The sequence below is a fragment of the Mesoplodon mirus genome (genome assembly GCF_964341445.2).
Source record: "Mesoplodon mirus genome assembly, chromosome: 2".
NCBI classification, from domain to species: Eukaryota; Metazoa; Chordata; class Mammalia; order Artiodactyla; family Ziphiidae; genus Mesoplodon; species Mesoplodon mirus.
The window spans coordinates 194531574-194603662 of record NC_138977.1 but is presented as its reverse complement, the minus strand read 5'-3'; the positions used below and the strand labels follow the sequence as shown (position 1 = coordinate 194603662).

Below are 72089 nucleotides of genomic sequence, written 5' to 3'. Positions count from 1 at the left end.
CTGAGTCTGAAGGCAGGTGAAGACAGATGGATGTCCCAGCTCAAAAACAGTCAGGCGGAGATCAAATTCCCGCTCACTCAGTCTTTTATTCTATTCAGGCCTTCAACGGGTTAGATGAGGGCAATCTGCTTTACTCAGTCTATGGATTCAAATGTTAATCTCATCTAGAAGCACCTTCACAGACACACCCAGAATAATGTTTAACCAAATATCTGAGCACCCTGTGGCCCATCAAGTTGACACATAAAATTAACCATTGCAAGTGGAGAAGAGGAAGGAAGAAACGGAAAACTTGTCTTCACTTAACTAGTTAAGGTCCTCACCTGTTGCGTTGCTGATTATCCAGCTTATGCCGGTCAATGTCCATGTCGCCTATGTGATAGATGTGCATGCAGCAGTTCTTCGGAGGATCCTGAAGACCCCCTGTCCCCCCCGCCCCCTGCTGTGTAACTCCCTGCCTAAAACATTTGGCTCCAGCTCCATGTCCTCTGCTCCTGGGCTCTCCTTCCATCTCAGCTCCCACTGAAGGTGGCATAGGCAACATCCTCTTGGTGGGTATCTGCACTGGATTGACAACCCTCTCAGGTGGAATAACAGCAAGATGGCTCAGGCCCAGGTCCCTGCAGTGCACTGTGTCCAGCTGTCCCATGGGCAGCTCAAGCTCATTGCCAGGCCCGGTGGTGGGCATGCAGCTCCAAGTGGTGGATCATTTCTCTGCACCTTCCACATCTCTCCAATCCTCTTTGATGCAGAGACAGAGGAGCTGGTCTGCTGTGAATATCCAGCCGGGGGAAGGAGATGCCAATCTCCTTTTCATGCTTCCTCAATCTCTATACTCAATTCTCTTGGCACCTGCCCTCCCTACCATGTAGTATCTTATTACAGGTATAAATTAATTAATAATATTTAATATTATTAATTTATTGGTGATTTCTGGATATTGGAACTGTCAGATAGGGAGATGTTCTGTATTTTCCTTCTCATAAATTCTAGCTCTGTTCCTGTTTTATTGAGCTATTTCACTGTGTAATACATTGATCACCAGGTCTACCATATTTACTTTTGTCCAGGTACATTTACTTTACCTTAATTCATTCAATTCAGTTCCATTTCAGTTAGAATCAACCCAATTCCAATTCTGAGAATTCTCAGAATTTCTGAAGCTGGCCTCCATTTCCTCTTCTGTAAAATTATGGGATTGCACAAAATAGATCAGTGATGACATAATTGTGGCAAGTGTGCTGCCAGTCCTCATTCTGGTGTCCATGCCGACATGACTAATCAATCATGACACTTTTTTCTTGCCAAGTCTTGATCCATCCTGAGACTATTTTTCAAAACAACACTTCAGACTAGTAATGCTCAACTGATTGTAGTTGGCCCAGGAGAAGCCACTCAAAGGACAAAAGTGAGATGAACCTTGGCCCAAGTCTTGGCTCTGTCAGTTCCCAGGTATGTGACCTTGAGGAAGTCACTTAACCTCATTGAGTCTTAGTCTCTTTTTCTGTTAAAATGGGAACAGCAACCTCTAAGTCGCTAAATTCTAGAAAAGATCACCTGAGATAATAGATATCAGGCTTTGCAAATGTATAGGGCTTCACAAAGCTAAATAGTTCTTACTACAATGGTCTCCATAATCTTCCCATCTGGGACATTCATTCCCATTGTGGCTTGGAGCCAATTTTCTCCTTGTAGCTGAACTCCTGATGTCAAGTCTAGCCCTGGGACAGGTATTTAAAAATACAGACTGTAAGGTCAGCAGACCTGGGTTTGAATCTCAGATCTCTTCCTTCTTAGCTGTGTGAACAAACTGCTTTAACTCATCAGGCTCAGTTTCTTCATTGTAAAATAGGGAATATTAATCTTATCTGTATTAAAGGATTACTGTGAGATTTAAATGAGCTAATTAAACATTTATCCCATGATGTGGCATATGGTGAATGCTCAGTAAATGGTAATAAATAGGCTGGGTTGAGGGGAAGGTCCCATTACAGTTTAGAATTTGTCCTATAAGTGGGAAGTTTCACACCCTACATAGCCCTTCCACAAGACTTAAAAAAACCTTTCTAATCAACTTCATGAGCCATGAATTTAAGGGATAGGCTTCCCTGCCTTTTTGATTTGGACTCCTCTTTAAAAAAATAAATCACAAAAGGGAAATACAGAAAAATGAAGCTGTACCCTTGACATACTGCACACTATAGCCTATCTCCCCTAACCTTCACTGCAGCTGTGCTCTGCAGCTGAAGTTAGTGCTGTCCATTTTGAAGTCTTTCTGCAGGTTCTGGAAGGATTCAGTAAAAGTGAAATCCCTAAAATGCCATAGACGAACGCTTGATTAAGCAAAGTCCTTTAACAAAAAAGTTATTTCCCAATAGGTTGGTTGAACGTTTTTCCATCAGTCTTTTGCTCAAGGAGGACCTTGGAAAAATACTTTTCAGGTGGGTTAAAGCTCAGGCAAACAAAATTATCCTTTATCCTTCACTCTAAAGAACAAGCAATTGCAGTGTTCTAGAATGTTCCTGGCATTAGCTACAGCAAGAAATGAGAGGAATTCTTGACATTTCAGAACTCTGATGTGGCAATTTCTTTGAACATTCTTTTAAAAGGAGGGTGAATTAAAAAAAAAAAAAAGATCTTTCAATAGTTTCATTGTTGTACCTGAGCATTCCTTATCCAGTGGATTTACTCTAATTATCTAAATGATTCTAAGGAAGACAGTTTCCCCTCCAGTAAGGGCACAGCAAAGTGATCCTTACAGAGACATGAATGTAAATTGCTTTGGGATGGAAAATTGACTGAATTTTAACAAGTGGCTGCTGCCAACAGAGAGCCTCTGATGCCTTTTATAAACCAGGATCTGGCTATATCTCTCTGTCTCCTCTTGACCTCAGGAGCCTGGATGTGAGGTGGGCCAGTGTTTGCGATAGTCCTGAGTTTCCTGAGCACTGTGCAGGGTACAAGCACTGCTTGGCTACCATGATCTCAACCCTGACTGAAACCCATTACCATATTTGGTCATCCTGAATACTCACGCCATCAACAGAAAATGCATCATAGCAGCAGGGGCAGCAGCACATTCAAAGCAAAAGGCAAAAGTAAGAAGAGGAGGGAGACAGAGAGAGGAAGAGAGAAGGGCAGACAGCCTATGACTGACAGAAATACACTGAGCTCCATGAAGAGACATGCAGAGAAAAGAACTACCTACTGGCAGACACACGGAATGAAAAGCAGAGTCAGAGAGTTAGGCCAGAGAGAGGGGGGAAAAGAGAAAAGAGAATGCAAGGAATGGAGAGGGAGAGATAGAAATAGGACCCAAATTAATATCTGCCTATCTACCTATAGGTATATACATGTATAGACGTACACATATACAAATAAAAATACATATGTGTGCGCGTGTGTTCAATCCATCTACACACCAAAAAACCTTGTTTGTGAATCACCTAGTAGGGTTTCCATTCTATGTTCCCACAGAGTTTGGAAGTATTTATTGTTTTTTGTGTTTTTTTTGCCATGTGGCATGTGGGATCTTTGTTCCCCAGCCAGGGGCCAAACCCTTGTCCCCTACAGTGGAAGCGCGGAGTCTTAACCACTGGGCCTCTAGGGAAGTCCCGGAAGTATTTATTGGATTTGGATGTAGAACATAAGGTACCTGTGAACTCAACTACATTCATTTTCCCTCAAGTGTTCCTAATTTATTCATTGCCTAATTTACACTTACCAGACCATATATTATAGATTTGCACTTACTAGTTTTAGGTTTCCTTTAATATCAACTCAAATTGTGTCCCCCTCAAAAGACATCATTTAGAACCTAGGTGCCTAGTCCACAGACAAACTTCACCCTCATTAGCCTCTTGACCCCTTTCCTCCACTGGCCCAAGCCCTGCTGGAGAAGATGAGGTTTAAGAACTGAGCACTTCAGTTCCTTACTTGCTTCTCATCTGTGAGAAGCTCTAAGCTACATCCTCACTCTCTTGCCTAAAACATGGTATATATGAGTTGAAGTAACTGGGTTTCTTTCTGTGTTTATTTCCATTTCTGGCAGAAAGGGGTTCAATTTTCTGGCATAAATTCCTTTCCTGGATTCATGCCCACAGTCCTGGAAGAGCTTAGCTATCAATCCTTTAAAGTTTGATTGATTTGTCATTTTCTGATGCTGGAATGAGTTTGTTAGGGGAAATTTATGAACACATTACCCTAACTGGCAAGGGCCTTGAGTGCTTGAGGATTTCCTGAAGAGACACTCCAAGAACCTTCTGTGGCTTTTTGTTTTTCCTTAGGATGTGGTGTGATCTTCACGGTCTATTTGTTATAATGCTTCCCTGACGTAAAACACTGGTAAAGCGTAAATAAGCTCTCCCTGAAATACTTTGAATCTTTCCAATCTGGAAGTCTGAGCTTAAGCTCCCTGCTTTAAATATACTGCATACAAATTATCCACTGGAAGAGACAGCAAGTTCTTATCGAGCCCAAAGAGTACTTTTTACTCAAGTGTACCCGTTCTTAGCATGCCTGAGTACACAGATTTGGTCTTTAGAAATTTTGATGCTATGTTGTTGACTGCATAAAAATTAATTATTGGTAGAAATAATTGTTGGATGGTGTTTTTCATCCTTCTTTGTCTCATTTAGTGCTTTTTTGCTTTGAATTTATTTTGTCTGATACTAATATTGCCCCTTCTGCGTATTTTGGTAGCATTTACATGGTATCTCTTTATCCATCCCTTTATTTTCATCCTCTCAATGTCATCCTGATATAAGTGTGCCTCTTACAAAACAGCAGATAGTTTGGTTCATATTGTTTTACCCCATATAAGAGCATCTCTCTTTCAAAAGAGGCATTTAACTCATTCATATTTATTGATTTGGACATATTCCTGCCACTTTATTTCACGTTTACACCTATTCATTTACTGACGTGCTTAGCAAATATTTTCTCTGCTTTCTTGTTGTTTCTCAGATATGGAGTCTTTGTAAATTGCATTTGAGTTGTGGTTGTAACCATAGTGATGTTGATGAATAGTGAAAGTGCTGCTTTTGCTAGCACGCCTTGAAGAAAGAATACTTGTCCTGAAGTTAATGATGTCCGAACTTGGTGAATCTTCTTGAGAGTGATAGATTGCCGTTGGGGTCATGCGTAGTTATGATGGGATTTAACTACAATAAAAGTGCTTTGGACTTGGAGTCAGCCTAGGGTTTGAATTTGCCCCTCATCGTCAACACACACACACACACACACACACACACACACACAGAAACACACACACATTTGTTATGTGACTGTGGATATTTAATTAAGCTCTGCACCCACTAATTTCCTCATCTGTAAAAATCCTGAGATGATTGAGGGGATTAACTCAGGGAACAGCAGTAACATGGGAAAGCACTAGGCTTATTGCAGAGTCTTAACAATGTCTATATAAAAATAAAAACTCCATCTCTCTTGGTTTGTGGTGCATTTCCTTTTCGAAGCTGGGGTCTGGTTGGTATGCAGGAAAAGGAGAAGGCATGAGAGCTATGTTATCTGCTTGTCATCACAAGGGGAGCCAAGTGGCAGGCCATGGATTGAAGCACATCCGGAGCACTGGGGTGGGCCTGGGAATTCCACAGTGAAGACTGTGAGATAAGGAAGTGCCAAGGGGGGAAGCTGCTGAATGGCTTTGACTTCTGCTGACCAGGGCCAGGGTCTTATGGGATGAGAGATGAGGAGGGAATGTGGCTTCCAGAGCCACCAAATAAGGAAGAATGTCATCTCTCTCCATCTCACCCAAGTGTAAATGTCAGCCACCAGAGCAACTCACCCCACACCATATCAGGAACCCCAAACATGGTTTTGAAAGGATCTAGGACAAGCTCTGAGCTAAGTGGTACATTAGGAAACATTTCGTTTATTTTTCAATATGCTTTCTCACCTCTCAATTTTTTTTTTCTTTTTCTTCTTTTGCAAAACATAATTTACCAAGAGGACAGCTGTCCTTTGAAGGCAGGAGTTGCTTTAAACATCACAAAGCTCCTGTGATCCCAGCCCCCTCGCCTGCCCCACCTAGTGTGCTCTGCCCAGGTTGGCGGTTCTGATCTGTCACTCACCCAAACTGCTTCCCCAGGGAGCCACTGGGCTGAGCCTCCAGAGGTCATTTCCTTGCCAAACATTCCTTTTCAGTGAGAGGACGTTTTCATCCCCTGGTAAACAATCCCAGTCCACACAAAGAAGAGAGGGGTGCCTGTCCCTCTTCACGCTCTCCACTCGGTCCTGAGCCCATTCCAACCCCAGAGGCGTCAGTCTGCTCTATAAATTCCTTTGTGAAACCTGAGCGCCTGGGCTCCGAAGGGGAGCAAAGATCTTGGAGGGGTTACAGTTTTCCTCCTCTCTAAAGATCTGCTTGTGTTGGCAGCAGAAGGGGATGTTCTTCCAAACAGGCTCTTCCCTTTCTTATGTGAATTCAGTTCACACAGCACTGCCAGTCTCCTTCTAAGTGGGAGAGGTAAGCTCACCTCCTTTGCAGGTCTACACATGAAAGAGATGACAGGCCTGGGGGGATTTTCTGAGTTAAGAGGGTCTGAACCTCTTTCTCCAACTGTCACTATTAGGAGGGACATGGCTCCACTCATGGGAGGTGTAGGGGGGGAGGCTGGGTTCAGCCTGAGCTTCATGTGATTTTTTTTTAAGAAAGAGAGAAAAAAAGAAGGAAAGAAGGAAGGGAGGGAGGGAGGGAGGAAAGGAAGGAAGGAGGGAGGGAGGGAGGAAGGAGAGAAAGAAAGGAGACAGTAAGAGGACAGAAGAAAGAAGAGAAGGAGAAAGAGAACAATAAAGAGGAGGATGGAGACATTTTTAGTGGCAGGACTTTCACTGAGCACCCTAATCCCTCACCACCAACTCCTCCATTAACTTCCAGTTCATTTTTTGAATTCATATTGTATCATTTCTTAATATATACGTTTCCTTAACCCCAGAATTTAAAAACAAAGTAGTAAGCCATCAACTGGAAGAATCTTAGAAAACTCATCTTTGAAAAACAATGTATTGTTTTGGTGGCATTACGGGAGATAAAATGAAGAAAAGAAGTCAGCTGTGGCTCTCGTGTAAGACTTTCCATTTCCCCATTTGTCCGGGGTCTCCTGGAGCTTGTGGTCCAGGAGGTCTTCCCCTGAGTCCACGGGGTGGCTGAACCCGTGTGTGCCGACGGGTGCTACATCCTAATACTCTCATCAGAAACGTCTCCGTGTCGTTTCCAGTTGGATCGTGGCGAATGGTGAGAAAGCAGGTCATGGGAAAGCCATTCTGGCTGAGTGACTCTTCTTTCCCCCAACCTTCTACCTAGCTGGCAGCGCCAGGCTAGTTCTGGAGCCTCCTGAGGGAGCTCAGAACCAGGCTGACAGGCAGGGCGCTGCTGGGCAGACACGCCTGCTCCCTGGTCTCCATCCAGCCCCCTGAGTCCAGGCTGGGGCCACCTTTTTTGTTTGTTTTTCATTAAACAATGTTTATTGAGTGCCTACTATGTGCCAGGGGCTGCTCTAAGGACTTGCGGAACACCAGTGAGAGAAACAGACAAACATACATTCCTTGCTTCACGGAGCTTATGTCCTAAGGTTCCTATTTTACTAAGAGGTTTTATATATTTATTTTAAAATTTTGAAAGGGACAGAAACATTGAAATAGTACATTGAGCACCTGTATACTCTTCACCTAGATTCAACTGTTAATATTTTAAAGCTTTGCTCTTTCTTTTTCTTTCCACCTATCTCTCTCAACACACACACACACACACACACACACACTTTTTTTGCTGAACCATTTGAAAGCAGGTATCATGACACCTCACCCCTAAATAATTCAGAATGTATTTCCTAAGAATAAGGACATTCTCCTATACTACCTCAAAATCATTATTACACACAAGAAAACTATCATTAAGTCAAATACAGTGTCTAAAATACAGCCCCAATTCAGATTTCTTTAATTGGCCCCAAACTGTATTTTATGGCTTTTGTTCTTTAAATGACAGAATCCAACCGAAGTTCACGCATCTTGTCTGATTGTTCTGTCTCTTTTGTTTCTTTTACTCTAGAACAACGCCCCACTTCTTTTGTGTTTGGTTTTTCAAGTCACTGACCTTTTGAGGAGCCTAAGCTAGTTGTCTTGTTGACTGTCCAAGATTCTAGATTTGTCGGAATGTTGCCTCATGATTGGATTCAGGTTGAATATTACATAAGTGATGCTACTTCTTATTGCAACACTTCAGGAAATGCATAATGTCAGGTTGTCCCCGACAGGACTTAGATAAACATTTGTTGAATGAAGGAATTATATATATGATGTATGTATTTTTCCCACAGTCTTAGTAAAGGTGGAGTGTTTAGCAATCAAAATTCTGAGACCATGATAGGGATGGCTTATTTGTTTACAAGTTCAGGAATATATATGTACATATACATACATATTTGTGTAAATCTAAACCATGGGATGGTATTCCCAATTCTGGATGGAAATTAGAATCAGCTTGAAAATTTTTTAAAATGCTGATATCTGGTCCCTAGCACTTCTCTTGATAAATTTTGTCACTTGTGAAGGTGGTGCCTGTCAGATTTCTCCATTGTAAAGGTGCTTTTTGATCCTTCATATTTAATATGTAATCTCTGTGTGATCTTTTAGTACTAGGAGAATATCCTGATGCCCAACGACCTTTTATAAAATGGTCTTAGCATTCATTGATGATCTTTGCTTGAATCAGTTATTTCACTGTGGGTTGTAAAATTGTGAACTTTCTAATTATATCCTTCTCTCCATAACAATTAGCTGGCATTCTTCTGTAAAGAAGAGCTTTCCCCTTTCCTTTCCTTTCCTTTCCTTTCTCTATTTATTTATTTGTTTACATATTTATATTATTTATTTATTATCACTATGGACTCAATAGATTATTTGTTTTATTCAGAAGTTACTATCATCATTCCTTTTTTTTTTTTTTTTTTTTTTTTTTTTGCCGTACGTGGGCCTCTCACTGTTGTGGCCTCTCCCGTTGCGGAGCACAGGCTCCGGACGCGCAGGCTCAGTGGCCATGGCTCACGGGTCCAGCCACTCCGTGGCATGTGGGATCTTCCCGGACCAGGGCACGAACCAGTGTCCCCTGCATCGGCAGGCAGACTCTCAACCACTGCGCCACCAGGGAAGCCCCCATCATTCTTTTTGACATGACATATCCCAAATTTGGAGAGAGGAGCCCTTATAGTCGTTACAGCTGAATCTTTGGGCAAGTTCCCCATAGTCCATGAGTACCTCCTTGCTTTCCAGCACAGTGTAGTCTGAGCCCATCTTGTACCTTCCCCATTCCAGACCTGGAATCAGCTATTTCTCCAAGGAATGGGAGCCTATATATATTAAAGTGACCAAGGTATAAACCTCTGTATAGGAGGAGACAAAACATGAAATGATACAGTGTGGGCATTTAAATACTTTGAAGGGAATAGACCACTAAATATCAGCTAGCGTGAAGAAAAATAACCAAGATACTTTTAAGCTGGGAATGGAGTACTGGCCTGGAAGTAGGGAGACCTTGATTTGGATCTTGACTCTGTGTGTGATTTGGGATGAAGTACTTAATCTCTTCTGGTGTCACTTGCTCCACTGTTTTTAATTGGGGGACTGGGCTAGACAGTACTGAAACCCTTTCTATGCTCCAAAATTTGATGTCCTGAAGAGTTTAACAATACATAGTTATAAGAAGGGTTTTGAGCCCATAGAGGGGATTGTTCCTGTAAGATTTCAAGGGCAGAAACTTCACCTTTTAGCTTTTTCTCCTCTTGATCTAACAAAACTCATTGTAAATGTGCTCAATCAACGTTTTTGGTGGTGATGATCTTTCCTGAAGCTAGAATGAAACAAACAGACTGAACTGCCAAGATTTAGGTAAACCATAAAAAAAAAAAAAACTATGTTAAAGTGAGAGTTTAAGCATTGGGATGGTTACAAAGGGAGGTGTTAATCTTTAAAGTAAGAGGGTCCTACCTGCCTAAACCTGGCCCTTCCTGATGTTCAGCAAATGGACTCAATGACTGCTCAGTTCTTTTCCTGGCCCTCGAGTTCTCTTCTTCCCAAAGAACCCAAATTTAAGTTGTTTTGCAGCATTTTCTCTTTTATTAGGAAACTCCAAACTACACCAAGAAAAATTTTTTCCAACACTCCTTAAAGTCAGAAACTGTATTTTAAGAATAATTCTCCTCTGCTTTAATAAATTGGCTAAAAAGCTTAAATGGACTTTCTATGTTTGCAGTGATAGAAGCACTTATCTCTCACCCCAAGTGGATGTCCTATGTAATTGAATGTGAAGTAATTCCAAAGTTGCATCAAAATCTTTTCAGAGTGTTACTATGACAATCAGACTTCTTTTTAAAAAACCACTTCAATGCAAACTCTCCATCATCCCACTGTCCATTCAGTACAATTTCATCGCATGAAGTAAGTTTTGCTTTTCAGAAAGCTTAGGGGCAGGAGGGGGAATCATTATGCATTCACATTAGCTGCTTCTTCCACATACCCATTCTTCTCCGAGTGGTAACAGGCAGTCCACTCATCCTTATCACCATCTCAGAATGTTGGTTGTTAAAGGCTCTGCCTTCCTAAGACTGGGAATTAGTACAGAAGCCTAAAAGAGAACACACTGAGGAAATAAAGTCACTGACAGCGCTTCCTGCTTATTGATACCTTTCCTGCACAGACTCTGGCAAAAGCAAGAACCTGGGCAGAGATCCTCAGAGGGGAAGGAGGAGGGAAGGAGCTTTATCAATATCTCTAAGGCCTGGGAAACTTTGGAAAAGCATATTACCATTTCTTTCATTGGTTTGGGCCCCAGGCTGATCTTGACATTTCTATTCATGTTAACAGAGGGTGTGAGATCTTTATGTTTATCAAGTGGGGCATGTCTTAGAAGTGGTTGAAGTACACTGGGCAAGTGAAGGATTTACCGGCCATTTCCTGTTTTAGAGGTTTTGGAGAATCAGCTTTGTGGTCTGCATGTGATGCTTCACACATGAGTGTTGTTTATTTCTATCTTTTGATTCAGTGGTTTTGAGACCTCAATAAAACTTTAGGGGCCCAGAAATCATTTTGTTCAAAGCTCTCCTTTGATAACTTGAGGAGTTGAAGGGACTTGCTCAACTAGTCCCAGGGCAGAGGCAGGATTAAAAGCCAGGTTCCCTAATTCCTCATCCTACACCCTTCATCCTTTACAACTTCATGTATATACAAATGCTGCCTTCTCTGACCCTCCTTGGCTTTGTGCCAGAAGAAGCATATTATATTGCCTGCAGTTTTCCTTAAATAGCTCAGTAAAACTGAAAACTCCACAAGGGCAGGAGAGTTTGTCTCTTGTGTGCATTGGTATATCTCAGGTCTAAAAAATGCCTGACACATAGTAGGGCCAAATAAATATTGATGAGTAAATTTTATGTGTGTGTGTGTGTGTGTGTGTGTGTGTGTGTTTCCCATAGTCGTGGTAAAGGCAAAGCCTTTCACAATCAGAATTCTGAGACTGGGATAAGGATGGCTTGACTGCTTTCTACATCTTCAAGGATATACGTATGTATATTTATGTACATATTCATTTAAATCTATACCCTGGAGTGGTGTTCTCAATGCTGGGTGGAAATTAGAATCAACTGGAGAGTTTTGGTTTTTTTTTTTCCAAGACAATACCTGGATATTAAAGCAAAGGTTCAGATTTCATTCACCTGGGTTGAGGTCAGGGCATCAGCACCTTTTAAAAGCTTCACAGATGATTCTAAGATACACCCAGCCTTGGAATCACACCCTAGGAAAGGGAACTTCTGAGGTGTCCTAATGGGGAGGTTACATTTGCTGTGGTTAGTTGGCATATGAAAGATGCTAATAAGTTGCTCACACTCCAGAGTAGGTCACCCACTTTAACTATCTTTACCTCTAATTAGTATTAGCAGATTATTTGTTATTTAAGAAAGGAGGATTTAAGATATGTGGTTTGGCTAGAAAAGAATGTAAGACTCCTGCCAGGTGTCAACTAAATATTTAGCCTCACTATGTGTCAGGCACTTTGCTATGCCCTTTAGAATCCTAGGCCTATATTCAGTAATAGGAATTGGTCAGATCTTGTGTTGGGTCATACACGAAAGGTTCTGTCATCTGATTAGACTAGAAAGTTAGCTGAAATCTACTGCTAGAATGGTTTCATTTGCCTCAAGTAAACTTTTTATGCCGGGCACTGTCTTAGGATCTAAATGGCCGGGGGCTGCTTCATTGAGTTTACAGAACAGTCATGTGGCTGTGTGTACCTGTTGGCTGACATGAATCCATATGTGTGGCAGAATTTGGCTAGAGACAATTTACATAATTTACAACAAGGCACCTGCTGCTGTAAGGTGTGGAGGAGAGACCTACAGCCTTCACCTACATCTACCAAAGGAGGCCGCCGATATCTGCAAAAAGGCAGCTTGTACTGGGTTGCTTACAGCAATGTGCATGCACTTTCTATACAGAGCCCTGGATACAGGAGGACTTTGGTCTTGACTCTGTCCTTTGAGAGGAGATGAAGGCAGATGCCACAACCCTGCTCAAAATGTCCCCAGTACGTGCGGCTTTTCAAATGCAGGTGATTCCATCCCTGGTTGGCAGGGGAGGGCAAACAACCTTGAACCTCCTTTGCTTCAGCCTTCTGACCTCCCTTTGGTATTTCTGAGTGTGTAACTGAGCCTGGGCTTCCTTGTAGGGATACTTGGGTTCCTAGTTGCGCAAAGTCTGCTATTTCACTGAGCCAAGAGTGGTGAGTAGCAGCTGGGACTGGGAAGGCAATTAGGAGGGATGGCAAAATGAGCAATTACAGGTGCAACAGCAGAACAATGTGGCTTCCGAGTCAGAATCTGGCTACAGTCCTCCAAGTCCTTCCTTTTAGTATCAGGGTGGGTGCTCTAAGGGCAAGGAGTATTAATAACAATAACATTTTACGAGCTATAAAATACCCTGGATTGTAGCAAATAAAAGGACCATTTTGAAAAACAGCCTGAATGTCCATAAATAGGAGCATGGTTAAATAAGCAAGGGTAGGTCCACACAGAGAAATCCGTATAGTTGTTGAAGATAATGAGACAGACTTATCTGTGCTGGTAGAAGATGAGCTCTAAGACAAGGATCAAGTGAAAGAAATCAAGTACCGAATCAATACTCAGCAAGATTGCAATTAAGCAGCCTTCTCTCTGTGTTGTTTTAATTTTCAACAACATATTTATATATTACTTACACAGTCAAGAAAATATAGTAAAAATAAAAAGTCTGAGTAGAAGTATAATATCCTAAAATTTGGAAAGACAAAATTGTCCTTGGAGCTGAGCTGTGGCCCACGAACCCTGGTGGTATCTGGGCAAGTCTCTCAAACCCTGGGGGACAGCAATAGGTGCTTTAGGCCCTGCTTCTCTACCTCTCACTTTCCTCACCTGTAAACAGGGTTATAAGTCTGGTCTTGTTGAAATGCATAAATCCTGAGGGGAGGGGAAAGATTCGTCACGTAACTCTGGCCAAGCTCAGGACTATTCCCCTGCTCATTCCGGCCACAGATAGTTGCCACTGGGTTGCTAAATCATTCTAGAACCAACTTGCAGGTCTGTTGTCTTAATTCATCTTGGTAAGGAAAGGTTATGCCTAGTTTGAGGTTATGATCAAGCCAAATATACAAATTTCAGAACTTACCCCACTAGGGGAACTTTTATGGGAGGGAAGCTCCTGAAAAACAAGTGACAGAGAACTCTCCTCTAGTTGCAAAGTCTGGTTCTCAATTTTGATGAATAAGAATGATTTGAAAATACAATTTTGTCTGATGTGTTGTTAGGGAGCTAAATGTATCTAGAATTTCTTTCTGAAGAGCAAAATCCTCTCATGTTTTATAATGACAAGTTATGTTTTTCCTCGTCGGAAGATACCCGAGGATCTGGCCAGCTGGCTCCTTCTCTAAGTTCTGCCCATTCCATCGACCCTTCCTCAAGCGTCATCCTCTGCAAAGTTTTAATACTTCTTGGACTCTCCTGCATACAACTAGTCAGGTTGGAGGGGATGATTAATTGACCAGAGGAAGGAATGGGCTTGGTGAGCCATCCCACCCACTTTCACTTGCATTTTTTGAGGTGATCTGAACACAGAAGAGCCCTTTAATCAGTTTTGGTTGGGCCCCGAGTGGGTCTAGATATGAACCACCATGGGAAATCTGCTCTGGCCTCAGTGATTCTCTGCTTCTGATGGATGGAATCCAAACTCTTCAACCTAGCATCCACCAACTAGCTGTGTGTCTGTAGCCAGTGACTTAACACATTTCTGTGCTTCAGCATCCTCTCTGCAGAATGAAAGCATTGGTCTTGTTTGAACTTTGAGGGCACTAACAGCCCTGGGATTCTATATCCAAGATGCTTAAACAACACACAACCCTTCCCTCAAAGGTATCTCCTAAGGCTCCCCTCAGTTTGGGTCAGGCCTGGAACAAAAAGGCATAACACAAATGGTAGGAAAACCTTAAATGACCACTTCTTATTTAATGAGACCAATGAAAATGGTTATAGCTGTCTCCACCTCAAAGAAAATGCCAGGAAATTTCCTTTAAGTAAAACCTTTTAGGATAGAACATTAGGAGACCAGAATAGATAACAGGAGTTATTGGGAGGGTCCCTCTTTGCCAGCACCTTGGTTTTGGGGTGTGTGTGTCAATGTCTCATTCTGAAAGTTCCAGAAAATCCATCAGTTCAAGGGGGAAGAAGAGATTGGCAGCCATGTTTGTTGTGTGGGCACGTTTGAGGGAGTGATAAACACTGGTCAACATAACATCCTGATGAACACACTTGTTCCATTCAGACTCTCACTCCCCCCCTCCTTTCTTTTACTGAGAAAAATTAGGTTTTAAATGGCTTTGGAGATAGTAATCTCAGTTTCTCCTTGAACTATAAAGAGACCTAAGTATTTTCACATAATTAAACACCTCAGAGATGAGAAACCAGAAACAGAGGTCTTTTCACCCCACCCCAAAGCAAAGCTCTTTGCTCCTCTGGCAACCTGTCTCAAGCCTTCATGCATCAGAATTACCTGAGTGTTTTGAAAAATACAGATTCCTAGGACTCACCATAAATCAACTCAGAATGCCTGAGGTGGGGCCCACGGATACGCATTTTTTTTATTATTATTTTTTTAACTTACTAATTAACTTTATTTTTTTTCCAGGAATTTTAAATTTCCCCCACAACTCACACACACACACACACACACACACACACACTGTATTTTATTTTTACAAGAGATAAATAGACTGACACCAAGCATTGTAAGTGGATGACCACAACAAAAGCAACAATGGTTGCAATTACCAAACAAGAAACACACTCACACTATGTCATAATATTGACATTCAGTCCAGTAAACCTCCACTGTAACAGCTCCTTTACTTTGCAGTGAAAATTGATTTGTATATTTTTTGCCTCTGAGTCCTTGTGGGATTTTTTTTTATTCAAACGGAAAGTCACAAAAATTATAATCATCCTCATCAGTTCACTCAGTCCCATGTAATTAATTTTTTTTATCTTGATCTTTTGTTAGCACTTTTATGAATTCATCAGTTTTCCATTGACCAGCTCCCACAGGTTAGTCTTTTATCCACAGCACCTGAGCACTTTGGCTCTGACCTAATCAAGGTTATACTGTTACTAGTAACCAGTCTCATACAACCTATCTTGGGACATTTTGGAAACTTTTTGAATAAAAATTGCTCCAGTAAGCATGCTGTTTTAGAAGACAGTATGCATGTCATGAGCTAATTATGGCCTGTGACACCATAAAATAAAAGTGCATTACTGAATGCTTTCAATTTCTTATAATGATGGGAAGGTGGCATGTCATGGGGCCTTTTTAGCCCCAGACATCACTCCAGAGAATTCCAAACAGATATAGACAAGGGCAATTAGGACCCGGATCCTTTCCTCTCAGGCTGTTTACCCATGGGAATAGGATGTCCCGAAGCAACACTTCCCCCAAGTGACGTGTCGATAAGTCTGGTTATCAGAAAGATATTATTGGTGGTGTGATACACAGGGCATTTACATTTTCTTGATAGGGTTAGTCATATGAAAGCTGACAAAGAAGGAAAAGGAGCAGTGGTGTGGTGCAATGTCAACAGACAGCTGTCCCCTGGCTTCCCGATAAATAGGATGACTTGCATTGCTGAGCGGTGTGGTCACTGCCAAAGGAATGGCCCTCTCACATTTCTTCCTGATTCACATATTCAGTGGGGTTACTTGTCATCCCCTCCCTCTCCTGCTTCCCAGACACTGAGTCTGGAATGAAACTTCACCTGCCTCTGAGCTGGCCCCGGGTGGGGGGCAGGGGTGTTACTTGGGTTCCCAGGTTGGAAGATTAGCTCACCCGGCCCTAGCTATATAAGCTGATCAGAGCAGGGGGACTCCCCAGGGCCGACTCAACGTTTCATCCCCCAGGAGGAAAACAGACAGAGGAACTTCAGGTCAACATGATGGTTCTGAAAGTAGAAGAGCTGGTATGTAAAGCACATTATTTCTATGCAGTGAAAAATGGGGCAGCCTTGATTTTTATTTGAAAATTGAAATGCCCTTTTCTTTCTTGCATAATGTGCTGGTACTCTGAAAATGTCATATATGGAAAATGGTTGGTTTATGTGATGAAATAAGTGAAACTGGAAAAAGGGAGCTGGCAGTAATGAATTCTCTACATATTTCCTATCTATTATCTTCTCCTTTGCTTTTATTACTAAAGTGTGTAATCATGTATAGTTATCAAAATGCCTTAGGGGAGAAGTTCTATTGCAAGAATATATGTCTAGAAACTATAACTCAAGGCAAAGGATCATCAACCTAAAATGAAAGAATTTAAAATAATCGGTGGGGATGGGGAGGACAGATAGTGATTTTCCTAGGAGAAATGTGATTAAGTAGATTAAAAGTAGATTTAAACATTTCAACCTAAGCTAAACCTTGATTTAACCAAGAGAGGGGGACAAGCATCTGAAGGTTATCCTGGAACACTGCAGCAACTCGTTGCTGCCTGATATAGGAGACGGTGCTGCAATGGAGGCCACTGTCAGCAGGGAGGGAGGACCGGGGGCTGCCTGCAGCATCCTCTGTGGAGAATGACCCAGGACAGGCCTGCTACTTCTGACCCTGCCATCTTCCCTTGTAGGTTACAGGGAAGAAGAATAGCAGTGGGGACGCTGGGGAGTTCCTTCCTGAGGATTTCAGAGATGGAGAGTATGAAGCTGCTGTCACTTTAGAGAAGCAAGAGGACCTGAAAACACTTCCAGCCCACTTTGTGAGCCTGCGGGAGCAACAGTGGAAAACTGAGAAACAGCGAGAGGCGGAGGTAAGACCCTTCCATGAAATTCATGAGTGGGAGGTTGGGGACGGGGCAGAGGATGGAGGTGCCAGACAGGAAGGAGAAGAGAGAGAAACCAAACAAATGCAACCATTCCAAAGCTGTTTCTTTACCAGATTCTAACCTATAAAGAGGCAACTTCTATGGGACAGAAAATAATTGCAGAAAATAATCCTTTGGCAAGACTATGACCTCTGGATTCCGAATCAATCACTGTATGTTCTGTGACTGTGTTTTGATTGAAAGACTTGGAAAGAGAAATGTGTCCAGTGAATTTCTGATGTCTTACACTGTCTAGTTAATCCCAAACAAGGGAGCCTTCTTTTTCTTAGTAATGTGGTTTGTGGTCCATGGATCATTGTTTGACTGTGGCCACTTTCTGTGTTGACAAAATGTGTTGCTGGGTGAATTTTCATTACTTACTAACCGCAGATAAAACATGCATTTGTTAGCTGTAGTCCAGGATAGTCTATTTCATGAGCCCTGCTTAGTGGGCCACCTGAAAGACACTGGCATTGAAATTTTAGAGCTTAAAACTTATTAGTGGAGTCTTCTGGGTAAAAAAAAAAAAAAAAATTCATGAGCATGATACAAAATTCTACAGAAATCTGGGGTTTGTTTATGGAAATAATTACAAAATCATCACTTAGAGACTAGATCCTATCTCCAGTGAAAAGCTGATGCTATAAGCAAGGAAAGTGAAGATGAAGGCAATTAGCAGGAAAATTTGACCCCTAATTTGACTTGAATAAGAAATCACTAAATTCGAGTCAAAGATTTATTATAAATTTTTTATCTTTTTGCGCAAACTGTTCACATACTTAGCTCAGACCTTGCAGATTCTGTTTTGACACAACCAGAATGCTTGTCAGTAGAACTCACTGTATTTTGAAACATGGATTTCTTTTTTAGCTCAAGAAGAAAAAACTAGAACAAAGATCAAAGCTTGAAAATTTAGAAGACCTTGAAATAATCATTCAACTGAAGAAAAGGAAAAAATACAGGAAAACTAAAGTTCCAGTTGTGAAGGAACCTGAACCCGAAATCATTGTAAGGGCTGCTTGGTTTTGTAGTATTACACCTCGGCATTAGGCTACAGGGGAATAAATATCTGTGGAGGGTTTGATTGAATGTTGGAAAACCCATGGTAACTCTCACACTGGTTTTTTTTGGCTTTAGACAGAACCTGTGGATGTGCCTAGTTTTCTGAAGGCTGCCCTGGAGAATAAACTGCCGGTAGTAGAAAAATTCTTGTCAGACAAGAACAATCCAGATGTCTGTGATGAGGTAAGGCTTATACAAAGCACTGCAAAATCCAGCTCATTAATTTTGTGTTTCTTATGCTTTGCTGCAGCCTTGCTAATCTAGTGCCAAAAATCAATCCACCTGAAACAGTCTCCCCAGCTGTTGCCACATATGCCAATAGCATAACAGGGGAGTGCAGTGGTCCGAAAAAAGAAAATGCTGGATTAGTGCTATGGATTGCATTATTTTTTGCACTCTAATACACTTCTGACTGCTTTTTCAGCTTGTCTTTAATTTTTAGATCTTTGGGATAGACTCTTAATATGGCAGGACCAACGAGTCACCAATGGAGAAATATATTATTAGCATTATCTTTGATTGGACTCAAATACATCAGCTCTACACAGGGAATCTGTAGACTGGAGTTCAAGTGCTAGCTCTATTACTACTGGCCTATTTGATTTTTAGCAGCCAATCTGCATTTTCTGGACCTCAGTTTCCTTATCTGAAAATAGAGGGCATTGGAGTGAAATAATGCCTAAAAGGTGTTCCAGCACAGTCTATTAGCCCATTTATATGAAGCCATTTACCAGAACTCACTAATCCTTTTTGTATCCTTTCCCCCATGAATTGAAATGGGGAATCATTTCTGAAGTTGAATGAAAAATGTCTCCCATTTTCTTAAAAATGAATTGAATGCTTTTTGATATTCAACCTATCAACCATCCCAGATGGAAGAAAACAGGCTGAACTGCATGGCAAATACTATAGACACCATGAAGGCACAAAATACAAGAAAGGGTAATGTCAGCATTTAGGTAGTTTTGAATCTTTAAGCCCATGTGCCTCGATGTAGACCTCTATGCACTTAGAAATGTATGTTGCAGAAGGTGCAAATCCCAGTTGCAGAATAATTGTTCTAGACAACAATTTTAGTAAATTTGACATTTCTAACTCATAAAGAAGCACTCAAGTTTCTATCAGCTAGGTCATCAGAGTCCCCAGCTTCATACTTCTTAGAAAGGATTTATGCTCATTTTTATATGCATTGCTCCCTCTCTCTTTCTTAAATCTCTATTTTGACAGTATAAACGGACAGCTCTTCATAGAGCATGCTTAGAAGGACATTTGGCAATTGTGGAGAAGTTAATAGAAGCTGGAGCCCAGATTGAATTCCGTGATATGGTAAATATATTTCTTTGTTTGGAAGTGAGCCAAAGTAAGTAGACTATATGAAACTTGAGAAAACCTACAATGGAAAAGGGGGCTGACTGTATTGAAAATTGATCTGCAAGAACTAGGCAGAAGCTCGTTTCTCCATACAAAGGGAAGTTGGGAGATGGGACTAGGTCATGTGGGAAGTATTTTCTACACATACTGAAAGGAGAGGAGTGTTCCAGGGAAACGAAGGAAGTGAGAGCTGCTGGACAGAATTCAATATGCTCATCGAAGACTTGGGTCATTATCAAGTCAGTAGCCTTACTGAGAAGTAATACAGTCAACACTTGCCTTTCAGCCTCCATGTCCTTCCACCATATGTAGCCGCCTGCTCCTGGCCCCTTGGCTGCCAACAACATCTCAGAATTCTCTAGCTGCACACCTTATATGATAGATGCTGATTGCCATCAGTGAGGTTTGGGGATAGACTGCATACAAAATGAATTGCATCTACGGAAAGTAGCTGCTATTCAGACCTCACTAATTCAACCACTGTGATTTCTACACAGACTGGTACACAGCATATTTTATGACCTGAAGATTGAGCTGGGAAAATGCTTTATTTAAATACAGCTCAATTTGACTTTTCAGCAAAGTGGAAAAGGGACTGGAAAAGTCCAAAGGAACTGGCCAAAATTGAACCCAAAAGACATACACACAGAAAAACAAGAAAAGAAACAAAATATAAAGTTTGTATAGAAAGACACAAAAATGCACGAGCATGGGATTTGGAGGGCCAGGGATATACCAAACTTACTCTTATGAGTAAGTGCAGTGACCACGAGTGATGATGGTCAAGGTACAGAGGGTGTGCTGGCACAAATGTCAGGAGAGAACCAGCGAGGGATGACGAAAAAACAACAGGGACAAGGGAGAGGTGTCAGATCCAGATGAATATCTTTTGGAAGGGACTACTTTTATTCTGCCAGAATTTTAAAATACATTTGTCTAGAACTTTTGAGTGTATCTGGCAAAAGTGGTTTAAAGTTCCAGGCAGACTGTGGGTTGGAATATCTCTTCTGCCACTTATTAGCTGTGTTTCCTTGGGCAAGAAACTTGAATATTTTGGAGCTTTGTTTTTCTCATCTGCAAAACGAGCACAGAATACCCACTTCATAATGTTGCTGGGAGCATCACTGCGTCTGAAGTATGCGGCACTATGTTGGCACGAGGAAATTCCCAATAAATTGTAGTTCTTATCCTCTTTTAAAAAGATTTATTATGTTTATTAAGAACCTCCTAATGATGCAAACACGCACATAGATACGTACACAGGAGCGCATACACTCACATTCACACACTTAAGAGTTTAGCCAAAACACTTGGCAAGAGCCTTCGACCACAATAGTTACAATTGGCAACCTAGACGAGGACAGCCCAGTGTCACCCACGGATGCCCTAGCAAACCTGGTGTTCCTGGGCTTTAGAAACGAAGTACTAATTCCTCTGTCTAGGGTCTTCTTTCACTAACTCCTGTCCTTTTACCTTCCCGGTATAGCTTGAATCCACAGCCATCCACTGGGCAAGCCGCGGAGGAAACCTGGATGTCTTAAAACTGTTGCTGAACAAAGGAGCAAAAATCAGCGCGCGGGATAAGGTATTTCTCCTCCTCCTGTCCCCCTCCTTCTTCCCCTCCTCCACCCTGTCCCTCCTCCGCTTCTCCCCTTCACACATGCCTTGGGGTCTGGGCAGCCTCTGTCCTCAAGTCCAGGGACACAGCAGGCTCTTGCATTTTGCAGTTGCTCAGCACGGCGCTGCACGTGGCGGTGAGGACCGGCCACTACGAGTGCGCAGAGCATATCATCGCCTGCGAGGCGGAACTCAACGCCAAAGACCGAGTGAGTAGCCCCGCAGAGTTTGGCCTCCTAAAGCTTCACTCATTGACATATTTGGAATAACTGCCCCAGCCGGGCACCCTTGCGGGACCCACTTCCTGGCCTCAGGCTCACCTCGTCTGTTCACTCTGCTTCTCTAGGAAGGAGATACCCCCCTGCATGACGCCGTGAGGCTGAACCGGTACAAGATGATCAGACTCCTGATCATGTATGGCGCCGACCTCAACATCAAGAACTGTGTAAGTGCTCAAGCAAGGGGCCCTGCTTGCCAGCTTTCTAATGAACAAAAATATGGCTCACATACTTGAAAATATTCTTACAACGGTAGATATTTCAGGGGTCTCTTGATGGTTTAAATGCCCCTGGTCACTCCCATGAGGACATTGCTGAGTTTGGCAAGGACTCAGATCACCTGGTCAGAGGTGGGGAAGCCATAGTGCCTGCTATGACCTCGGTGCCTGATATAGCCTGTAGTAATTCTTTAACAATTTGGACTTGAAGATAAAAGATGGCCAAACCGCCCATGCTTACAGACATAAGTACAGTCTGCTTTGGCCATCCCTGGCTGAGCAAGGTCTGGGGTAGTCAGGAATAAAGACACCCACCACTGCTGAAGTTGTCAAAAATTCCACAGTGGTCAATGCAACCAAGGGCCAAGGAACTCAAATTAATCAACATCTAATCCAAGTAATTCTGAATAGTCCTCACCTCCTTACAGCAGCATGACAGGCTACCACTTTTTCCAGGGGGAGCCATGCTTTTGCCTATATTTTTGAGATAATTTCTGTTCATCCTCCTCTTTGGTTTATCTGCACATCCCTCAAAATACTTTCCTATATTTAGGCCCTGCAAATGCTTGTATAAGTCCCCTTTACAAGTACGTATTAATTAAGCTTCATCTGTAAGCCAGGGAATGTAACCAAATTTTCCTCATGGTCCCAATTCCCAGTCAAGCATCATCTAAGCTTTAAGAATATCACTGGGAAGGGGCTTCCCTGGTGGCGCAGTGGTTGAGAGTCCGCCTGCCGATGCAGGGGACACGGGTTCGTGCCCCGGCCCGGGAAGATCCCACATGCCGCGGAGCAGCTGGGCCCATGAGCCATGGCCACTGGGCCTGCATGTCTGGAGCCTGTGCTCCGCAACAGGAGAGGCCACAACAGTGAGAGGCCCGCATATCGCAAAAAAAAAAAAAAAAAAAAAAAAAAAAAAAAAAATCACTGGGAGGAATGAGTGTAAAGTACTGAAGAAGTAATTTGAAAGAAGCGTTTGGAGAATCACTTTACAAAGAAGGAAAGAAAACCCCAATCATCTTATACTGTGAATAATTTCTTCCTCTTACTGTGTTACTATAATACTGAGAGAAATACTTCATCATTCAAAAAAAAAAAAAAAAGAAGTCTTGGTGACAGGAACAAAAAATAAATGCAATAGAGACTGCGTTAACAGTCAGGTCCCCTCATTCTTGATATTGGGATTGGTCTTATCAGATAATTTAAACAAACTATCAGAAAGAGTAGATTCAATGAAATCCCCAAGGCTGCAGAAAATATGATTTTTTTTCAGGCAGTGAGAGACACTACCTGCAGAGATAAATAGCATACAGATTTGGGGAGACTGTGTAAGTAGCCAGGGAATCACGAGATAAATTTCAATACAGAGGAGTTGGAGGAAGTCATGAAAGAATAGCCTCAAATATACAAATAGGGTTCAGGGCTCTGAATGATCAGTAAGACCCCAGCATAAAGGTTCTGGAACTGTTAATGTCACTGACCCAATGGATGGATGTTCCCAAAAAAGATCACTAAGCTATTGGACACCATCTTGAAGGGAACTGGAAACAATACATTACTGTATTGTTGTCCAAAACTCTGTCTTCCTGTTTGCTGATGAGTGTCCCTCAAGGTAGGATGCTACAAGGTGAGAAGGTCCAGAATGAAGGTTACAGGGCCACTAACTCAAATCCGCACAGGGCCCAGGCAGATGGCATAGATGACTTACATGATGGCTGCTGGTGCCATGCACACAACTTACTTAAAGGTAGCAGCCCTTCCCCAACTCAGTCCATTGCTGCTCCATGAAACCACGGGAATTGTGCTTCCAGGTCTCCCAGTTTTTTCACAGAGATCACAAATTCAGTTGGGAAATCTCTTAATTTCCAACTGCTGCCAATTAATTCCAACTTAAAAAAAAAAAAATCTAAGCTCTGTTTGGGCCAAAACAGGTCTCTAGCTTTATTTGCATCTCAAAGCTGCCAGTCTGCAATCTCTGGGATAAAGAGAGACTTCTGAATGAATAGAGAAGGAAAATTTTAGGACTTCTCAAATTCAAAGACAAGAATTGAGAGGTGACACAGTTTTAATTGTTGTAAATCTTGAGATGTATGCTTAAGGTAAAAAAATTTTGGTCTCAAAAGTTATTTATTCATACATCATTGATATCATCTCATTTATTCATACATCACTGATATCAATGTAAGTTCTGAGCAGCTGTGAAAAATCTACCCCTTGGAGTAGTACTTGTGTACTTAAACCAAGGTGTTGAAGCAGCTCATTCCCCACCAGTTTTTATCAATCAGGAATCATTTTCCAAATTGATAGGAAGTGGTGCTTGACCAAGAGGGATACTACTACTTCCCTACACCCATTTTGCAGGATACTGGGTAAGTATGGAGGCATTTTTTTGAGTTTGAAAATGACTTGGCTTACTCTTGCTGTTTAGTGTCTAGGGACTGGGGATTTTTACCACCACCTGGGATATCCCACAGGAAAGAAAACCATTGCTAATCTGAAATGCCAAAAGCATTCCCATGAGAAACAGTGAAGGGCTGGTTTGAATATAAACTGCAAATCACTCATAATGGAAAACATAAAACACTTCAATAACAGACACCTATCCATTACCTCATTAAATACACACACACACACACACACACACACACACACACAGGAGATGAATTTATAGATGCCTCCGCCCTGGAAGTAAAATTCCCTCCTCTATTTTGATTAGGCTGGGAAGACCCCGATAGATCTGGTGCTACAGTGGCAGAATGGAACCAAAGCAATATTTGATAGCCTCAAAGAGAACTCCTACAAAGCCTCTCGCATAGAGACGTTCTGAGGAAAACGACGATAGAAGCTTCCATTGGCTGCTCTTCACCGCCCCGAAGAGCAACTCATCATGAAAACCAGCTTCTCTTTATCAACCTGTTGTAAAGCGGCACCTAATTATGTTTTGAGAAAGCACAGGGACGTAGGTATTGACATTTCCCTTAGTGAAACCCACTCTATTTATTTGTATTTATTACTGTTTATTTATTTATTTACTGTGATACCACTGACATTCAGATCCTTCGTGATCACCCATTTGGAGAACAAGCTTAGTTTGTATGGGATGCGTCAGAGCCTCTTCCCATAGGTAGCCCTTAAACCGTGTTAACCAGAAGTTCTGTCAGTGCCGACTTACATGTCACCTCGCTCATGGAAGATGTTTCAGGGTGTTTTGGAAAGACAAAAGGGATTGTTGCAGCCCTCTTTTCTCCTGAATTTTTCATGCTGAAGTGTGAGGCCATGGAAAGCCTGTAGCGACAGGAAAGGAAACAGAATGAAAGTGATTCTGTGAGGACAGTAAAGCTGGTTATTCGACTCCTGGGCCTGGTAATTCTTACTAGGTCACACGCTGTGTGTACCAAGGTAAAGAGAATGTCTTGAGTGTAAGTGGAAGGAGCGGGCCGCTGGGCAGTGCAGAACTGAATGAGTTCAAAAGAGATGAAAGTAACTGCGAATTGTAAATGTGTAAATGTATATTATGCTGTATGTATATTTTATGTTCATAATAAAAGCAAATCCTAACCCTCTTTCCTCCTTTTAGTGGGAAAGAATCATGCAAAAAGGCCATTTAGATGGGGTTTTCTTTGTCTTCCAAGTTTTCATATTAAGAGTGTCCTCTAGAACCGCACCTCTCAGTATTTAACGTGTACACAGATCACCTGAGGATCTTGTTAAAATGCAGATTCCGATTCCTCCAGTGTGGGTGGGGCCTGAGATTCTGCATTTCCGACAAGCCCCCAGGCGATGCAGAGGTGGTGGTATAGCATAGCCACATTGAGCAGCATGGCTGTGAAAACCATAAGGATACCCAGGAGTTCAAGCTTTTTTGGCCCCAGTGATGGGGAGAAAGAGACCCCTGCTGGGCAAAATGATTACTGCAAGTTAAGGTGTTCCCTTAAGATGTTCCCCTGGGGCTTAACTAATCTGAGATTTAACAATTATTGTGCACACCGGCGGTGATGTCATAGACTGCCCACGAGAAAACACACCTGGCCAATGATTGTTGACCTCCAAGGGGAGCTACTTTGCCTCCACGTGCTGGGCCAGGTGCTATGTATGACCTGTGATGAGAAAACCAAATTGTCCCCGTCCTGCCTTCCTGGAATAGATGAATATTAAAGAAATAATCACATAAATAAATATACAGTAACAATCTGCAGTAAGTATATAAAGAAGTAAAAAGTACAGAGTGCTGAGAGTCTAAGCTGTGGAGGCCCGTCATTCGACGGGGAGGCAGCGGAGAGGGTTTCTACAAAGACTTCTTTGAGGTGGGAACCTTTCAGGGGAGTCTGAAGGATAAACTGGAGTTATTCAAGCACAGTGTTCCAGGCAGCAGAGAGAACACAGAAAAGGGCAAGGTTATGGGAAAAGTATGAAGGCCAACGTGAAACACTCGCACTAGTACCCCTCCCATAAAACACCCCAGATAGGATAAAACTCATAACCTCTTTGCTATGCCTCTAACACTTTGAGAGGGCATGTAGGCACAACCCATAGCCAGAAGATCCTCCAGTCAGCTGATCATGGAGTTGTGAGGATGGTTTGAAATATTTTTGTACCTTTTCTATCTAGTCTCTGAACAATCTGTAGAGTCCACCTCCTGGGGGCGTCGGGAGCTTCATTCTCTCTGTTATCTCCCTCTCAATCCCCTTCTGCCACCCCCTGCTCTCCCTTGAGGGTCCTGGCTCTAACCCGTCAGATCCTTAAGGCTTGGGGTCCTTCCGTTTCTTCCAAGTAAAGAACCTACAACACAGACAGCATCTCCACTGCTGCAATGATGTCTCCCACAGCATAGCTTGGGTGTGTTATTATTTACACGGCTAAGTTTTCTGTCGATGTCTGCCTCAAGTTCCGCCCCCACAAGAGCTGGGATGTAAAGAAGAGAAGGAAGCAAGGGGTTAAAACACTTTTGTGTTGCTGTATATAAAGATTTGCACTAGTACAGAGGTAGGGGGCACGAGAATCCACATGGAATAAGTCCCATTATAACAAGGCCAACTCAGTGACCTTTGCTAACGGAAAAGATAAACACTTCAGGCAAAACCTTCAAGTTTCTGTCACACTGGCGGTCAACTTTTTTTTTTTTTTTTTTGCGGTACACGGGCCTCTCACTGCTGTGGCCTCTCCCGTTGAGGAGCACAGGCTCCGGATGCGCAGGCTCAGCGGCCATGGCTCACGGGCCCAGCCGCTCCGCGGCATGTGGGATCCTCCCGGACCGGGGCACGAACCCGCGTCCCCTGCATCGGCAGGCGGACTCTCAGCCACTGCGCCACCAGGGAAGCCCCTAGCGGTCAACTTTTATAAGTTCCCTGTCTTCCCACCTAAGCCAGACCCACAGTCTGCGTCTTGTATTCTTTTACCAGTGAAGGGAATGTCCCACTGGCCGATGGAGACTCTTGGAAGTTGTTCTAGACTTTCCCTTTGCCTTATCCCTCTTTCAACCAACGACCAAGACTTCTTAGCAAGCATACTACCTAAGGGGTGCTGTAATCTGTCCACTTCCTCTCATCCTAGGGGCCACTGCCCTAGTTCAGATCACCACAGCAGCTCCCGGATTACTCAAATGCCCTCAGCTTACTTCCCTCCAGTCTGTTCCTCAAGTTGCAGCCAGGGTGATTTTTCTAAAATGCAAATATGATCAAGTCATTCTCCACTTCAAAATTTTTCAGTGGCTGCCCATTTCTCTCAGGATGAAATAAAAGTGCCTTAGCGTTTTCTAAAACTCTTGAAATCTGGCTGCTGTTAACACTTTATTCTCATCTATTTCTCATTACTTTCCTCGCTAAACAACAAACTTCAACTCTACTGAATTTTCAGTTTCTTAAAAAATCTAGGCACTAGCTTTTGTTCTCATATACTGTGCCAACTCCCTGGAAGGCTCTTCTTCCCACCCCACTGCATAATTTCCCCTCATTCCTCCCCTTCAGGGTAGCTGTATGTCCTCCAGGAAGCCATCCTTAACTCTTACTTAGACTTTGTTAGTCTCAAGTGTGTTCCTGCTGTACTTTTTTTCTCCATGTCATAACAACTGTCATACTACCTTTACCCCCCAAATGAAAAAATTTCCTCTCCCCTTGAACAAGCAATACATGCTCATTAAGTATTAAGCCAATTATAGAAATGAATGAAGAAAGCAAACATCACCAATAATCCTAATTTCATGACACTGATTATTTCTGTGCACATTACATACAGGCACTGTACACTTAGTTTTATAACAGTTTTCAATTGAACAACTTATTCTAGACATCTTTATAAATGGTAGACTTATGTTTCAATGTACAATGGATCATTTAACCAATCCTATCATTATTGGGCATTCAGGTTGTTTCCATTTTCCCATTTTAGACATTGTTGCAATGAATATTCTTATCCATGCATCCTTTACACCTAACCAGTTATTTCTGAAGAAATACATTTATAGAAATAGCTATGAGGTTGGTATCAAATTATCCCTTCCACAATGTTATTGCCTTTACCCACAATCATGAAAATACTCATTTTGTAAATCTTTTATTTTTTCAACCTGATTAGCAAAAGAAAGATATATTTTTGATGATTTTCCCTTGATTACTAAAAAAGTTCAGCATCTTCCGGTTTATTGAGCATTTTTCTGGGCCAATCTTCCTTGCTCAATTTTCTATTAAGTCAGGTTCCCTGGAAGCGGTGCTTGAAATAAGGATTCTTGTGGAAGTGATTTCTTGACAGTGGTCTATAAGGGACCGAGGGAAACATGACAGGGCAGGAGAAGAAAAGAAAAGAGGCAAAGACATGGTTTCAGAAGCCTTTCTAAACCTAATCCCATAGGGAGCTCAGGAGCATAAACTGCACCACAGAGACCAGAAGGCCAGGCTGTAAGTCCCTGCATCAGGCATTCACCATGGGCCAACCTCCAGGGGAGGGTGAGGATAAACCATTAATATCCAACATCTGCAGCAGCTGGAGAAGGGGTACACCAGCCTGGTAAAAAGGATCTGGGGTTTCCCTGGTGGCGCAGTGCTTGGGAGTCTGCCTGCCGATGCAGGGGACACGGGTTCGTGCCCCAGTCCAGGAGGATCCCACATGCCGCGGAGCGGCTGGGCCCGTGAGCCATGGCCGCTGGGCCTGCGCATCTGGAGCCTGTGCTCCGCAACGGGAGAGGCCACAACGGTTAGAGGCCCGCGTACCACAAAAAAAAAAAAAAAAAAAAAAGGATCTGGATGGACACTAGCAGTATTTGTCATGTTGCATATTTGTTTTTTTTTTTTTATAAATTTATTTATTTTGGGCTGTGTCGGGTCTTCGTTTCTGTGCGAGGGCTTTCTCTAGTTGCGGTGAGTGGGGGCCACTCTTCATCGCGGTGCCCATGCCTCTCACTATCGCGGCCTCTCTTGCTGCAGAGCACAAGCTCCAGACACACAGGCTCAGCAGTTGTGGCTCATGGGCCCAGTTGCTCCGCAGCATGTGGGATCCTCCCAGATCAGGGCCCAAACCTGTGTCCCCTGCATTGGCAGGCAGATTCTCAACCACTGCGCCACCAGGGAAGCGGGGGCTTCCATATTTGTTTTTTAAAAGCAATTTCTTTAAAGAAGCTAAGGATGCTACACCTCTCTGGAATATGCACTGTAAATGTTCCTTCCTAGTTGTTTGTACTTTTCTAACACTAAATTTTTATAGACAAATTGATCAAGCTTTTATGTTTTCTGGCTTTGATGACCACGTTTAGGTCTTTTCCAATCCAAGCTTATTTTCTTTTTAAATAATTACCTTTTTCTTTAGTATTTTACACTTTAAAAAAATTTAAATCTTTAATCCACCTAAATTTATTATGCGTGTGTACTGGGTATGAGATAGGGAATGGACTTGTTGTTTTTCCTAAATGACAGAATAACAGCTGACATTTAGTAGGTACATTCTATATGATAGGTTCTGCTCTGGGTCTTCTATAAATTTTAATCCACTTAACCCTTGCAATAATGCCACAGGGAGAAGAGAAGAAGGAAGTGAGGCAACGAGTGGTTATGTCATTTGTCCAAGGTTACAGGTAGTAATTACTAGCAAGTTGGAATTTTAACACAGGCAGTGTGTCTACAGTCTTTGTACTTAACTGTACTGTACTGTGCTGTCCTGCCTCTCCTGCCAGGTAACCAGTTGTTCCAACACCACTTACTGAACAATCCATAATTTCTTCCTATAACTGAAGTGTTCCTGACTCCCAGCTCTTTCATTATTCTATATGAATTTCTGTACCAATTATACAGTTTTAGTTACTAGAGTTCTGTTGTACTCTGTAATACTAACCAGTACAAGTGTCTTTCATTGTTTTTCTACAAAATTCCCTAGCTATTCTCAAATTTTTTTCTTTCAAAATAGCAAGCCTAAAAACAAAACCTATACACAAGCAAACAAAAATACATATAGACACTTTGTTTTGGACTTTGTTAAATTCATATATTAAACTGGGGGAGAAACCATGTCTCCCTTCATGTATTCCAGTCTAATTTCCCACGTCACTTTTATTTAACAGTTTTCTTCTCAGAGTCCCATCATTTCTTGGTAATTTATGTCTTCGTGATTAGGGACACCTTTTTTTTCCATTTCAAAGTAGACTTGTTTCATTTTTTAAAAAATTATTTTTTAAAATCTTTATTGGAGTATAATTGCTTTACAATGATGTGTTACTTTCTGCTTTATAACAAAGTGAATCAGTTATACATATACATATATTCCCACATTTCTTCACTCTTGAATCTCCCTCCCTCCCACCCTCCCTATCCCACCCCTCTAGGTGGTCACAAAACACCGAGCTGATCTCCCTGTGCTATGTGGCTGCTTCCCACAATCTATTTTACATTTGGTAGTGTATATACGTCCATGCCACTCTCTCACTTGGTCCCAGCTTACCATTCCCCCTCCTTGTATCCTCAAGTCCATTCTCTAGTAGGTCTGTGTCTTTATTCCCGTCTTGCCCCTAGGTTCCTCATGACCATTTTTTGTTTGTTTGCTTTTTAGAATCCATGTATATGTGTTAGCATATGGTATTTGTTTTTCTCTTTCTGACTTACTTCACTCTGTATGACAGACTCTAGGTCCATCCACCTCACTACAAATGATTCAATTTTGTTTCTTTTTATGGCTGAGTAATATTCCATTGTATATATGTGCCACATCTTCTTTATCCATTCATCTGTCGATGGACACTTAGGTTGCTTCCATGTCCTGGCTATTGTAAATAGAGCTGCAGTGAACGCTGTGGTACATGACTCTTTTTGAATTATGGTTTTCCCAGGGTATATGCCCAGTAGTGGGATTGCTGGGTTATATGGTAGTTCTATTTTTAGTTTTTTGTTTCTTTGTTTTTTGCGGTACACGGGTGTCTCACTGCTAGGGCCTCTCCCACTGCTGAGCACAGGCTCTGGACACGCAGGTCCAGCTGCTCCGTGGCATGTGGGATCCTCCCGGACCGGGGCATGAACCCACGTCCCCTGCATCGGCAGGTGGACTCTCAACCACTGTGCCACCAGAGAAGCCCTATTTTTAGTTTTTTAAGGAACCTCCATACTGTTCTCCATAGTGGCTGTATCAATTTACATTCCCACCAACAGTGCAAGAGGGTTCCCTTTTCTCCACACTATCTCCAGCATTTATTGTTTGTAGATGTTTTGAAGATGGCCATTCTGACTGGTGTGAGATGATATCACACTGTAGTTTTGATTTGCATTTCTCTAATGATTAATGATGTTGAGCACTCTTTCATGTGCTTGTTGGCAATCTGTATATCTTCTTTGGAGAAATGTCTATTTAGGTCTTCTGCCCATTTTTGGATTGGGCTGTTTGTTTTTCTGATATTGAGCTACATGAGCTGCTTGTAAATTTTGGAGATGAATCCTTTGTCAGTTGCTTCATTTGCAAGTATTTTCTCCCATTCTGAGGGTTGTCTTTTCTTCATCTTGTTTATGGTTTCCTTTGCTGTGCAAAAGCTTTTAAGTTTCATTAGGTCCCATTTGTTTTTGTTTTTATTTCCATTACTCTAGGAGGTAGGTCAAAAAGGACCTTACTATGATTTCTGTCATAGAATGTTCTGCCTATGTTTTCCTCTAAGAGTTTGATAGTGTCTGGCCTTACATTTAGGTCTTTAATCCATTTTGAGTGTATTTTTGTGTATGCTGTAAGGGAGTGTTCTAATTTCATTCTTTACATGTAGCTGTCCAGTTTTCCCAGCACCACTTATTGAAGAGGCTGTCTTTTCTCCACTGTATATTCCTGCCTCCTTTATCAAAGATAAGGTGACCATATGTGTGTGGGTTTATCTCTGGGCTTTCTATCCTGTTCCATTGATCTGTCTTGATGACTGTAGCTTTGTAGTATAGTCTGAACTCAGGGAGCCTGATACCTCCAGCTCTGTTTTTCTTTCTCAAGATCGCTTTGGCTATTCGAGGTCTTTTGTGTTTCCATAAAAATTGTGAAATTTTTTGTTCTACTTCTGTGAAAAATGCCAGCGGTAGTTTGATAGGGATTGCACTGAATCTGTAGATTGCTTTGGGTAGTATACTCATTTTTACAATGTTGATTCTTCCAATGCAAGAACATGGTATATCTCTCCATTTGTTTCTATCATCTTTCTTTCATCAGTGTCTTATAATTTTCTACATACAGGTCTTTTGTCTCCTTAGGAAGGTTTATTCCTATTTTATTCTTTTTGTTGTAATGGTAAATAGGAGTGTTTTCTTAATTTCACTTTCAGATTTTTCATCATTAGTGTATAGGAATTTAAGAGATTTCTGTGCATTAATTTTGTATCCTGCACTTTACCAAATTCATTGATTCGGTCTAGTAGTTTTCTGGTAGCATCTTTAGGATTCTCTATGTATAGTATCATGTCATCTGCAAACGGTGACAGCTTTACTTCTTTTACGATTTGGATTCCTTTATTTATCTCTTCAGATTGCTGTGGCTAAAACTTCCAAAACTATATTGAATAATAGTGGTGAGAGTGGGCAAACTTGTCTCGTTCCTGATCTTAGAGGAAATGGTTTCTGTTTTTCAACATTGAGAATGATGTTGGCTGTGGGTTTTTCATATACAGCCTTCATTATGTTGAGGCAAGTTCCCTCTATGCCTACTTTCTGGAGGGCTTTTATCATAAATGGGTGTTGAATTTTGTCAAAAGCTTTCTCTGCATCTATTGAGACGATTATATGGTTTTTCTCCTTCAATTTGTTAATATGGTGTATCACATTGATTGATTTGCACATACTGAAGAATCCTTGCATTCCTGGGATAAACCCCACTTGATCATGCTGTATGATCCTTTTAATGTGCTGTTGGATTCTGTTTGCTAGTATTTTGTTGAGGATTTTTGCATCTATGTTTATCAGTGATACTGGCCTGTAGTTTTCTTTCTTTGTGACATCTTTGACCGCTTTTGGTATCAGGGTGATGGTGGCCTCATAGAATGAGTTTGGGAGTGTTCCTCCCTCTGCTATATTTTGGAAGAGATTGAGAAGGATAGGTGTTAGCTCTTCTCTAAATGTTTGATAGAATTCGCTTGTGAAGCCATCTGGTCCTGGGCTTTTGTTTGTAGGAAGATTTTAATCAGTTTCAATTTCAGTGCTTGTGGTTGGTCTGTTTATATTTTCTATTTCTTCCTTGTTCAGTCCAGAATGTTGTGCATTTTTAAGAATTTGTCAATTTCTTCCAAGTTGTCCATTTTATTGGCATATAGTTGCTTGTAATAATCTCTTATGATCCTTTGAGTCTCTGCAGTGTCAGTTGTTACTTCTCCTTTTTCATTTCTAATTCTATTGAGTCTTCTCCCTGTTTTTCTTGATGCGTCTGGCTAATGGTTTATCAATTTTGTTTACCTTCTCAAACACCAGCTTTTAGTTTTATTGGTCTTTGCTATCATTTCCTTCATTTCTTGTTCATTTATTTCTGACCTGATCTTTATGATTGCTTTCCTTTCGCTAACTTTGGTTTTTTTTTTTTGTTGTTGTTGTTGTTCTTCTTCCCTCTCTAATTGCTTTAGGTGTAAGGTTAGTTTGTTTAGTTGAGATGTCTCTTGTTTCTTAAGGTAGGATTGTAGTGCTATAAACTTCCCGCTTAGAACTGCTTTTGCTGCATCCCATAGGTTTTGGGTCATCGTGTTTTCATTGTCATTTGTTTCTAGGTATTTTTTGATTTCCTCTTTGATTTCTTCAGTCATCTCTTGGTTATCAAGTAGTGTATTGTTTAGCCTCCATGTGTTTGTATTTTTTACAGATGTTTTCCTGTAATTGATATCTAGTCTCACAGCGTTGTGGTCGGAAAAGAAACTTGATATGATTTCAATTTTCTTAAACTTACCAAGGCTTGATTTGTAACCCAAGATATGATCTATCCTGGAGAATGTTCCATGAGCACTTGAGAAGAAAGTGTATTCTGTTGTTGTTGGATGGAATGTCCTATAAGTATAAATTAAGTCCATCTTGTTTAATGTATCATTTAAAGCTGTTTCCTTACTTATTTTCATTTTGGATGATCTGTCCATTGGTGAAAGTGGGGTGTTAAAGTTCCCTACTATGACTGTGTTACTGTTGATTTCCCCTTTTATGGCTGTTAGTATTTGCCTTATGTATTGAGGTGCTCCTATGTTGGGTGCATAAATATTTACAATTGTTATATCTTCTTCTTGGATTGATCCCTTGATCATTATGTAGTTTCCTTCTTTGTCTCTTGCAACAGTCTTTGTTTTAAAGTCTATTTTGTCTGATATGAGAATTGTTACTCCAGCTTACTTTTGATTTACATTTGCATGGAGTATCTTTTTCCATCCCCTCACTTCCAGTCTGTATGTGTCCCTAGGTCTGAAGTGGGTCACTTGTAGACAGCATATATATGGGCCTTGTTTTTGTATCCATTCAGCCAGTCTATGTCTTTTGGTTGGAGCATTTAATCCATTTACATTTAAGGTAATTATCGATATGCACATTCCTAAGACCGTTTTCTTAATTGTTTTGGGTTTGTTATTGTAGGTCTTTTCCTTCTCTTGTGTTTCCTGCCTAGAGAAGTTCCTTTAGCCTTTGTTGTAAAGCTGGTTTGGTGGTGCTGAATTATCTTAGCTTTTGCTTGTCTGCAAAGGTTTTCATTTCTCCATCAAATCTGAATGAGATCCTTGCTGGGTAATCTTGGTTGTAGGTTTTTCTCCTTCATCACTTTAAATATGTCCTGCCACTACCTTCTGGCTTGCAGAGTTTCTGCTGAAAGATCAGCCGTTAACCTTATGGGGATTCCCTTGTGTGCTATTTGTTCTTTTTCCCTTGCTGCTTTTAATTTTTTTTTTTTTTTTTTTTTTTTGCGGTACGCGGGACTCTCACTGTTGTGGCCTCTCCCATTGCAGAGCACAGGCTCCGGATGTGCAGGCTCAGCGACCAATGCTCACGGGCCTAGCAGCTCCGCGGCATGTGGGATCTTCCTGGACCGGGGCACGAACCCGTGTCCCCTGCATCAGCAGGCAGACTCTCAACCACTGCGCCACCAGGGAAGCCCATGTATTTGATTTTTGATAGTTTGATTAATATGTGTCTTGGTGTGTTTCTCCTGGGATTTATCCTGTATGGGACTCTCTGTGCTTCCTGGACTTGATTATTTATTTCCTTTCCCATATTAGGGAAGTTTGCAACTATAATCTCTTCAAATATTTTTTCAGTCCTTCTTTTTCTCTTCTTCTCTTGGGACCCCTATAATTCAAATGTTGGTGCATTTAATGTTGTCCCAGAGGTCTGAGACCGTCCTCAATTCTTTTCATTCTGTTTTCTTCATTCTGCTCTGTCACAGTTATTTCCACTATTTTATCTTCCAGGTCAATTATCCGTTCTTCTGCCTCAGTTATTCTGCTACTGATCCCTTCTAGAGAATTTTTAATTTCATTTATTGTGTTGTTCATCACTGTTTGCTCTTTAGTTCTTCTAGGTCCTTGTTAAACGTTTCTTGCATTTTTTCCATTCTCTTTCCAAGATTTTGGACCATCTTTACTATCATTATTCTGAATTCTTTTTCATGTAGACTGTCTATTTCCTCTTCATTTGCTAGGTCTGGTGGGTTTTTACCTTGCTCCTTCATCTGCTGTGTGTTTCTCTGTCTTCTCATTTTGCTTCACTTACTGTGTTTGGGGTCTCCTTTTCACAGGCTGCAGGTTCGTAGTTCCCGCTGTTTTTGGTGTCTGCCCCCAGTGGCTAAGGTTGGTTCAGTGGGTTGTGTAGGCTTCCTGGTGGAGGGGACTAGTGCCAGTGTTCTGGTGGATGAGGCTGGATCTTGTCTTTCTGGTGGGCAGGTCCACGTCTGGCGGTGTGTTTTGGGGGGTCTGTTGCCTTATGATTTTAGGCAGCCTGTCTGCTAATGGGTGGGGTCATGTTCCTGTCTTGTTAGTTGTTTGGCATAGGGTGTCCAGCACTGTAGCTTGCTGGTCATTGAGTGGAGCTGGGTCTTGGCATTGAGATGGAGATCTCTGGGAGATTTTAGCCATTTGATATTACGTGGAGATGGGAGGTCTCTGGTGGACCAGTGTCCTGAACTTGGCTCTCCCACCTCAGAGGCACAGGCCTGACACCTGGCTGGAGCACCAAGCGCCTGTCATCTTCACAATAAAAGGGAGGGAAAAAAAAGAAAGAAAGAAAAAGATAAAATAAAATAATTAAAATAAAAAATAATTATTAAAAAAAATTTTAAATAAAAAAAGAGAGCAACCAAACCAAAAAAGAAATCCACCAATGATAACAAGTGCTAAAAACTCTACTGAAAACAAACAACAAAGAAAGGACAGAACTGTAGGACAAATGGTAAAAGCAAAGCTATACAGACAAAATCACACATAGAAGCATACACAGTTACAAAAAGAAAAAAAAGGGGGGAAAATACATCGTTGCTCCCAAAGTCCACCTCCTCAATTTGGGATGATTCGTTGTTTATTCAGGTATTCCACAGATGCAGGGTACATCAAGTTGATTGTGGAGCTTTAATCTGCTGCTCCTGAGGCTGCTGGGAGAAATTTCCCTTTCTCTTCTTTGTTTGCTGAGCTCCCGGGGTTCAGCTTTGGATGTGGACCTGCCTCTGCCTGTAGATCACCTGAGGGTGTCTGTTCCCACCCAGACAGAACGGGGTTAAAGAAGCAGCTGATTTGGGGGCTCTTGCTCACTCAGGACGGGGGGAGGGAGGGGTACGGAATGCAGGGCGAGCCTGCAGCGGCAGAGGCCAGCGTGATGCACCATCCTGAGGCATGCCGTGTGTTCTCCCAGGGAAGTTGTCCCTGGATCACGGGACACTGGCAGTGGTAGGTTGCACAGGCTCCCGCGAGGCGAGGTGTGGACAGTGACCTGTGCTTGCACACAGGCTTCTTGGTGGCGGCAGCAGCAGCCTTAGCGTCTCATGCCTGTCTCTGGGGTCTGCACTGATGGCCACGGCTCGCGCCCGTCCCTGGAGCTCCTTTAAGTGGCGCTCTTAATCCCCTCTCCTCGCGCACCTTGAAACAATGGTCTCTTGCCTCTTTGGCAGCTCCAGACTTTTTCCCAGACTCCCTCCCAGCTAGCTGTGGCACACTAGCCCCCTCTAGGCTGTGTTCACACAGACAACCCCAGTCCTTTCCCTGGGATCTGACCTCCGAAGCCCGAGCCTCAGCTCCCAGCCCCTGCCTGCCCGTCCCGGCAGGTGAGCAGACAGGCCTCTTGCGCTGGTGAGTGCTGGTCGGCACCGATCCTCTGTGCGGGAATATCTCTGTTTTGCCCTCTGCACCCATTGCTGTACTCTCCTCCGTGGCTCCGAAGCTTCTCCCCTCTGCCACCCGCAAACTCCACCCACAAAGGGTCTTCCTAGTGTGTGGAAACCTTTCCTCCTTCACAGCTCCCTCCCAATGGTGCAGGTCCCAGCCCTATCCTTTTGTCTGTTTTTTCTTTTGCCCTACCCAGGTACGTGGGGAGCTTCTGGCCTTTTGGGAGGTCTGAGGTCTTCTGCCAGCGTTCAGTAGGTGTTCTGTAGGAATTGTTCCACGTTTAGATGTATTTCTGATGTATTTGTGGGGAGGAAAGTGATCTCCATGTCTTACTCTTCCGCCATCTTGAAGCTCCTCCCTCAGGGGCATCTTTAAAAATGGTATTTTATAACATGTTATTGTTAATTAAAACTACTGGCTTTTGTATTTATTTTATAATTGACCACTTTGCTGAACTTTTATTGAAGGTACTGTCATCTTGTTGCAACTAAACTAGTTCACGTTCTAACAAAAGCAAACTTTAAAGAAGCCCACTTGCTGTTCTTCACTGGTGACCAGCCATCACGCCCTCCTATTTTGAACAATAGGATAAGCACCTGTTCATAAACAGAAAGCAGGCACAACTGAAAATACATAACAAATGTATTTGAAATACAGGTGCTAAAAAGCACCTGTATTTCTAACCTTTACACAGTTGCTTTTCTTGAGTTTTTCAAGAAGACTCACATTGTGCCATTAACTTTTCCTCCTTTCTAATATAACATGAATGACCTCAATATTATACCTGGTACAGTTGGGGCTAAAATATAGTCAGTTGGTTGAAAAAGTAGATCATTGTGGGGCATCAAAAAAAGTTGAACATACATCCTCTTAAACATTTTAAGTTTAAAATATATAAATGTGCCAATCTTTTAAAGAAAGGTCAAAGCCTATTCTTGGAAGTATGGCTCCACTGATGGGAGATCTACATTTGTTCTTGAGTTCCAGTCTCTTTAAAGAAGAAAGAAAAGTGGTATTTCATTTAGCTTTGATTTGCATAATTAGTAATGTTGAGCATCTTTTCATGTGCCTATTGGCTATCGGTACATCTTCCAAAGACATATTGGACATTTTTCAGATCTTCTGCCCATTTTTATTTTATTCGTTTATTTATTTTTGGCTGCGTTGGGTCTTTGTTGCTGCACGCGGGCTTTCTCGTTGTGACAAGCGGGGGCTACTCTTGGTTGCGGTGCATGGGCTTATCATTGTGGTGGCTTCTCTTGCTGTGGAGCATGGGCTCTAGGCACTCAAGCTTCAGTAGTTGTGGCACGTGGGTTCCGTAGTTGTGGCTCACAGGCTCAGTAGTTGTGGCGCATGGGCTTAGTTGCTCTGAGGCATGTGGCATCTTCCCAGACCAAGGCCTGAACCCATGTCCCCTGCATTGGCAGGCTGATTCTTAACCACTGCGCCACCAGGGAAGCCCCCTCTGCCCATTTTTAAATTGGGTTGTTTGGTTTTTGTTGTTGAGCTGTATGAGTTTTTTTTATATATTTTGGCTATTAACCCCTCATCAGATATATGATTTTAAAATATCTTCCCATTCAGTAGGTAGTCTTTTTTTTTAACCTGTCAAAAACTTTTACATACACACACACACACACACATATATATGTATATTTCCAGATTCTTTTCCTTTATAGGTTATTACAAAATACTGATTATAGTTCCCTGTGCTATACAGTAGGTCCTCGTTGGTTGCCTTTTCATTTTGTTGATAGTTTCTTTTGCTGTGCAGCTTTTTAGTTTTGCATTTGTTTCCCTTGCCTGAGGAGATATATGTGGAAAGATAATGCTAATACCTATGTCACGCCTGATAGCCTGTTAGAATGGCTATTATCAAAAAGGCAAGAAATAAGAAATGTTATAGAGAGGATGTCGAGAAAAGGGAACCCTCATACACTATTGGTAGGAATGTAAATTGGTCCAGTCACTAAGGAAAACACTATGGAGATTCTTCAAAAAACTAAGAATAGAACTACCATATGATCCAGCTATTCTTCTTCTGGGAATTTATCCAAAGAATATGAAAGTACAAATTCGTAAATATATACATACTCCTATGTTCACTACAGCATTATTTATATAGCCAAGATATGGAAAAAAACTAAATGTCCATCAACAAATGGATAAAGATGTGGTGTGTGTGTGTGTGTGTGTATATATATACACACACACACACACACACGTATATAAAATGGACTACTACTCAGCCATAAAGTTAGAGGAAATCTTGCCATTTGTGACACCACTGATGGACCTTGAGGGTATTATGCTAAATGAGATAAGTCAGATAGAGAAAGACAAATACTATATGATTTCACTCTTATGTGGGAAAAAAAAAGAGAAAAAGAACAAACTAAATGAAACAAAAACAAACACATAGATAAAGAGAACAGATTAGTTGTTACCAGAGGGGAAGGAGGGATGGGGGGGAAAGCAAAAGGGGTAAGGAGTCAACTGTATGGTGATGGATGGAAACTTTTGCTGGCAAGCTGTAATGTACACGAGTTGAATTATAATGTATACACATAAAACAATGTTATAAACAATGTTACCTCAATTACAAAAAAAAAGAAGAAAAAAGAGAACTTATAAAGACTCTGGTAAAGCAATCCAAGTGCAGAATTTCCACTGGATCTCCTCTAAATCTAGTTGTCTTGCTCACACCTATTTTGAAAGTTCTTTTTTTTTTTTAATGTTTGCTTTTTTAAAAAATTAATTAATTATTTATTTTTGCTGTGTTGGTTCTTTGTTTCTGTGCGAGGGCTTTCTCCAGTTGTGGCAAGTGGGGGCCACTCTTCATCGCGGTGCGCAGGCCTCTCACTATCGTGGCCTCTCTTGTTGTGGAGTACAGGCTCCAGACGTGCAGGCTCAGTAGTTGTGGCTCACGGGCCTAGTTGCTCCGTGACATGTGGGATCTTCCCAGACCAGGGCTCGAACCCGTGTCCCCTGCATTAGCAGGCAGATTCTCAACCACTGCGCCACCAGGGAAGCCCTTGACAGTTCTTTTTAATGACTCATCTTTTTCAAACTTTTCAAAAGCATTAATTTTCCAGGGAATTCCTTTTTTTCCTCTCCTGGTTCATCAGTTTTTATAATTTTAAATTAACTTATATTAATTTTACAATGCTAAATACAATGGCATAAACAGACTTGTGAATAAACACACACCTAACTTTTGGTGAATCCAAGTGGGGTGAAGGCAGAAGCAAGCTGGCACTCAAGGAAGTGGCAGACTCTGGGTGTAAGGGCTCAGAAGCAGTGGCCATGAGTTTTATGGAGGGAGTGTAGTAGGCTAATCCATCATATTGCTTAAGAAGAAGTAAAAAATGCTTTATTTTTAGAACCATGATGCTTAATATATATACTATAAAGAGAAATGAACATATACATGTATGTGTGAAATATTCTTCTATTTGTATTTTTTCAAGAGTTTTTATTCTTGTTTATTTTTTTTAAATAAGGAGTGGACTTTAAATTTTATCAAATGTCTTACTGGCATCTATTAAGATGATTCTGATTTTTCTCATTTGACCTATTAATATGATAAAGTGTAGTACACTGAAAAGAACTAACAAATCCTTACATTTCTAGAATAAATCTCACCTGGTTATGGTATACTCTGTTTTACCAATATCTTATTTAAGGATCTAAATTCATAAGTGAGTTTAGTGTAAAGCTTTCTCTTTTTAAAATTATCTTTTCTCTGACTCTCAGAACAGTGTTCTTATCTTCATTTAAATGATTTTCTTAATATCAATATAGCATAAATGCAAATATTTACAAAAAAGGCTACTTCTACTTAATATAATGATCCTGCTAATAATAATATAATAATTAAATTAATAATTAAAAAAATTATAATTAATAATTTAAAAAATTATTTCCAAAGTTGATTGAGTCCAGTGCTTTGAGATTTTTACTATAGCAATTAGAAAAATCAATATTAGGTTTTCAGGGGCTTCCAACTCAAAGGAATCCTATTTCAAGGACATCATGGAGGTAAGAACCAGCAAACGAAGAGGCCAAGTGTGATTTTACGTGCACTTTCCCTTTCCTTCCACAGATTTTATAGCAATTCCTTTTAGAAAGGACTTGGACTTGATGACTATAATGAAAGAGAGGCTTAAAGCAAGAGTAGATCAACTAAAAGCCAACCCCTTAACATAAGTTTTAAGAGTCCTCAAAATAACCACTTTTTGAGTAGTAAAATTAAAAAATAATAAGCCATGTATATCAAGTAAAGCTGAAAAGCATGAACTTTTAAATGAGCAAGAAACATTTTTAAGGAGTCTCTTGAAATATTGAAACATCTTATTCAATTATACCTTCTTCCATTTATCACTTAACAGAAAGGATAAAGGAACTAGTCTTTGCTTTTCTCTTAAAATATCTAAATTCATTACAGGGGCAGCCTTTTTTTTTTTTTAAATGCTTTACTAGGTTTTGTTATTTTAATGGCTTAAGTATAAGACTGCTTTTATAGACTACCAGTATCTAGCTCCAAGTGAAAATAGTGAATCATACGGAGGTTCTGTTTCTGTTGCGGCTAATGGATTCTCAAAAGGCAAAAGGGAGTGTTGACAGAGATGGGGACTCATTTCAGCTCTCACACTTGGCTTTCTTGCAGGCTGGAAGAGAATCATCATCTACTTCTGATGTCCGAGGTTTCTTCACCGTGGAAATAATTCCAAAAGCAGTTTTTCTAGTTTCTATAAGACAAACAAGGAAACCAAAGTGCCTGAAGTTAAGCCATGATTTCAAAAGAGGTGGTTTTAACAAGCATCCCCATGTTACTGTGACTTACAGCATGAGTAAATGATGAAACCATAATAGACTGCTATGAGTGTTGATGCCATTTACAGTCCTCACCTTTCCCCACCACCAGCTTCTAAAAATATCTGTATATTTTTAACATCTAGTTCATTCCAAAGGGACTACCCCAAGGGTAAAACTATAGGGCAGGTTATCTTTAATGGTCTGTCCGAGGCATCTTATGTAGCCAGAACCCAAGTTTCAGAGCTTGGTGCAGCACGTGCTTAAAGTATGGTAGAAAGACAAATGAATCAAGACGGCAACTACAACAGTGTGCTTCCCTGGTTGTGTGTGTGCTCACTTCATTTTATAGCACAGACCATTCATTATCTGTGTCCCCCACTAGATCATGATTATACCTCTGAAGAATCAATTGTATGGCGAACATCCAACAATGCCTAGTTATTTAACAGGTGTTTAAGAAATACTTGTTGAGTGAATGAGGAATAACGCACATGGTTATTGATCTCTTATATATTGGTGACAATGAACAAGAAGAATGGGAATTATTAAATGTTTAGGTCAGGTTGCTAGCAGAGTTCAACTTAAATGTAGCTAACTTCTGCTAAAAATGTACTAAGGGGCTAGGCTCTGTGTCATCTACAGAGGATCTTAGGATGCATAACACAGTGCTTCTTCCTACCACACACTGAGATAGCACATCAGGGGCAAATATGATAGGAATGGAGGCACCACAAGAAGTAACTCTGCCTGGATGAATCAGGAAGATATCATGAAAGAAGTGATGCTAAGAATAGGGAAGAAGGAAAAGGAAAGGAGAGGAAAGTGTTCCTTTGCAAAGGCATAGAGAGAGAGGTAAGAAGAATCTAATATACTTAGGGGACAATATGGCCAGTGTAAAGGAGGAACATGAAAAAATTAGGGGGAAACGAGGCTGGTACTTGTGAAGGGCCACAGTGCCGTGAAAAGAGATTTAAACTTAGTCCTTAGGAAACAGGGAAGGACTGGGGAGGAGAGAAAGAGAGACCCTTTGGATACAAAGGAGATAAAAATCAAAAGGATTTAATAAACATAAATTTAGTTAAGAATTATTTCTTATTTCATGTACAAAAGTCAATTCTAAAAGTTAAACACTACCTTTTCATTTATCAGGATTAATTTACCAAGTCTACTAAATCTTTGCCAGTTATTTAAAAGCATTTTAATTTATAAAAGGGACAAAACTGCTCTCAAGGTCATTAAAATACCAACATAATCAGAGAACCTCAAAATAAACAGAAATTTCCCATGATTTCCAAAAAATGTTACATTTAGAGATGTCTATTTTATCACTGTAAGTAAACTTCTAAAAATCAGTAGAATGAATAAAAAATACAAAAATTAAATTGTGAGAATCAATACTTTGTAACAAAACAAAATGCATTAGTTTCAAAATTATATTAGTTCCATCTCAGAAATATTTTTTTTACATCACATGAACATTTACTTCTTAATCTAAGACAACGGATTATAAACCACTGAAAAACAAGATTTTCATAATTATCAGATAAAGTAACTCTTTTAGATCTTGAACCTGTCCCCTCTGTCCCCTCCCCACAACCTCCTTAGAATTGCTATTCATTGGTTTCTAGAATCCCACAGGACCCATCTAACTGTGATGCCTTGTAGCAAGTCTTCCAATGTAGAAGGCCAGCTACTGCGTGTCCCAAGTCTTCCGTTTTCCAGGTATCCATTCCTGCACTGCTTTCAACAATTGCTCTCGTGATAAGGTTTTCACACCCTCCAAGAATGAACCATTTTCTGGTAGTGCTTCAGTGTAGTGCTGTCCTTCTTAAATGTGGCACTCAGGATGATACAGATGCCAGCCAGGACTTATCAGTGCAGAGGATAATGATGACACTTTGAATCTTCCTGCCTCAGAATCTTGTATTTCTTCTAATATAACCTTAGGCTGAATTTGCAATCCTAGTAAATTGAATTTTGAAACTGCTGTCTCAAATTGATCCCAATGTCAACTAAAGTCAGGGTAATTACAACATCCTGTAGATGTGTTGTTAATTCTGCAGGGACAGCAGGCATAAACTAGGACTGTCCTGGGCACAACTAGAATGAATGGGAATGCTAAAGTCCACAAAGCTTCTTTTAGTTTAGCTTCTGTAAAAGCCTAGCTTTATATAACTTATTTTGAATAGCTGAGTTTTTTGAAGCACAGATCTTCATATTTTTCCCTACTAAATTTTCAAAATTAACTTCCCTTCCTTGTCTCAGTCTGTTTTAAATGACTAATTGTTATCCAAAATCTTGACGATTCCTTACGTTCATTTAAAATAGACAAAAATAATGGCAGAACTACCAGTGTGAACCAACTGTTCCCTAGTTTCAAGAAAATCTTGATAAAGTTTTAATTAATTTGGTCATTCCCAGAGCTTATGTGATGGGTCTAGGCTATCTAATACAACAATCTCAAACTAAAAATGTTGAAAGCAAAAGCAAAATCATCTAATTCATGGTAATACAGTAACCAGTTCTACGAAGTGGAAATCAGATCACTAAAATCCAGACATAATACACAAGCCCTCGATAACCTAACTATTCATATACTAAATCACCCAGTTAATATGTAGCAACCAATTCTGAAGTTTAACATTCATCTGGGTAATATCAAGTCAATTGCTTCTTGACCACTGCCACTAGTGCTAAAAATTACAAAGAGAATGAAGATAAAACAGCAGATGAAAAGTGTAAACTTTTTTCTTTTAAAAAGCCTCATTTTTATTCTCCAAAGTCCTAGCATATCAAACACTTCTAGTTCAATTTTTATCATCTAATGAATAAGAAATTCAGTGCCTTCAAGTAGTGAAATTAAGGTGAGGAGGAAGATATATATAAATGAAATGTGAGTAAAAAATGTGTAGTCTGTGCATAATTGAACAGGTAAACCAAAAATGAGAAAATAATCACAAGTTGTAATAAATGTGAAAAGTTATGATTTGAGTTTGTTAGCGGGATTTTAAAAAATGTATTTGGTGCTTTTGTGTTCCTCATAACTGGCTTAACATATATTTTGCACCGTTCAATTCTCTAAAACAGTGATTTTCAGCAGGGAAAGCATGTCCCTATGGAGGAAAAAGGGAGATTAGAAGCCTACCAAAATGCAGGCAGGGACACACGTGCAGAACTGGAAAGAATGCATTCAATACTCATTTCTGGAAGGCAAACTATATTCATTCCACAAACTACAGAAAATAAAGCCTGAAGTAAAGGGCGAGAAAGCACTGATGGGTATGGCTAAACAGGTTCAGAAAAGATGATCCGAATGGAACTCTGAAGGGCAGGATAATGAAAGTAGATATGGTTCAACTGTTTCACAGAAATGACTGGCTCTTAACGTGACCACTCAGTGTTTTTCTTGGAAGGACTTGCTCACCTCCGTGCAGAAGCACTGCTCGGCAGTTGGTGGACACTGCGGCCTTGGCGTCACTTTCCGACAGCCCAAACAGCAACCCTCTGGGGGGTCGTTAAAGATTTCAACCCAGTGTCAGCTGAGGACAGGAGACTAACAGAAACATAACTGACAATGCCAGTTCACCAGAGAGAGGCACTGAGAGAGACACTTTAATTCTATAGTTCTTAGTCCAAATGGAACAGGCATTTGAGAAAAGACTCATTTAACTCTAAGCTTTTATAGAGTCCTTCTTTCCCCCTTTTTCTATTTCACCCTTAATCCAGAAAACAAAAGGATGAAGTTTTCACAATCTGATATAATTTTGTTTTGAAGCTATTAATTGATAAATTTATAGTAAAAGGTTAAAATATCTTATTAAAGTATAACATACCAAATTCCAAATTTCCTAAAAGAAAATTTCAATGACTTCTTACTCAGAAAAGGATACAAGTTTGCCACATCGTATGGGCCTCTTATTTCTAAAGGCTAAAATAAAATGAACAAAAAATAGATATGAAAGAAGTTATTCATAACATTTCAGTGACTTCATCTGCAGTAAATAGGATGCTTAAGTATCTAAAAACAAGGAAGTCAACTGCATAAATTTAAGTCCTTATAATTTTGACGGGTTACTTACATTTTTGAAAATATAAAAGATCCTTGAAAAGCATTTTGCAACAATTTAAAGGAAAAACTATTTATATAAACAAAATTTGAAGCCCCAAAGGAATGGAGATAAATTTTACTCTTCAGCAATTACAATGAGAAAATGCAATTAAAAATGAAAACATGCAATAAACCTTTATTACGTGACTAATTTAACTTGAAAAGGGAAAAAATAAAGTACTTAATGCCAGACTTACCCTTTCAGCAGCACTAGATATAATTACATTCTACGAAATAGAAAGTAATCAATATTAATCTTAGATAAATGTCAAAAAAATTGAAGTCTTATAATACAAGTAACCAGTAATCAAGTTTTAACATAAATACCAACTTCTTCTAAAGTTAAGGTAAATAAAGTGAAGGATGAAAGACCTCATGTCAAACTAAAGGCAGCCTAAAATAAGAAACAGAACAAGAAGCCTTCCCAACAGATCTTAGAAAAGATGCATTAGTTTAAAAAACTAGTTGAAAAGGTCATATAACCTTAATTCAACTCAGTGATGACAACTGTATCTAGATGATTGTTTCACAGTAGGTAAACGGCCAATTCTTTACTGAAAGATAAAGACTTTCAACACAACTTTCCCCCCCTCATATTATTTTTCCCTAGGATATTTTTCTTTCTCTTAAAACTTGCAGAGCTCACTGAAATGGGAGAATTTGTTGCTGTGCCTTGAGAACTTTCTGCTTTAAGGAAATGGGGTCAGCTTGATAACCCCAGTATATTAATAATAATGAACTGCTAGATTTGAAAAATATCCTAAAATTATGGAACCATACCTTTCCTTTGCAGACCTGCATTAAATTGAGGGCGTTGGAAATTGTGTATCTTCTCATTGTGGAGTCTTTGATAGCGGGGCTATAGACAAGTTCAAAGCCCACACCTCGGTCAATTGCCTTCACAGGAAATAAAGAAAATAAACTGTCAAAGCTAAACACACACTGTCTTACTTTATTTTCACTGAACTTCCCCCTCACCTCCCTCCTCACATCCCACCCCCGCACTGCCCACCTCCTGCATGTCCAGGTACAGCCTTGAATAAAGGCAGATTTGTGCCCGAATGGCACCATCTATGGGAGAAGAAAACATATCTGTGGCTCTGTCTCACCAGAGTTTATCTTAGCTGTGGGGAAGCTGACTTTGTATAAACAGGAATCATCAAGAGGCTGAGGAGAGCAACGTCCCAGTGGGGTGGCAGAAGGGCTACTACTCCATGAATTATCTAAAGGAAACCGGAGATGTGTTCCCTACATACAGGATAAACTGTTTGCAAACATAGTAAACCAAGTAATTTGACCCAAGAATGAAGAGACAAAGAAATGAGCTGAAAAATGTCCAAAGAACAGGAGTGGAACACCTCTCGGGTAAGTCATTTATTATGCATATGTTGAAGGAAGAAACTAACGGGCCACAGTTGAGTGCCATGTGCTAGGCACTGTGCTAAGAGTCCTATGTATTTATTTAACCCCTACAATACCTTTAGAAGGCACTGTGGCAGAGACAGCTAACTGCCCCACTCTCTCTTCTCTTCTCCCCTTTTTCTTTACTAACAGAGCCCCTGATCTGAAACGGGGCTCATGGATGCCCAGCAAAAAAGATGAAAGCAACCTGGGCCCTTGAAAATTCTGCCCAGCTTACCAGACTAGCTTGGCCTTTTACATGAGAAAAAGAAACTTCTTTCTTATTTAAGATGTTCTTAATAGGTAGGCATCCACAGGTAAGAAAACAGCCTGGAAGAAGTGGTAATGGGATCTACTACACTATGCAGTTTCCCTGATGAGTGATTCAAATCTTCATCCATTCACAACAGATAGGTTTTTAAGCCAGCTGTGCATGGGAATGGGTGAGCAAAAGCTGACATGGTCCCCCTCTTGTAAGAGCTTCCAATTTAGTGGGGGAGACCATGAAATAATTACACAAAAATATAAAACTTCCACTGTGCTAAGTGCCATCAAGAAGTCTGGGAGTGGGTGAGGAAGGACTTAATCAAACGACTAGCAAAGAGAGGAGCACTTGCAGAGGGAGGGGGCAGTATGTGAAGAGGCTCTAGGGTTGGAGGAAGCATGTAGCATGTAGAGAAGGTCAAAGGCTGGAAAGGAGAGAATGAGGAGAGCCCTGTGGTGGGAGCGGGGGCTGAAGAGGATGGGAAGTGCCAAATGGAGACAATTAATCTTAATAGCCACACGAAGCATCTAAGGATTTTAGTGTGGAGGGGATAATCAGAGTCAGGACGACAAAGTCGCTTGGTTGCAGTGGTCTTTCAAAGGAGCAAAGGGGGAAAAGCAGGCAAAGACCAGGCAGTATGGTCCAAGCCTCTGCCTGGCAAACAATTTTCTATTTATTACCCAGAGGATGAGTTGGGACTGGCCCAGCTGTGACTGCTGGAGGTCTACTCCTGAGTGTTACAAGAACTGGAAAAACCTGTCTTCTTCAGATCTGGCAGTCCACCTTGATTTAATTCACATGTACTGGCAGATTCCTTCCACTTGCCCTTCCTGAACACAGACTTTTCTTCCGCCCCACCCTGCAATCTTCCCTTTCCTTAACTTTTCTGCCTGCCTTGAGGTGCCCAGATTTTTAGATTTCCCTATATATCTGATATTAGTTTAATTAGCATTTACATGCTATTTTCCACACTGCAACCTCCCCCTCTCCCCTTTTCAGACAACTTTTTCCTGCCTCCAATTCTTTGGCTTGTGTTAATTATATCTGGGAATGATGTCTGTTATGATACTCTTTGTGCCATAAATATATACCTCATTCGCCCTGCCTAACTTGTACACTTGAGAGCTGGTATCATGATACTTCTTTGTAACACAGAACTGTCTTTTATACAAAAAGCATTTAATATATTTATATTCTGAGTGAATAAATAGTAGCTTATGGAAAAGAGGTCATGTGATAATGCTGTTCACTATGGATTATCCATCACAAAAGAAACCAGGGTTAACTTGGCAAACTGAAATTCACAGATAAACCAAAACATGTCCTTTAACCATAGTCTCAACTATCCCCCTGGCTATTTCTCTTACCAAAACTAATTAGCCAAAGAGGCTTACTTACAGGTATTTCTTTTCCTCATCCCTCTAGTTGCTGAACTAAAACACAAGTCGGTAGGATGGAGAAGAGGGGACATAAAAGATGTGGATGACACACAGAACTAGGTGAACAGGTCCCAAAGGATTCTGGAAAATTTGCTGCCCGCCCCCCTTGGGGACCAGATCAAAATACAAACTCCTTTTTTGGGGGGGTGTGGAGAGGGTTAGATGGACATAATTATCCACTTATTTTTATTTATTTATTTATTTTGCGGTACGCAGGCCTCTCACTGTTGTGGCCTCTCCTGTTGCGGAGCACAGGCTCCGGATGCGCAGGCTCAGCTGCCATGGCTCACGGGCCCAGCCGCTCCGCGGCATGTGGGATCTTCCCGGACCGGGGCACGAACCCGTGTCCCCTGTATTGGCAGGCGGACTCTCAACCACTGCGCCACCAGGGAAGCCCCACTTAATTATTTTTTAAGAAGAAAGTTCTGATTCCGATCTTAGTACATTAATCAAATTCACTTTCAAGCTGAAAACTCTCAGAGAAACTGAAGATAATGTGCTACTGAAGGTTGTGAACATTTCTTTCATAACACCTTATTTAAAAATTTTAGATAGATGAAATACAGACTCATTACCTGAGCTACTGCTTCTAAGACCATTTTAACATAAATTGCCTTAAGCTCATCAACTGATTGTTCATAACAGCCTTTTCATAAAGAATGCCAGTGCCCGCGTGATTGGCTTTTGTTTGCATCTCTGACCAAAGGTTCTGGAATAGGCAGATGATTTCTTTACTAATGAGAAATAAGTCATAATGATCCTACAAACCAAGAACAGGTGTGTGATATTTGAAAAGAGATGGTGGTGGTAAAGTTCCAAGAACTAAGCAAAGCTTAAGAGAGAAAGGAAATAGGGTGTTGATTGCTGGGACAATATACAGATTCCCTGTTAATTTCATAAAAATTAGTTCTTTATTGAATTCGAAAGGATGATACTGTTGGTGTCATTCCTGGTATCATTCTTTGAGATAGGTAACTTGTTCACATGATTCACAAATCAAGTAACATAAGAAAGCAATAAAAAGTCTTCACTGTATCTCTGCTCCCACTTGTCCCACCCACACCTCCCATAATCACTTTCACTAACTTCGTGTCTTTTTCCAGAGTTTCTTCATACAGATACAAGCAAATATGAATATATATCATTATTTTTCCTCTTTCTTACCCCAAAGGTAGCCTACTACATTCTGGTTCTGACTTGAAGGGTTTTCCACGTCAGCTCCTAACTTCAGCATTGCTTTACAGCTGCAGAGTACTCCACTGCAGAGGTATGGCATTTACCCAAGCCTCTACTGATAGATTTTGGGTCGTTCCAGCCTACCTGTAGAATAAACACTAATTTTTTAGTGTTTTGGGGGACAGCTGGATATTATGGGTTCAATTGTTGACCCCCATAAAAGGTTATGTTGGGGTCCTAATCCTCAGTACCTTAGGATGTAACCTTAATTGGAAATAGCATCATTGTAGATGTAATTAGTTAAGATGAGGTCACACTGGGATAGGGTGGACCCCTAATCCAGTAAGACTGGTGTCCTTTATAAGATGATGGCCATGTGAAGACAGACAGGGAGAAAGAACATGTTGTAAAAACAGAGGTAGAGATCGGAGTTAGGCAGTTGCAAGCCAAGGACCACTAAAGATTGTCAGCAAACCATCAAAAGCTAGGAAGAGACAAAGAAGGATTCCCCTAAGGCTTCAGAGGGACCATAACCCCAATAATGTCCTGATTTCAGACTCCCAGTCTCCAGAACTGTGACCCATACACTTCTGTTAGTTTAAGCCACCCCATTTGTGGTACTTTGTTATGGTAGCCCCAGGAAACTAATACACTAGGTCAGAGGGTAAAGCATTTATAGTTTTCATAGTTGTTGCCAAATTACCCACTGCCCCATAAGGATCGTTCCAATTACACTGCTACAGTCAAAGTATGAGCATGCCTGCTTTCCCACAGCCTCACAAAAGTGTACCATCCAACTTCTGGGTTTGTGCCAATCAGATAGGTGATTTTAATGTGAATTTCTCTTAGCATGATGAATTTAAGCATCTTTTCATTTGTTAAAAGGCCATTTGTATTTCCTTTCCTGTGAAATGTCTTTTCCATATTCTTAATCCATTTTTTTGGATTGATCATCTCTCTCTCTCTCTTTTTTTTTTAACCTTATCAACTTCTAGGAGCTCTTTATATATTACAGAGATTAGTCACCTATGATATAAGTGAAACTATTTCTACCAGTCTGCCATTAGTCCTTTTAACTTTGTTTCTGATGGATTTTTTTTTTGGCCACACAGACATTTTTTTGGATACTGACAGGTTTGCTGGCACTGCTCCAAGTGTTGGATCAATGAAGTACTTAACATAGTTCGGTTCACAATATGTGTGATGAAAAATAACGTTTATAGAGCACTCACACCCAACTCAAGGATGTATGGTAAGATTCCTGGAACAACCTCAATGCTTCAGATACTAGTTACTGTATTTCTCTCAGTGGGGACTAACTGGACCAGGAAGACAGAAATGGATTAGGGTTAAAGGAAATGCTGAGGGGAAAACATTGGAAAGAGAGCATAAAACATACAATCATTGGAAATGGCTCAATAAACTTGAAGTTATTGTTGAATGGCACTAACACTGTTAAAAAAAAAATCAAAGGGAACGTGAAGATACGTGCTGATTAAAAAAATTCTTCTCAAAACCTGAATTCATAAAGATCACGTTTTAAAATATGAAATTATTCTGTGCTTAACAAAGAGCTCTGCTGTAAAGTAATTTTAAATAGCATTTCCCAGTGGGAAATGACAGCAGATTTAGAATCAAAGCTTAAGTACAAATCCCAAGTCAACCTTTGAGAGAGACACGTACCTGTTGTGAGCCACAAGCTACCTGAGTCTCAATGCCATCACCTGCATCACTGAAGTAATTCACATCTACCCCACCCTAAAGCTGCTGGGCTAGAGCAGGTGTGAAAGTGCTTAAGCCTTAAAATGCTAAATAATTAGAAGCCATCTGGCTATCCAAGAAGAGGAGCTGAATTCAATTTTTTTGAAACCCAACTATTACATGATAAAATGATTCCCGTACAACTTACTTAAGGCTCCAGAGGAGGTTTGTAGGAGATTTTAGAGGAAATTAACATAATTGAAATTATGGTGCCCTAAGCATGTGGTGAAAATAACAAAAGGATTGAGAGCTGAAAGTTATACATAAGGAGTGCTTTGGTATGTTTTAGCTCCTGGGCCCTCCTTTATAATCCCAACCTTTTTTTTTTTTTTATAACTTTGTTGAGGGATCATTGACACACAGAATGCATATATTTAAAGTCTACAATGTGATGATTTGATATACATATACTCTACATTGTAGAATGATTACTGAGATCAAGATAATTAACACATCCACCACCTGACATAGTTAACCTTTTTTTTGTTTTTTGTTTTTGTGTGTGTGGTGATTGTGGTGACAGTGCCTAGGATACGCTCTCAACTACTTTTGAGTTACAGTACTGGACTATTAACTACAGTCACCCACGCTGTACATTAGAGCCTCAGAACTTGTTCTTTTTTTAAGTGAAAATCTATACCCTTTGACCTAAAATCCCAACCTTCTGAGCTGACAATTCTCACATGGCTTATGGCCTCTAGGTTAAAGGCTAATGAATTAAATATCTTCATGCTCCTATTTTTCACCACCCCATCCAAATTAAGATCTGTGCTCAATACAGTGATCCTTATAAAGCCAACCTATCCATTTTTCATGGCCAAAGACAAGTTCATTCCCAGGGCCAAAAGAGCATGCAAGGACCAAGACTTAAGACTGAACTGTTCCCCACATTCACTCCATCCTCTATACTTTCATGGTGAATATATTTCCATACTTTAATCATACAGCTCCATATCCAGAATAGATAGTATTAGGTACAAATAATATACACATACCTATACAACTACTATTATTTATCCTGAACAATAAGGTGGACACCTTTTATTTTATGCTTCTAGCTTTTAATTTAATTTTAATTAATTTAACTTTTAATTCCAGTTTCTCTTAAATAAAAAAGAGGTGAATGAATTAATAGGGACTCTTCTGCTTCCTGACCAATTCACACTGCAGCCTACTTCTACACTAGACGAGGGCTAAAAATAATCCTGCACAGCCTTCCCTCTACTCCATCATCTAGTTTTTATTAAACAACATATGTAAAATGTTCATACCAGATTTTTAAAAAAGCAGACACTGTGTTAAATACTGCCTATCCCTCTCACTTGTCAAATTTTTACTTTTCAGAATTCTTAAATTGAAAAATGTGGGAATGAAGCCAAAAATATCCATCAAAAAATAGCACCTTCAGGAACTTACAGATGGAATCAGAAGGTGGGCTGTCCTAGTGCTGCCGCCTCCAGTGCATCTTCTCCTCACGCCGCCCCAGTGCCCCACTCCCCTCACAGTGAATGCTGCCTGCCAAGCCTGACAGCCAGCTAAGGACTAACGGTTCACAGGATTTGGCTGTGTTCCCCAAGCTGTACCCAGACATGCAAAATTAGACATATACTCGTTCAACTGACAGATTTTAGGGAAGACCTCTTATAGGCAAGGTATTTGGGTAATTAAAAAAGGACCATGACACAGCTCTCTAGAAGCTCACAAGCTGGGTTGGACAGCAGGGCACATTCCTAAGAAACCAATCAAAAGACGAAGCCAAAACAGCCACTGGGCAGCTTATCACTGTTGTGGGACATGAGGAATTATGCGCTGTGCACTGCTGTCCATTCCATGGACTTGGCCTTAGCATCACATGCCACTACCTCCCCCCAGCCAAGGACACAGTATCGTATGTGGGTTTACTCAGGCAAAGCCGTCTAGAAAATGGCCTTCCTAGTTCATTAAGGTGAAGAGAAAAGTAAAAAAGTTGTAAGTTTAAGAGCAACTTACGGAGGGTGCCATCTACATGGAAAATGGATTGGCAGTGTGGAGCTGGTAAAAAGCCTTGGCAACCTTCTAGAGACAGACACTACTAGCTCTGGGGAGGAACAACATGTGAGGCCAGTAAGACTGTCATCACCTTGGGAACTGTGTTAATTTGAGCCTTTTATCTTGGTAGCTGGGGCACATCGGAGATCTCATCTGATGGGGAGTCAACCAGGTCTGTCCCACCCCTGTGTCTGAAGAGCTGAACAGCTTCTCCTTCTTCATTTTACCACTTTTAACAACATATATCTCCAACTCTAAAATGTGATGATTAAGGGTCTTTTGTTTTTAGTGTTTACTTATTTAAGTACCGGCAAGAATGCGGGGAAACAATGATTTGAGCTTAACCAATATTGTTATATGTTCAGTAGTACTCTCATTATTGATCAGAAAAGAGCTATTTTATAGTTTGCCCTTTAAGTATATAAAATTTTGAATACTTTTTAAGTACAGCTTTAGTAGCATACACTTAGGGGTAGAACACAAGCCATCTTAAATTTTTCCACATTGGATTCAATTTTTCCACACCATACAGATCATTTTCTCCTCTCACTGTCTCTCCCTACTCTCAGCATCAAGCTAATTCCTTAGCAGTGGAGAGAGAAACAAAAATTGAAGAGGGGAGTTATCTATCCTGAAAAAAATCCATAAGTTTTTAATTTTCCAATTCTGACAGGATTGGGGATGTAATCTAGACTGTCTGTCAAACCTTTTTTCTCCTTCAACAGCACTTCTTGAGAATGGGAGAGAGCTTTGGAAGCCTCTATTCTAAAAAAGCATCCTAACTCCTCCCAGGATCTGGTTGCCAATGCAAACAGTTGACAGCTCTGCCAACCCTACGGCTTCCATTGTGAAACAATATCACTTTTATGATGGAGGAAGACATAAAAAGGTGTGACAGGTGGAAGATAAGGAGTAGAGGAAAACAAGAGAAATTATGTAGAAAGGTAACGAGAAAAATTCTACAGCAGAGGAAGGAGCACAAGATCTGTTGAATGCATGGTCCCCCTCTTAGGTTACCAGAAAGGTAACCCTGGGCTTTTGTGTGAGCCAGCACATTTCAATGCAAATTTTAATTCTGCAGAGACCACGCCTACCATGCTTTCCAGGCCCTGCCCCCTCCAGTCCCTGCCACCCCACCCTTCCCGTTTGCTGGTGCCTTGGGAACCCTCTCTCTACTTTGTCCTACTCCTTTCTTGGCTGCTCTGTCTCCTTAATGTTCAACATTCAGGCTGTAAGTGTCCATCATTATTAGCTCTCCTCTTAGGACATTTCCTTCACAAATTTGAGCTTCTAAGGCCTTTCAAACACATCTTGGTAATTCACTGGATATTTTTTATTTTAAGCTTTCTTTCTACCTTTAGTCAGCTTAGAAAACAAAATCCTTTTTTTAAATTGCCTATTTATTACTAGCCTTTGTTTTTTCCCCTCTAAGAACAGCAGTTCCTTCTGCCCCTTTTCCAGTGTGTTAATGCACATGTAGAGATTCACATATAGGATGGAAACTGTGACACTTACCACATTAATAGGGGGTCTTTTGAAGTAAAATGGTAGCTTCTCTGTTACAGTTACACAGACTAAATCCACATCTAAATGTGTACAAGCAACCTGTCAAGAAGAAAAAAACAGGTAAAGCCAAAAGGAAAATTGGCACATGTTAAGAATGGGGTAGGGTCAAACGTGCTACAAAGAAATGTAAATAGATATGGCTCACTCCTTAAGCATCACATGGTTCTGTGTTCAAATACATCTGTCCCTTTACAAAGTCAATGCTTAGCCATTCCTTCACATTTGGCTTGAATGGTTTACCTGTAATCTAGCTGAAGCAGAGTGATATGTCTATAGACCATCTCAACTGATAGGGTCTAGAGACCCTCTAATTCATGGTCAGCTACATAAGGAGAGGCTGCTAAGAGAGGCTCAGTTTCTGGAAGGTTACTTCAGATTGTTCTAGAAAAAGGAAACTAACTGCTCTGAAATCCAAGAAAAATAAATAAGCCAAGAGGAATGTATGCATGGTCCACTTACTCCAGAAATTATTTATTTTTGTGCCAGTAATTGGCCCACGCCTGTGGCTCCTATCAGTCTATTGACTGGCCAAAGAAATACATGGCACTACCAATGGCATTTTGTTCAAATGCTAATAGAAACAGAGCACCTCCATAAATGGTCAAAGCAGAGCTGTTATAAATCAAATGACACTGAATGCATTTTTTTCAACTTTTAATTTCCCTTTCCTTTGTTCTCATTTTTGCTATTATTTGTTGATACTCTGCATTTACTTCCAAAAGAGATTTGAAGCTGCTTATAAAAAAAGACATGCAAGATAAAATAAATAGATAAGGAAATCAGGATAAAAGGAAAATCAGGGAAGGAACATAAAGCCAGGGAAAGGTTACTAGCATAACAGTGCAGGCCAAAAGACAGGGCTAGAAGCTGCATACCCGGCTCTCATTTTGCCATTATTTGATTTACAGCAATAAAAGGAATTGGCTGTTTTGTACCATGACAAAAATAAGCCTTACTATCAATGCTGGTGTAATCAGGCTTGACAAACAAATCCAAGCTGCCAGGGTGGCTGTGCTGGCAAACTAACATCCGTGGCACGGACCAAGAGAAAGGGGTCAAGAGGGGGTGACAATGCCCCATAGGGTCAGCTCGACCTTCAGCAGTGACAGGAATGTCACATCTTATCCTTTCTCTTCAGAATCCTCACTTCAGTCGTTCCTACCCCCACCCCAGGGCTCCAGGAAGCAGGTAGTGATCAGAGGCTGCCTGGCTTTAAGAAAGTTGTAGTAACTTAGTAAGCCTGGGAAGTAAGGCTGGTTTGGCAGAAACACTTGGCTCATAAAGAATCTGCCCCATCCCAACTGCTACAGCTGTCCAACTCATAAAAGAGTCATTGAAAATTTGATAAGAATGGAGGAAGTAAAGGTCTGAATAGCAGATAAAACATAAAACACGCTCAGCTTCTGTTTGCCATTTTTAAACTACCAGATTGGCAAAGATCAAAAAGTTTAGCAATATACAGGTGACACAAAAATAAATAAACAGGGACTCACAGGGTCTTTAAATCAGTACAGGGTCTTGAAAAGCATTTCAGCAATAGGTATCAAAATTTTATAAGCACACATCAGCAAATTCCTGTAAGTACAGGAATGTATCCTATAGAGACTAGAAATGCATTCTATAGCCATATACCTTACAAATGCTTGAGGATATTGGTGAAAGGACGGTCGCTGCAACACCAATCACAAAAGACTAGACACAACTAAACATCCCTCAATTTTACTTAAAAAAAATTATGGCCCCTTTATGCAATGGAATATGCTGACTCCTTAAACGGAATAAGGTACCTCTCTAGTGGATATTATGGAACCATCTCTGAGATATACTGCCAGGTGAAAAAACCATGGAGGGAGGGAGGGAGGGAGGGAGGGAGGGAGGAAGGAAGGAAGGAAGGGAGGGAGGAAGGAAGGAAGGAAGGAAGGGAGGAAGGAAGGGAGGAAGGAAGGGAGGGAGGGAGGAAGGAAGGGAGGAAGGGAGGAAGGGAGGGAGGGAGGGAGGAAGGGAGGAAGGAAGGAGAGGAAGAGGAAAATGAAGAAAGGAAGGAAGGACTAGGTAAAAATACTTCTGAAAAGAAACACAAGAACTGCTAGCAGTGGTTGCCTCTGGAGAAAAGGGAGAGGGCGTTTTGGGTGGGAGGAAGGTGTACTTTTCAGTGCATACCTCTTTGCACTGTTTCAATTCATTATTACAAACACAAATTATTTTTCATTTCAAAAAGCTGATTCATTTCTTAAAAGCCTGTTAAACATTCTTCCCCAGAGTAAAGCTAAATTACATTACCTTTTTATTTATGTATTGCTCCTTTTTTCCCTCTTTTATATAACAGTAGTTAATTAAAAAATATCCCTTGTATTGGTTTAAGTACCTGCATTATAATAAACTTTCAGTTACAAAGGATGGCTCCACTTGGCTCCCTCTGACATCTCAGACTTAAAAGGTTTCAAACCAAATTCTTTTGTTATTTAGCTTTCTATGAATCCAAATGTTCAACTGATACATTTAGATAACTATAAAATAAGAGCTAATGTTCACACTATAATGAAATGCTTTCTAAATCATTAAAAAGGTTAAATTGGGCCTCCCTGGTGGCGCAGTGGTTGAGAGTCCGCCTGCCGATGCAGGGGATACGGGTTCGTGCCCCGGTCTGGGAGGATCCCATATGCCGCGGAGCGGCTGGGCCCATGAGCCATGGCCGCTGGGCCTGCGCATCCGGGGCCTGTGCTCCGCAACGGGAGAGGCCACAACAGTGAGAGGCCCGCATACCGCAAAAAAAAAAAAAAAAAAAAAAAAAAAAAAGGTTAAATTACGTCCAAATATATTTGTGGTTAAGAATTTGATTATAGTAGTTTTATGAATTCATATCAATTGTTCTTAACCTTTTCTTTGGCCAAGGATTCCTATGAGGATTTAAGGAAGGTATTCCCCAAACTGCACATATACACACATACATTCATCTTTGATTTTATGGAACAAGTGGAATAAGAGAAGGGGGTTCAGTCTCCCCCAACTTCCCTTCATGGATGTCAGATTAGTACATTCTGATATTTTATTCAAGAGAGAGCCAGGCTTGCCCAGGGAAAGAGACGCCCATAAATGGGACCTCCCAAACTAAACTGTTTAAAACAAAAAAAAACCTCCCTGAAGAATTTATTTAAAATGGAGATTACCAGGCCCTACTCTCAGCAGTAAATTCAGTAAGCAGGGTCTAATAATCTGCGTTTTAACAAATTTTCCTGGGAAATCTGATACCAGTGGAGCCAGAGCACACCTTAAGAAGAACTGCCTTGAAAGATAAGCCCTTTCAGTAGCCTCAGGTGTTAGCAGCATATACTACAATAATGCTCTGCAAAGAGTAAGGCATGGATTTTGGAAGCAGGAAGAGAACAGAACTTCTATTTTCATTTATTTCTAATTCCTTCCCTTAAAATATTTTGTTCAATGTGTACATTATTTCATAAAGTGCACTGATATAATGGAGCATGCAAATAATTTTTTTATTGGAGTATAATTGCTTTACAATGGTGTGTTAGTTTCTGCTTTATAAGAGCAAATCAGTTATACATATACATATATCCCCATATCTCTTCCATCTTGCTTCTCCCTCCCTCCCTCCCTATCCCACCCTTCTAACTGGTCACAAAGCACCGAGCTGATCTCCCTGTGTTAGGCGACTGCTTCCCACTAGCTATCTATTTTACATTTGGTAGTGTATACATGTCCATGTCACTCTCTCACTTTGTCCCAGCTTACACTTCCCCCTCCCCGTGTCAAGTGCATTCTCTAGTAGGTCTGCATCTTTATCCCCGTCTTGCCCCTAGGTTCTTCATGACCCTTTTTTTTTTTTTAGATTCCATATATATGTGTTACCATACAGTATTTGTTTTTCTCTTTCTGACTTACTTCAGTCTGTATGACAGACTTTAGGTCCATCCCCCTCACTACAAATAACTCAATTTTGTTTCTTTTTATGGCTGAGTAATATTCCATTGTATATATGTGCCACATCTTCTTTATCCATTCATCTGTCGATGGACACTTAGGTTGCTTCCATGTCCTGGCTATTGTAAATAGAGCTGCAATGAACATTTTGGTACATGACTCTTTTTGAATTATGGTTTTCTCAGGGTATATGCCCAGGAGTGGGATTGCTGGGTCATATGGTAGTTCTATTTTTAGTTTTTTTTTTTTTTGCAGTACGCGGGCCTCTCACTGTTGTGGCCTCTCCCATTGTGGAGCACAGGCTCCAGACACGCAGGCTTAGCGGCCATGGCTCACGGGCCCAGCCGCTCCACGGCATGTGGGATCTTCCCGGACCAGGGCATGAACCCGTGTCCCCTGCATCGGCAGGTGGACTCCCAACCACTGCGCCACCAGGGAAGCCCTATTTTTAGTTTTTTTAGGAACCTCCATACTGTTCTCCATAGTGGCTCTATCAATTTACATTCCCACCAACAGTGCAAGAGGGTTCCCCTTTCTCCACACCCTCGCCAGCATTTACTGTTTGTAGATTTTTTGATGATGGCCATTCTGACTGGTGTGAGATGATATCTCACTGTAGTTTTGATTTGCATTTCTCTAATGATTAATGATGTTGAGCATTCTTTCATGTGTTTGTTGGCAATCTGTGTATCTTCTTTCGAGAAATGTCTATTTAGGTCTTCTGCCCATTTTTGGATTGGGTTGTTTGTTTTTTTGATATTGAGCTGCATGAGCTGCTTGTAAATTTTGGAGATGAATCCTTTGTCAGTTGCTTCATTTGCAAATATTTTCTCCCATTCTGAGGGTTATCTTTTTGTCTTGTTTACAGTTTCCTTTGCTGTGCAAAAGCTTTTAAGTTTCATTAGGTCCCATTTGTTTATTTTTGTTTCTATTTCCATTTCTCTATGAGATGGGTCAAAAAGGATCTTGCTGTGATTTATGTCATAGAGTGTTCTGCCTATGTTTTCCTCTAAGAGTTAGATAGTGTCTGGCCTTACATTTAGGTCTTTAATCCATTTTGAGTGTATTTTTGTGTATGGTGTTAGGGAGTGTTCTAATTTCATTCTTTTACATGTAGCTGTCCAGTTTTCCCAGCACCACTTATTGAAGAGGCTGTCTTTTCTCCATTGTATATTCTTGCCTCCTTTATCAAAGATAAGGTGACCATATGTGAGTGGGTTTATCTCTGGGCTTTCTATCCTGTTCCACTGATCTATATTTCTGTTGTGCCAGTACCATACTGTCTTGAGTACTGTAGCTTTGTACTATAGTCTGAAGTCCAGGAGCCTGATTCCTCCAGCTTCATTTTTCTTTCTCAAGATTGCTTTGGCTATTCGGGGTCTTTTATGTTTCCATACAAATTATGAAATTACATGCAAATAATTTAAAAGAAAATAAACATACACATATTGGGGATGTTGGATCACTATTTTTTTAAATTGATACAGTACACACTCAAGGTAGTTTGGAGACCAATGGACTAAATAACCTTAATTCTCCTCACCCTGTCTTGTCCTGAATGGGAGTAACAATGGAAAAGAATATGAAGAATATATATGTCTATAACTGATTCACTTTGCTGTACAGAAGAAATTAACACAACATTGTACATCAACTGTACTTCAATAAAAATTTTTTTAAAAATCCTAAATGGGAATAACTAACTCAGAAGCTCCTGAAACTTCTATGTATCTCTCTCTGCCACATTCCCCCGCCACCCCCATCCTAAGAAGCCCCAGCCAATGGACTCTGCTTACAGCCTTTCATCTTTGCCCTATCCCCTGGGGTAACTATGGAGAAAAAGGATTTATCTATGAGATATTTTCCAGATACTCTGAGTGGAAAAGAGTATATTATTTCCCATGGAAACAACTCTATTTAAGGTGGTTAGATTTTATACTACTAATTGTTAACATATGTGTATAGGAATGCTTTTATAACTCATTTTGGAGACCTTAGTTACAGAATATCATATCTACGGACACTTGTTTACATTCTAGATAATCAACTTACAAACCTAACAAATAAAATCACTTAACAGAACATAACCTGTTAAGCAACAAACTGCTTGCATTTGACCCAATTCAAAACCATGATATGCTTACAAAAGCTTTATAATTAGAAAAATGTCTTTTTAAATTGATTTTCTATATAAAACAGGGAGAATGTCAACTTCAACTGAATCTTAAAGGATGGGTAAGATTTGGAAAGGTAAGATGTTCTGATTTTAAAAACTGTTTTCTCTGCAGTCAATTCCAAACAAATACTCTGTCAATTATTTACAACTTTCTTCCATCTTCCAGAATATTTCTGACTGTTCCACGCATCATCATGAATTATGTGTTCACAGTTTTGAACTAAAACTTGTGAATAATCTGAGAAAAACAAGTAATAAGATAAATTCACTAAATCAAATTATAATGTATTCTAAGACTCCAAAGTCCTATCTCTATGACATAACTACCTTAAGTTTAGAGCAAATCATTGAGCCTAAGTCTCAACTTTCTCTTCTACAAAATGGGGATAATAATAAGCCTTTGTCCCAATTATCCCCAGGATTGTTGTTTTCTCTAATCACCAGTAAATGGCTATGGAAATTTTAAGTTGTATGCTCTTCAAAATCCATTCAAAAAACAAGTGTACAATACAAAACTGGGTACACTACCAACTTTTAGTCTATAGTATAACTGAGTTGTTAATATTTAATAAGAAAACTAAATTGCTGTTTAACAAATTTGGACATATCCATGGTCCATCTTAGGGTTTCAGCACTGAATCAGAATCCCCTGTGGAACTTAAAAAAAAAGATACCCAAACTCAACCCCAAACCTACTGGATCAGAATCTCCAACAGTGGAGATCTGAACGTGCCTGATTTTAAAAGGTTCCACAGGGGTCTCTGATGACTAAGAACTACTCAATCCTACTCCCCTTTTTTCTGAAATGAAATTCTTGAAAATTACTATAATGGCGCATTTTAGAAAAGGAGTCACCAAAAAACGGGAATTCATAGATAACTTGTACTGTTTCTCTGCATTAATACAGTAAGTCCCCTACATCCAAACCTTCAAATTACAAACTTTCAAAGATGCAAATGCATCCCCGTATGCCAGCTGTTGTACTGTACTACTGTACTTTTCAAGGTACTGTACTGTAAGATTAAAAATGTTTTTATTTTTTGTGTTTGTTAGTTTTTTATGTATTATTTGTGTGAAAAGTATTATAAATCTATTACAGTACAGTACTATATAGCCGATTGTGTTAGTCGGGTACCTAGGCTAACTTTGTTGGACTTACAAACAAATTGGACTTACGAATGAGCTCTTGGAATGGAGCTCATTCGTATACAGGGTACTTACTGTAAAAACAATTAAGAATTGTTAATGTGCCTTGAAAACGAAATTTGCCACACACAAGTCTGCTTAGTCAACAACTCCATCTACTGGATAAACTTAGGGAAAATCTTATAATTTTAGAACAGACTCTGCTTAAAAACAAATTATGCTGTAAAATTAAAACATCAAAGACCAGTGCTTTCTTTTCCCCCCATAATATCCCTTCGGTGGATACACTTTTGGTAGATGGCTACCTAAATAAAGACAACATTCCGAACTTCCTAAAAGGAGCTGTACCTCACTTTACACAGTAAAACATATTCCTGAAAAACTGTATTACAGTTGATTTTTTCTTTTCTGTGATCACTTACAATGGTCTAGTGTGTTCTGTCTCAAGTTGACAAAATGACCCTACACATTAAACAATTTTCCCTCCTGAAAAGTCATAGAAATGGCCATTTGAAAAGGACAAAAGAAATTAAATTCATAAAGGTTCTCTTACACAAAAAGGAACAGTATCAGCAGATGGTTGATTCTGAAGGATTTCTAGAAGACCAAAGGCTGACATGATCATGCTGGCACATGGACCACACCTCAGAGCACACAAACGGGAAAGCTAAAACAGAGAAGGGATTTTTATGCCACAGTAGAACCTTGCTCCCTTCTTCTGTCACAGGCAGCAGCAAATAGTAAGAAGGGCAGAAACTGAAGTGCTTTTAGAGCTAGAAAGAGATGGACCATCATTTACCTAAGAGACGTTTCAAATGAATGAATGAAGCAGAGATAAAGAAACAGAAGAAAACTTGATGGACTCTTTTAATCTCAGCCCATCAAATATCTAGCAGAATAAATAAAACAAAACAAAATATGTCACCCAAATACACCCTTGTGCAATTCCAGAACACCAAGTACAAATGAAAAATCTTCAAAGTTTCCAGATGAGATGATACAGGTCACCTCCAAAGGTATAACATCAGACTTCTTATATAAAATTATGAGTACTATTTTCTTTTACTATCTGTTACTTACATGAAAAAGTTTTTCTGTCTTTGGAAAAACTGCAACGATATCATATAGCCGGACTCTTGAAGAAGTTGCTCTCTAGTAATATAAAAAGAATGTTACCATACATATGCAACAACAAATGCATATGGAATTCTGACTAGTGTCCTGGCTGCACTTATATTTCAGTTGTGTAACACTTCTAATACACCACTGACATTTCTGCTTTGCTTTGTATGTTGTCACAAAAGACCTTCTCAGCACATGAGACTCCAGATACCAACGTCCATCCCACCAAGGAGGAAGGAATCATCCTCCTTCCTCCCTTCCCACATTGTTATGCTTTAACTGTGTACCAAACATATTGTTTGAGATACAAAAATCAAATTAGATAGCTGCTGCTCTTACAAGCTAGTGGAGGAGCTTGCCAGAAATTTACTGAGCACCTGCTGTGTGTGGGGCACTGGAGATACAAAATCATTTAAGGCATATGTCTGCTCTCAGTGGAACGCACCATTTTTTGGTGAGACAAGAAATACACGTGACAAAGTGTGATGTGATTAGGTTCACAATGAGAATACTGTTAAATACAAATTAAACTGCTAAGCATGCAAGACAATATCCGAGAGTCCTAAGACAGAAGAAGAGGAATTTATCCGTTAAAGATTGTTTATAAAAGAAAGTCTCAAACTTATATCATATGTGTGTGCATGTGAAAAGGCTGGAATAATATACATTCAAGAGTACAATCTCTAAATGATGAGATATGTGATATTTCTTCTTTGCCTGTTGGCACCTTTTAAAATTTTTACCTCTTATTCTGTCAAAAGAAAAGGCATGATAAAAATTAGAGGAGGAAAGAGATAGGTTGAAGAGAAGCAGCAGGTACTGTGCTTGAGCAGGTAAGAAAACCTGCTGGGCAGATGTATGCTGAGACAGGGCAGGCTCCAGGTCTCAGAAAAAGTCAGGATCCAGGACTCTTTGTCCTCTGCCTGCCCACTCCCACCTGCGATGTGGACAAATAGGGGCCACCAGGATGTTCATGATAACAAGAGAAAATCAAACTCTTCGTGACCATAAAAAGTCAGCTCCATTTATGTCTCCCTGGGCTTAGAGAACCAGAATGCTGCCTGCAGTTGTATAAAATCCCAAAATTTGGCTTTCCATAATTTCTTTAGCAATGCTTATGTTAGAAAGGAGGCCAGCCCTTCCTTGATTACTCCTGTTCTATGAGAGAGGAGGCCATTCCAGCTAAAGATGAAACAGCTCACCTTCTCAGAGATCTCACTTTCTCTCTCCCTCACTGGATCCATCCCATCAGCTCCAGACATTCTCAAGTCTCCATCTAACAAACAAAACCTAGACAGCAGGTTCTCATCCACCAGCCTCCCTATGCCTTCTGTTCCTCCACAGAATCAAGTTTCTCAAGCAAAGTCAGCAGCACACACTGGCTGCATGTTCTCATTTCTGTGGAAATGGCTTTTACTAAGGCAACCAATGACCTCCACGTCATTAGGAGACTTGCCCATCCAACACGTTTTAGCCCTTCTTTGACTTGACTACTCAGGCACATTGATGCTGCTGAGCCTTCTCACATTCCTCGTTGTCCACCTACTCCTCAGACAGTCCTGCCTCAGTCTCTAATCCTAGCTCATCCCTCATCCTTTACTCCACCATTAAATACCACATTTCCTCAGGGCTCTGTCCTAGACCTTCTCTTCCCACAGCATATTTTTACCAAGGAGTTTCATCCAGTCTCATGATTTCAATTACTCTCTACAGGGTGACCACTTCCAAATCAGTATCTTTAATTAGGGTCCCTCTTCTGAGGGCCACACCTTTTTTTCTAACCCCCCATTTGACAAGCTCCACTGGAACTCTCACAATAACCCATCATGTCTGAAACACGATGATCTAAACTCACTTCTCCTTCTCATGTCCCATCTCAGGAAATGGTACCATCTACTTACCTGGCTGCTCAGGCCAAGGCAGGGAGTCATCACCTTCTATCCAATCAACAAATCCATCCAAATCCTGTCAATCCTCCCCTCTCCCCCAGCCCCAATGCCTCTTAAATCCCATCCTTTATCCCCTCTATTCTCCATAATGCAAACTTCATAATTGTACTCCCTTGGTTAAAACCTTCAAAGGCTTCTTCTAATTGCTCACCCAGACCCACCTCCCTAACCTCATCCCAGGATAGACAGCTCATCAGGCTCAACTCAATTGGTGTTTCATTTTCCAGAATGCACCATGTTTCTTCTTGGATTCAGGACCTTGCATAATCCATCCTGTCTGTGGAAACTTCTCTCCCTCACTTGGCACCTGTAACACTGATTCTTCTGGCCCCTGTTTGAACATCAGCTTTCTCGGTGGGCCTCCTGTTGCACAGTCCCTGGACATTCCTTATTTGCTATCTCCCACTTTTTAAACATTCCTCCCATTTTTTTTTTTTTTTTGTGGTACGCAGGCCTCTCACTGTTGTGGCCTCTCCCGTTGCGGAGCACAGGCTCCGGACGCGCAGGCTCAGTGGCCATGGCTCACGGGCCCAGCGGCTCCACGGCATGTGGGATCTTCCCGGACCGGGGCACAAACCCGTGTCCCCTGCATCGGCAGGCGGACTCTCAATCACTGCACCACCAGGGAAGCCCCCTCCCATTTTTAAAAGGATTGTATCTGTATTATTCATAGCAATATCCCCAGTACCCACCTATGTCTACTTCATGTAAGTTCAATGAATACCACTTGCCGAAAGATTCTTTAATTGTGGTATTCTTATACATGTGCCATGAGTAGAAGAGATTCTGTTATACTATGTGAATTCTGAGCTGAGGAGAGCAGTCAAGTGTCACACTGGGGGTCGGGGGAGATGTAAGAATGGGAGGAGTTGGAAAAACAACAGTATTCCGCAGAAATCAATACAACTTACAAGGCCAAGAGAGAAGAAAAATAACCTACCAAAACATTGCAGTGAGATGGATCCGAAACGATAATTGTCAGTCTAGTTAAAATCTTAATTGGTTTTGATTTTCCCTGTAATCAAAAAAGCACAAAATAGAAATGACTGATTTTCCTCCTTAGCAGTGGAAAGTACTCATTTAAAGGTACTAACAATAAAAGATAGTGAAGATCAGTAAAACCTAGTCTTCACTCTCAAGGAATTTATAATACAGGTGTACCTAGTTTTATTGTGTTTTGCTTTGTTGTGCTTCACTGATATTGCAATTTTTACAAATCGAAGGTTGGTGGCAACCCTGTGTTGAGCAAGTCTATTGGCGCCATTTTCCAACAGCATTTGCTCACTTCATGTCTCTGCGTCATATTTTGGTAATTCTCCCAGTATTTCACACTTTTTCATTATTTTCATATTTGTTATGGTGATCTATGATCAATGTGAACCCGGGCCCTCGCAGTGGAAGTGCCGAGTGCTAACCACTGGACTGCCAGGGAACTCCCTGATCACTGATCTTTGATGGTACTACTGTAATTGTTTTCAGTGAAAAAAACCATACCCATATAAGACATTGAACTTAATCAACTGTTGAAATGACAACAAAGGATTCAGAATATCATATAAACTTAGTTGATAAAGCAGTGGCAGGGTATGAGAAGACTAACTCCAATTCTGAAAGATCTTCTGTGGGTAAAATACTATCAAACAGCGTTGCATGCTACAGAGAAATCATAGTGAAAGGAAGAGTCAATTCATGCAGCAAACTCACTGTTGTCTTATTTTAAGAAACTGCCGCAGCCACCCCAACCTTCAGAAACCACCACCCTGATCAGTCAGCAGCCTTCAGCACTGAGGCAAGACCCTCCACAGGCAAAAAGATGACAACTTGCTGAAGACTGAGACGATGGTGAGCATTTTTAAGCAATAAAATATTTAAAAATTAAGGTATATACACTGATTTTTTTTTTTTAGATATAATGCTACTTCACACTTATTGAACTACAGTACAATGTAAGCGTAAATTTAATATACACCAGGAAACCAAAACATTCGTGTGACTCGCTTTATTGTGGTGGTCTGGAACCAGACCTGCAATATCTCTGAGGTATACCTGTACAGCCAGAGAAAAAGAGATGTACATAATGTTTCGTGGAAGAGCTGAGTCTTCATGGAAAGGTAAGACTGGTAGACAGAGGAAGGGGCAGTACAGATTAGAGAACCACATATATGACTGGGCATGTCTGAACTGGATGAGTAAGTACTATGTTTCTTAAACAAAACACTTACCTGTACAATCGGCAAAGTTGTAAAGAGTTCAGAAACAGCTACTGGTTTTTCAATTTCCTACAACAAAGAATAATATTTTTTTAAAAAAGCTAATTTCTGGCACTCAGAAACACTAAATAAGTTGTGTGTATGTGCATGTGTGTGTTTTTGTTTTGTTTTTTTTTTGCGGTATGCGAGCCTCTCACTGCTGTGGCCTCTCCCGTCGCGGAGCACAGGCTCCGGACGCGCAGGCCCAGCAGCCATGGTCCACGGGCCCAGCCGCTCCACGGCACGTGGGATCCCGCTGGACCGGGGCACGAACCCGTGTCCCCCGCATCGGCAGGCAGATTCCCAACCACTGCGCCACCAGGGAAGCCCTGTGTGTTTTTTAATGAAGAAAGCTAAAGCAGAGAAGCAGCTGAGAACATCAATGGATAGGAGGGATGAACAACAGTTTTTAGAATGAAACAATCTGTAAGGAACAGTTGTTGGCCTAAAGGGAGATATACATATTTACTAGTACGTTTGGGAGGGAAATCAATTAGTAATGAGTCCATGACAGTACAATAAAAAAGATTAAATATTGTGATTACAGTTTAATCAATAACAATGCACTTTTAAGAAGTTATTGAAAGTTAATTAACATCAAATCAACTTTAAGAATCCTTACACCATGCCCTAGCACTTCACAAAAAACTATCATTTGGACAAATACGCATCAGCTCAACTATTAACATTGAAATAAGATAATGCACAAAGAGTGCTCGTTTGTAGCTTCTATGTTACCAATATACACAAAATAACTATAAATGCTGGTTATTATTAACTTAAGAAATTGTATTTTACCTGTTTCTTCTCCTTAAATTCAACAACATGATTGATGGCAACAACTGAATAGCCCACTGAAAAGAAAAATTGAACATTCTTGTTAAATACAGCAACCTCTTTTACACATAAGCTCATCCCAATTCATGTCAAGACTAGAAGGTAGTAAGAAGAATGGTTATGGGCTCTGGAGTCAGACGGCCCATTTTCAAATCTAAACATTACTACTTAGAAGTTACTTAACCTTAAGTTTCAAGTTCTCCGTCTGCCAAATGGTGATAATAACAGAACTCACCTTATACGACTGGCAGAATTCAATGAGATAACACACAAAGGATGTTTTAGAACAGTAGCTGGCACAGAGTCAGGGCTTTGTTTGACTTTGGTGGTGTATTATTAGCATTATACCAAAGACACGTTGCCCAACTCCTTTAAACCATCATTCTCCTTCGTGTCCTTTTGTTCATTTTCATCTCATCACATGTATACTTTATCACCTTCATTCTTACTCATTTCTTTTGCTTTTTACCCTTTCTACTTCAAAGGCCCTTTTGCTAAGGAGAAATGTAGTAACGACTCCCTCACACCACTGTCCACATACGCCTTTGAGCTACCCACCAAGAGACTGGGAACTCTTTGAAGCCAGGGCCTTGCTTTATCAGCCTCAACACAGTCCTGTTTTGGACATGTGGACTATCAAAAACATGCCTAAATCATGACTCCAATCTTTAAGTTATTTAAACACGAATGGGAACAACAGGATATTAATATTAAAAGATAATGCATATTAATGCCAAAATAGTGGTCCCCCCTCTCATTACTTTGTCCAGTTTCCTTCTTTTCTTCCTCCCTCAATTATTTACTGAGCAACCATTACTTAACAGGCCCTGCAGAAACCTCTTTGTTTTTAACTCCCTCTATTCCCACGTAGACATTTTACAGTCTAAGGAAAGAGACAGCAGTCGCGATTAACCCCAGTAATTAAAATGGGGTCTTAACTCTCAGAGCTTTTGCTTCTCTTGGATTCAAATATGAGTAACATTCTAGCATTTTGGCCATGCTGCTCCCCTCTCACCCTCCTAGTATGTCCTCCGCCCCCACCAACCCTCCCTCTACATAATATAATTCAAACACTCGCGACCCCATATCCCTCCCTCACTTCTCGGACCCATAGGTGCACCAGCTTTCTGCATTTGAGTGTCAGAACATTGTCGTGAGACGCAGGAAGGGGCGATATTAAAAGCACTGATGTAGGAGACTACACTTGGAAGCCCTGGCTTCTGCCATCCATCAGCTGTGGGGCCCTATGCAAATCCCCCGCCCTGTCAGGGTCTCAGTTTCCTCAATTCGCAAGAAATAAGGAGCTAGACTGGGTAACAGCTCCCCAGTGCTTTCGAGTTTCCCGCGCCCGGGATCAGAGCAACACCGCAGGGGCCTCAGCTTCCAGGGACAGCCGGGAGAACCCATGAAACCGGAACGAGGCCCGCCTGGGTCCCTCCCGAGCGTGGCCTGACAGTCTGGGGGGCACAGCGAAACTGGGCAGGCACCGCGGCCCGCGAAGCCGGGGAGACTCACGGTGAGCGGCATTCTCCACTAGCCCGCGCAGCGCCTTCAGGTCGGAACCCGCTCGCAGGTCCAAATCCGCAAACGCCGCCATGCCGAAGTCACGTGACGGCCGCGCGCCTATCTGCGCAGCCGCCGGGCCCGCCCCCTCGGGCATGCCGGGAATTGCAGTTTACCTGCGCGGTCTGCCTCTCCCTCCCGTGGACTACGGTTAGCAGGTTCCTCGCTCGCCTTCAAGTACCGGCAGAAATTAGTGTGTGGGAATCTACAGCCTCACTTCAATCCTTCTTCGTCGTCTTCCGAATGAGAATGTTTGGTTTCTCCCGGAGGAGTTCACATCTTCCACCGTTCCTCCTATGAAATAATGTAGAAAGTGATTCTTTCAAAATGTACGTATACAGCATTTATTGAGCGCCTACCGTGAACCAAACCCTTTTGCTAAGGGCCGGAAACGCTTAAAAAGTAGTAGGGAACCCGTTTTTCTTTCCCTCCCCTAAAGTCCATTCCGTTGTTTATAAAATGGACTTAACAGGGAAATGGAGAAACTGACCTAAAAGAAGACTACCCGAGAAAAAGGTCTTTTTGCCCAATCACAACTGGCGGTGCCACAGCACGCTACTCTTTCTTACAGTCAACGTCCTCAGCCACGAGATGACAGGGTTCTCTCTAGGATGAGCTGTTAGCTCCAACGCTGGTTTAGCCAAAAACCGGTTAGACAAGGAGGGGCAAAATTAAAATGTTTTACAGTTTTCCATCTAAGAAATGTACAATCAAATCCCACACATTTGACGTTTCCACATTTTTGAACTTCGTGTAAATGAACTCTTCTTAAAGATTGATAAATCAGTGATCCGAGAACATAAA

At 40.8% G+C, this 72089-nt stretch overlaps 2 protein-coding genes across 2 annotated transcripts; one reads left to right on the top strand and one right to left on the bottom strand.

Moving 5' to 3' along the window:
- Nucleotides 1-16317: 16317 nt before the first annotated feature.
- Nucleotides 16318-25543, top strand: ANKRD1 (ankyrin repeat domain 1). Its single transcript, XM_082644057.1, has 9 exons — nucleotides 16318-16546; nucleotides 17206-17385; nucleotides 18310-18447; nucleotides 18577-18684; nucleotides 19729-19827; nucleotides 21359-21457; nucleotides 21600-21698; nucleotides 21836-21934; nucleotides 24702-25543. Exons 1-9 carry the CDS (start codon nucleotides 16520-16522, stop codon nucleotides 24810-24812), a joined length of 960 nt encoding a protein of 319 aa, XP_082500183.1. The 5' UTR covers nucleotides 16318-16519; the 3' UTR covers nucleotides 24813-25543.
- Nucleotides 25544-39186: 13643 nt separating this feature from the next.
- RPP30 (ribonuclease P/MRP subunit p30) lies at nucleotides 39187-71331 on the bottom strand. The gene is made up of 11 exons (XM_082610159.1): nucleotides 71238-71331; nucleotides 69684-69739; nucleotides 68859-68915; nucleotides 67577-67651; nucleotides 64646-64717; nucleotides 56254-56343; nucleotides 47449-47565; nucleotides 46866-46895; nucleotides 46451-46488; nucleotides 45985-46064; nucleotides 39187-42493 (listed from the first exon to the last, which is right to left on the bottom strand). Exons 1-11 carry the CDS (start codon nucleotides 71317-71319, stop codon nucleotides 42384-42386), a joined length of 807 nt encoding a protein of 268 aa, XP_082466285.1. The 5' UTR covers nucleotides 71320-71331; the 3' UTR covers nucleotides 39187-42383.
- Nucleotides 71332-72089: the final 758 nt, after the last annotated feature.

Bases quoted from the DNA above. Each gene is read 5' to 3' on its own strand.
- ANKRD1 (XM_082644057.1), top strand. From the start codon at position 16,520: ATGATGGTTCTGAAAGTAGAAGAGCTG. The intron at 17,386-18,309 runs GTAAGACCCTTC...TTTCTTTTTTAG, and splicing joins AGAAACAGCGAGAGGCGGAG to CTCAAGAAGAAAAAACTAGA. The intron at 21,699-21,835 runs GTGAGTAGCCCC...CTGCTTCTCTAG, and splicing joins AACTCAACGCCAAAGACCGA to GAAGGAGATACCCCCCTGCA.
- RPP30 (XM_082610159.1), bottom strand. From the start codon at position 71,319: ATGGCGGCGTTTGCGGATTTGGACCTGCGAGCGGGTTCCGACCTGAAG. The intron at 68,916-69,683 runs GTAAAATACAAT...TCTTTGTTGTAG, and splicing joins AATTTAAGGAGAAGAAACAG to GAAATTGAAAAACCAGTAGC. The intron at 67,652-68,858 runs GTAAGTGTTTTG...TTTTGATTACAG, and splicing joins CAACTTTGCCGATTGTACAG to GGAAAATCAAAACCAATTAA.